The sequence below is a fragment of the Juglans regia genome, chromosome 13 (genome assembly GCF_001411555.2).
Source record: "Juglans regia cultivar Chandler chromosome 13, Walnut 2.0, whole genome shotgun sequence".
NCBI lineage: Eukaryota > Viridiplantae > Streptophyta > Magnoliopsida > Fagales > Juglandaceae > Juglans > Juglans regia.
In genome coordinates, this window is record NC_049913.1 from 22,812,429 (window position 1) to 22,884,517 (window position 72,089).

At 36.5% G+C, this 72,089-nt stretch overlaps 4 protein-coding genes across 4 annotated transcripts; 3 read left to right on the forward strand and 1 right to left on the reverse strand.

The window, feature by feature from the left end:
• Nucleotides 1–11,008: 11,008 nt before the first annotated feature.
• LOC108988525 (chaperone protein dnaJ C76, chloroplastic) lies at nucleotides 11,009–15,356 on the forward strand. The gene is made up of 4 exons (XM_018961810.2): nucleotides 11,009–11,442; nucleotides 12,504–12,760; nucleotides 14,093–14,276; nucleotides 14,574–15,356. Exons 1-4 carry the CDS (start codon nucleotides 11,089–11,091, stop codon nucleotides 15,201–15,203), a joined length of 1,425 nt encoding a protein of 474 aa, XP_018817355.1. The 5' UTR covers nucleotides 11,009–11,088; the 3' UTR covers nucleotides 15,204–15,356.
• Nucleotides 15,357–15,845: 489 nt separating this feature from the next.
• Nucleotides 15,846–34,230, forward strand: LOC108988509 (NADH dehydrogenase [ubiquinone] flavoprotein 2, mitochondrial-like). The gene is made up of 10 exons (XM_018961778.2): nucleotides 15,846–16,053; nucleotides 16,132–16,170; nucleotides 16,309–16,374; nucleotides 24,366–24,482; nucleotides 31,956–32,033; nucleotides 32,131–32,236; nucleotides 32,382–32,428; nucleotides 33,551–33,628; nucleotides 33,731–33,796; nucleotides 33,893–34,230. Exons 1-10 carry the CDS (start codon nucleotides 15,997–15,999, stop codon nucleotides 33,998–34,000), a joined length of 762 nt encoding a protein of 253 aa, XP_018817323.1. The 5' UTR covers nucleotides 15,846–15,996; the 3' UTR covers nucleotides 34,001–34,230.
• Nucleotides 34,231–38,960: 4,730 nt separating this feature from the next.
• LOC108988510 (thioredoxin-like protein YLS8) lies at nucleotides 38,961–41,619 on the reverse strand. Its single transcript, XM_018961779.2, has 2 exons — nucleotides 41,462–41,619; nucleotides 38,961–39,425 (listed from the first exon to the last, which is right to left on the reverse strand). The coding sequence occupies exons 1-2, from the start codon at nucleotides 41,579–41,581 to the stop codon at nucleotides 39,117–39,119; spliced, it is 429 nt and encodes a 142-aa protein (XP_018817324.1). The 5' UTR covers nucleotides 41,582–41,619; the 3' UTR covers nucleotides 38,961–39,116.
• A 25,304-nt stretch (nucleotides 41,620–66,923) lies between these two features.
• Nucleotides 66,924–69,375, forward strand: LOC108988497 (phenylalanine ammonia-lyase-like). Its single transcript, XM_018961767.2, has one exon. It carries the CDS (start codon nucleotides 67,004–67,006, stop codon nucleotides 69,284–69,286), a length of 2,283 nt encoding a protein of 760 aa, XP_018817312.1. The 5' UTR covers nucleotides 66,924–67,003; the 3' UTR covers nucleotides 69,287–69,375.
• The last annotated feature ends 2,714 nt before the right edge of the window (nucleotides 69,376–72,089 follow it).

The window sequence follows — 72,089 nt, forward strand, 5'->3', positions numbered from 1 at the left end:
GTAGAAGTGAATGCACAAATATAGAAATAGGACCAGATAACTGGATAGTTAATGAATAAAACTTTGTTAATCTAGAGTTCTACTCCTGATGCTACTATTCAAGTTCTAAAAATGATTTATTGGAAATATATTTCTCTTCCCATTGAATAGACCTTAGAAAATGAAGTTCCTCCTATTAGAGTTTCTACTGTCGAACTCAATCTTGATTATATTCATCAATATTTAGATGGTACTGTTAAAATTAGTTTTGACCAACCTCTAGTAAACAATGAAAGATGAAATTCTTTCGTTAGAACTAGATCATCTTTTCTTGGTTCTATTTCAGAAAATCCAAAAATAAGAGACCAAAAGCTCAAAATTTTTTTGGAAGATTCTGTAAAAACTACCCATCCTATTAATCCTAATTAAAAATTGAAAGGAGTTTCTACTATCTCTCAAGTTATTTCTGTTTATTATACTACCAAGGATGTCGAAACATATAAAGGTAACGCCGTAAAGGGAGAAGTGGATAAAGAAGAAGAAGATGTTTCATCTCTATCTCCTATAGCTTTAGATATCGTTGTGCCTATTCATCACAACCAGCTTACTGTGATAAATAGAGTTTTTGAAATTGATTTAATTTCTTTGTTTAAAGAATACAATTCTATTGAAAACTGTGATAAGAGAAAAATTTATCATGCTAATTTTTCTGATTCTGAAAAATTATGTGTTAAAAGAAAATATAAAGAAAAAATGTATGCTCTTCAAAAGTATATACTTTTCTTTGATTTTCTTGAAAATCATTATGTTTCTAAACATAATTTAAATGTTGTTAAACTCCTCTTAAGTAATTTTATTAACCAAACTCTCCGTGTTATAGGACAACAGTTAGATCGTATTGAAGAAAATGTAGAAAAACCTGTTTCTACTCCTTCAAAAACAAAATTAAAAACTGTTGAAAAACTTTTGATTATTTTACCAGAATATAAGCCAAAACTTTATTTAAAGAAAAGGCCAATGCACTTGATAAAATTAATCAAATGCTAGATGATATTAAGAAAGAACAACCATTTACCAATGCTTTAAATAACAATGACAGAGAAGTTGTTATTGTTGAAACCACTGAAGAATAGTCAAAAACACTTAATATAGCTTGCCATTGGGCAAAAATATATTTTGATACAATGTTTTCAACAAATTTTTTCTAAAATATATTTAGCGATTTTGCAATCAATGCGTAGTAAGAATTTTTTGTTTAACAAATCATTTTGAAATTTTGAAATGCATAGTGCTATAGATAAGATTTCTTGCTTAATAGTACTATAATTAAGTTGTGCACTATTTCAGACTCCGGAATGGAATGAATAATTTGTTCAGATGAGCCTGGTGAAACTATTTGTTTCAGAATGCCATTATAACCAATGTTAGAGGCATCTATTTCAACAATTTTAAAAGAACCAGAATTAGGGATACCAAGACACGAAAAAGTCTTGATATGTGCCTTGATTTGTTTAACACGAGTAGTATAAATTTCGGACCAAGAAGGAGGATTGTTGTGTAGCCTTTCAAATATTGGGCGACATTCTTTCCTCATATTTTGATAGAACCAAAGAATTTCTGTAACTGAGTTTTATCAAGAATAACATCAGGAGATTTGTCAGCAAATTTGACAACCCTGTTGATGGGTCGAATTTTGTTTTCAGAAATATCATAACCAAGGAATCAGATCTTGGTTTGAAACAATTTAATCTTTTTAGTTGAAACAATAAGACCATTTAGCCTAATGATATCTAGAAATGATTTCAAATGTTTCTAGTATTCATCAATAGACTTGGAAAATATTAGAACATTATCAATGTAAACAATGGTGAAATGGATGAATGAAGTGAATTTGTCATTCATAATATTTTGGAATTCACTAGGGGTATTTTTAAGACTAAAATGCATTACATTCCACTCGTAGTGTCCAAATGGGGTAGTAAAATCAGTCTTATACTTATCTGACTCAGTAATCTAGATTTGTTAAAATCCTGACTTTAGGTCAAACTTGGAGAAGACAACTGTATTGCATAACCTATGAATTAAGTTATTCTTGTTAGAGATAGGATATCTAATCCACTCTAAAATTTTGTTCAAAGGTTTGTAGTTAATAACTAGGTGGGGTGTCCCTCTCTCAATTTTTGCATTTTTTTGGACATAGAAAGTAGTACAAGACCAGGAAGACTTACTCGACCTAATAATTTGTTTAGCAAGCAAATTATTGATTTCATTTTTGTAATATTCCAAAGTATCACTATTCATTTGAATATGTCAAACTTTAGTTGTAATGTTTTTCTCACAACAATTCTTAATATAGGGTAAACAAATAACATGTTTCTTCCTATGCCAAAAGGCATTTGGAAGATCAGAATAAACATTATCAACCAGTTTTTTGTGAAAATCATAGATTTTTTACTAAAGCAAAGTATTAAAGAGTTGTTCTGAAATCTTTTTGAATTTGATTTCCTGGTGTAGGAAATTCAAATGCTTTGTTTTTATAGAAAGCAAAAATTTCAAACTTTTGTCTGTATCAATTTCAACCTTCGAAGCAAATTTAAACTTAACTTTTTGTCCAAAAGAATCAATAGTAATATCATCATTTCAGAAGTAAATGGATACAAAGAAGTAATAAAAGGAATTCCTAATATGACTTTATCAGTCATATTTTTAAAAAACACAGAAGAAATTTTAAAACAAACATTATCCTGGCAAACATGAGCAGTATTAAGCACATATTTGATCTTCATCTGAGATCCATTTGTCAAGAATAATTTCTAAGTAGGTTTCTCATAATATTTACTAGGAATTATTCCATCCTGAATATAATTCATATCCTATCAGGAGTCAATCATAGCAACCACAGAAAATTGAAATTCATGGCAAACAATAATAGAAATTCTAGAAAACCATTTAGGATGAATAGTATTATGAATTAAACAGATATGATTTTCAAAAGAATTCTCTTCTTTTTGAATGGAATTAGAATAATTTGTTTGCTCATTATCAGAAATGATTTTTTGATCAAATTGCTTATCAATTTTTAAAAACAATAATTCTTGTTTAAAAGAATCATTTTTAGATTTGAGATTATTAATCTCAACTTTGAGTTCAATAATTTCTTTTTAATAAAACCAACTTCACGTAGCAAATCAGTTGTAGAACTATCTTTGAGTTTTTTCTTTTCAAATCTTCACAAAGTTTCTTGAAAATTAATTTTTTGTTTAGAAGTCTTAGGTTCTTGACGAACTATCGTCTTCTTGAGTTTCTAAAGATATTCTTTTTTAAACTCAGGATTAGTAATTTGGAAAATCAGGGTTAATAAAGATTTCTTGTTCTTCTACCTTGGTTAAAATATTGATTTTTTTACCCACATATTTGCAACAAGAATCATTACAACCAAGCTTAATATTGGGAGAATAAGATGATCCAGTTTTCGAGTGATACTCAGACTTACTAGAACTGAATTCATTAATGTCAGATGATGAGGAAGATTTTGTTTCTAAGAGACGAAACAGATTTTCTTGATTATTGGCATTAATATTCAACTGTTATGCTTGTTTTTGAATTTATTGGCAAAATGTCCAGATTTGCTACAATTAAAACATCTCTCTTTTGAAGAGGTTTGAAAAAACTCTTTTTCTTACTAAAAGATTTTTTATTTTTTGTAAAAGTCATCACGGTTGCTTCTCCTTTTCTCATCATGAGGTTTGGTAAATTTATTAGAATATTTTTGTTTTTGCCTAGATAGAGCAACAGAAGGAAGGCCAAATTGTTCACGAAAATTTCTCATTTCATATTTGGCTTTCTTACTATTTTTCATTTGTTGATAAAGCATTATTTGATCATTATACATACTAATACCAACCTTTTTAATTGTCCTGAAGATATCACCATAGGTGTAATAATCATAATTAAGGAGTCCTGAGATATCAGTAACTTCATCCTTAACTTTGTGAGAAAATAAATGAGGTAATTCATTAATAATATTTTCTTTCCAGTAAAGCTTATGACTATCATCACTAAGCATTATTCTGGACATGAAAATATCTTGATACCATCTATAATCAAACATTTGACAACATATTAAATTATTCAAATAATCACTAATATGGTTAATAATGTTGGAGGGAGTTCTAATAAAATGTTTAACAATAGTATAGATCAAAGTATTAACACCATCAATAATTTCCATTCTTATGGTTTCATAAAAAATCGGCAACCTTCATCATTATGCTTAATAGCATTCTGAATTGTTTCACTTGCTTCTACTGTGAGATGTTTATCCCACTAGTGTCGAAGCATTCCAAAAAAGCCGGTAGAAATAGTGATAATCTCAGGTTGTATGAGATTGTTGTTAATATAAGCATTTGCAACTATAGACAATTTACTCATGATATTGAGGATCTCTTGTTCAAATAATCCATCAATATTCCATTAGTATATACTATTTAATACTAAGGGCGGGTTTGGGAGGTAGGATGAGATACGAAATTCTCATCTCATTTCATCTCATCATTACACATTTTTCAAATCCCTATATAAAATATAATAAACAATTCAACTTTTTCAAATCTCAATTCAACTTTTTCAAATCTCAATATAATAATAATACTAAAATATAATATTTTAAACAATAAAACAAAACACAAAATTCTCATCTCACATTCCAAACCTGCCCTAAGTATACAATTAATAATCCATGCCCATTATGGCCCATTATATATAGTATTAGTATACTATACTTATACTATATATATATTATATAGTGATATAATGATATAATAATGTGTATATAGTTATTTACTAATACTATGCCCTGGTTTGGATTTAGATATGATCTCACTTTGTACGGAGAGATACTCTCCAATCCAAACGCTTTTTTTTACTTCATCAGATTGAAAATCATCTCACTTCACCAGTGACAAAGTGAAGTTCTTGCGATGATGGAGTCCACTGAGCAAGAAGCTTGCCAGCTGTGGTGAGGTGTGAAAATGGTTGTGGTGAGGTGAGAAAATGGTTGTGGTGGCAAGTAAGCATGTTATGAACAAGGGAGGGTGTCGAGATGGTGTGGCAAGGGCCTTTCATGGCTAAGGAGTGACTCGGCCACTTTGTGGGCGAAAAGCTCGCGGCCAAGCCGAAGTCTGTTGCTGCGCAACAGGTGGGGAAGGTCCCATCGGCACTTTCTGTTGTCGGGGACCATCACGTCGGCGATAGAAAACGCCAGCATGTCCAGTCTTAGCCACTGGCAACCTCAGCAGAAAACGACTAGTGGGAAAGTTGGCGATGACTGCATCGCCTGGGCGATTGATGGACACTTTGCCGATGACAGAAAATGTCGGTCATCCTGGTATTGGCCAGTGGTGGCCCTGCTTGCCCATGGATGCCACGGGGAAGGCCTATTTGGGTGCACGAAAATGTGCACTCGTTGCTCGCCCTTCCCCTCATGGATGCACTCAATATTCATGGCCATCGTGGCTTGGGGCCATAGCGAGCACGACCTTCGTGGGTCAATGATCATTCCCGTTGTGGCAGAAGGCACAGATAGTCACTAGGCTCTCGGTGTTACGTGCACTTTTGATTCCACTGTGCAAACACACAAAATTTTCAAAAATCATCTCATATCATCTCAACTTAACAATTTCACTATTATTCACAAACTATTTCAACTCATCTTATCTCTGAATCCAAACGAGCCTAATGTTAGTGATAATATAGTATAATAACTAATAGTATTAGTATTAGTATATATAAAAATAATAATAATAATAATAATAATAATGATAATAATAATAATAATGCTCGCCCTTCATGGGTCAATGACCATTCCCGCTGCGGCAGAAGGCACAGGCAGTCACCGGGCTCTCGATGTTACGTGCACTTTTGATTCCACTGTGCAAATAGACAAAATTTTCAAAAACCATCTCATATCATCTCAACTTAACAACCTCACTACTATTTACAAACTATTTCAACTCATTTTATCTCTGAATCCAAACGAGCCTATGTTAGTGATAATATAGTATGATAACAATAAAAAAAAACTAATAGTATTAGTATTAGTATATATAATAATAATAATAATAATAATAATAATAATAATACTCGTCCTTCGTGGGTCAATGACCATTCCCGCTGCGGCAGAAGGCACAGTCACCGAGCTTGCTGTGTTATGTGCACTTTTGATTCCATTGTGCAAACACACAACATTTTCAAAAACCATCTTATATCATCCCGACTTAACAATCTTACTACTATTCACAAACCATTTCAACTCATCTTATCTCTGAATACAAACGAGCTGTATATGTTAGTGATAATATAGTATAATAACTAATAGTATTAGTATTAGTATATATAATAATAATAATAATAATAATAATAATAATAATAATAATATCATATAGTGATATAATATTTGATTATTTATGTTAGTGATAATATGCTAGTTATAATATGTTAGCGGCTAACTTATTTATATATTTGATTATATATGTTAGTGATAATATGATGGTTACATACATTTTTTATATGAGTGTATATGATCACATGTATAGAAATGCATTTATAAAAAAGAATATATATATATATATTATAGTTTATTATGCTATAAAATGTATTTATCCTTAATATATATAATTTATATTAATAACATATAATCAAATGTTCATCTTTAAGATTAATATTTTATGTAATATCAATTTTATGTTATAAAATTAATTTTTTTAATGATAATGTTATATAAAGATTTATAAGATTAATTTTATGTCATATCAAATGTCATATTAATTTTATGTTATTAAATTATTATTATACATTAATAATATAATTTTAAAATTTAATGTTATATTAATTAGCAATTTAGCATATATATATATATATGAACCGGTCCAGTCAGGTTCGGTCCGGTGCTAGATAAAGGAAAATCGGAACTGGACACTGTTTTGAGAAAAATGAAATCGGTACTAGACCGAATCCATCGGTTTTGTTTTGTGATATCTCATATGATAAAGATAATAGTAGGTGGTATATGAGATCCCACATTACTTGGGAATGAGAAGTTATTGTTCTTTTTAATGTTCCAATCGGATTCCAATTGTATAATTGACTAGTCATTTTAGAGTATAGATCACGTGGTACTTTGGACTTTCCATTGATGCATTCAAGGTTCCCCCTTTTTTTTTCAACCCTAGGTGTCGCCGACCATTGCTCAATCACTAGAACAAGAAGGATCAAAGGAATAAAAACCGACATACCTTCATTCCCAAGTTGGGTTGAGGTCTAATGATATTTTATTAGATAATATCTTATTTGATTTTGTAGATAAAAATTAAAAATTGAATAAAATATTTTTTTAATATAATTATTATTTTAAGATTTAAAAAAGTTGAATTGTTAATTATTTTATTTTGTGTAAAAATTTGAAAAAATTGTGATGATTATATGAGATAAAATGAGATGTATTGTGAAAATAAATGAGACTAGATTGATGTTCGGTTGACTTCGATGTCACGAGTTACTCTTAGGCTTAGTCGGATAATGCAAATTTTAAGTACTATTTAAGGTAAAGGATGCTTATTTCAGCTCCTAAGATTATTGACGCAGGTGATTTTCATTACAGTGAACTTTGAGTATCCTCTCGTGATAGTCGATGACAGAACATTGTGATGAAGGTTATGTGACTTTAGAGTCTCGATATTTTAGATTTTGATTTTGGAGGATACTCAAATGGCACCGATCTCAACATCTCAAAGATAAGAAGTTTGGACTTTTCTGTTTATTAAGATGGGCAGTTTGGACTTTACATACCTAGATTGTGTTATTATTTGGAATAACTATTGCTTTAATAGATCAAAATCAAGAGTTATTTCTTTATATTTTTTTTTATTCTATTTATTTTTTTTATAAGAGTTGCATTTATATGAGTGGATCTTTAAGATTTTGTTTGGATAGTGAGATGAGATGGGATGGGATGAGATGATTTGTGAATAATTGTAAAATAATTTATGAATAGTAATAAAATTATTTAAGTATGGATGTTTTATGAGATTTTGAAAAACGAGAGATAAAAAGTTAAATAAAAATCTTATAAAGTTAGAACTTGAAAAAATTGAATTATTTTGTATGTTTTATTTGAAAGTTTGGAAAAGTTGCAATAATTAGATAATGATTAAATAAAAAAATTTAAAATTTAAAACTAAAAAGTGTTTGTATTTGTGGTATTTAGATATTGATATGATATGCGATGAAATGAGATGAATGAAAGACTTTTACTATCCAAACCGGGCCAGGCCTCGTTTGTTTTGGAAAAACATCTCATCTCATCTCATCTCATCATTACAACTTTCCCAACTTCCAATACAAAATAAAATAAACAATTCAACTTTTTCAAATCTCAAAACAAAAATAATATTAAAAAATATATTCTAACAATATTTTATTCAACTTTTTAATTTTAATATTCTTTGTGAGAGATGGATGATATCGACATCAAAGTTTTCATTATGCATGTTCATTTTAAAAAAAGAAAAATTCTATTCATCATCTCCACACATCACACACCATACTTTATTTTATTTTTATTTTTTCTCTTACTGGTATATAGATGATGAGTAAAATAATTTAATAAGTTTAAGGAAAAAAAATAAAAAATAAAAAAAAATAAAAAAGTGTGGCATGTGGTGTGTGAGGATAATGAGTAGCAAATCTCTTAAAAAAAAAAATCCATCATTTAATTATCCATTCAAAAGATAAGAGCACTTAAAATGACTTATCTATTTTTTTTTGTCAAATGACTAAAAACATGTCAAACTGGTCTACTTTGGATACTTAGATGAGATGAGATGATTTGTGAAAAATAATAAAATAATTTATAAATTACAGTGAAATAATTTGAGTTAAAATATTTATGGGGTTTTGAGAAAGTAGAGAAAGAAAAATTGAATAAAAATATTATAAAGTTAAAATATTTTTAGAATATTAATTTTGTTTTAGATTTAAAAAAGTTGAATTATTTTTTATGTTTTGTTTGAAAGTTTGGAAAAATTAAAATGATTAGATGAAAAAGTTAAAAATTTGAAATTAAAAAGTGTTTGCGTTTGTGATGTTTGGATATAAAATGAGATAAAATGAGAGTATCTTATTATCCAAACCAGGCCTAAGGTTTCCATTAGATTATGAGTCTGTTTGGAGTTACGTTAGAGGTCTTAAAAATTAGTTAAATATCTTTAAAATTTTTTTAATGGAAAAATTAAGTTGTTTGAGTATTAAATATTAAAATACTTTTTAATTTCAAATAAGTTAAAAATTACATGAGAAATATAGAGATATATATTGCAATTACATTAATACATGAGAAATATTGAAAGATTTGAGAACATTACAAACTTAAAAGATAGTAAGAGAAAATATTTAAAATGAATAAAGAAAAAAGAAAATATTTAAATGGTATAGAAAAATAATAAATAAGCTAATGTATAATATTACAGGGGTGACAATTTGCTCGTAGGTTATGTTCATGTTATGTCAAATAATAAGTATTAGATTATATGTGTCAATTCAAACATGATCAATCTAATTAAATGAGCTAGATTCTAAAACCCCAACACGACACATATAAATAGTGAGTGATACATAAAAAGAGAGAAAAAACACATATAAAAGTATGTTTTAATTAATTAGTTTAGATTAGGGGTGTAACAGGTCTGGTCTGGTCCTAGAAAAAAATTAGGATCGAATCGATATGCGTCAATTTTGTATTTTTCAAAACTGATTACGCACCGGTTACCATCCTAAATCGATACCTCCGATTTTACCGATTTTCGATCCTGTTTTTCTGTTTAAATAATTTACAAATTTGTCATAAAAAATATGTTTATAAAAAAGAAAAAAAACTGCTTTAAAAAAATTTATTTTATTAAAAATCTGTTACTATTTACAAAAATCCGATTTATAAAAAAAGTCTGTTATGTAAAAACAATTACACTATGAATATCTGCTTTGTTAAAAAAATCTGCTTTATAAAAAAATATGCTATGTAAAAAAAATTCTACTATAAAACAAAATGTTATACAAAAAATCTACAATAAAAAGAAAATTATTTATGATATTAATTACTAATTTGTTACTAACTTAAATTTATATCAATGTACTAATACTGTATGTAATATATTATAGAATATATATTATATATTATATAATAATTATAGAATATATATTATATATTATATAATAATACATTGATACTAAATTATTACTAATACTATATACTATGCTAATAGTGATATTAATACTACATATAATATATGGTCAATGTGATAATTATATAATATCTTATATATAGTTATAATATATATTATTATATATAATTATAATTTATATTATTATATATAATATTTAAAAAATTAATTTAAATATATATTATAGTGAATCGGTCCGGTCCTAAAAATCAAAGAAACGAAATTGAACTTGTTTCAACCCTTTTTGCATTTTAGAAACTGGTTTTGGACCGGACCGGTCTGGTCCAATTTTCGGTTAAAATTTACACCCCTAGTTTAGATAACAAATGGATAATCCATTCGAGAATTTTCTAAATCTCGTTTGGATATAAGAAGTAATTCATCTTATCTCATTATTATAATTTATTTAAATTTTTATATAAAATATAATAAATAATTTAATTTTTTAAAAAAATAATATTTAATAATATTTTATTTTCATTTCAACTTATTTCATCGTATAAAAAAAAAAAAAAAAACACTGTGCCAATCAGTTTGACTTCCCGCGAAAAAAGAAAAAGGAAAAAAGGAAACAAAAAGTGAAAAGGAAACTTTTATTTTTGGACGTAAATGCAATCAGTTGCACCAAAAAGTAACTGAAAATATATATTAAAAAGAAAGAAAAGAAAAAAAAACAACCAAGAAAGGGATGTTCCCCCACTGATATTTTCAACGGAAACACAAATATCTTATAGAATCGGAACAAAATATCTTCTCTCAAGCTGCTACAAACTCAGATAAAAATCTGTTTCCAAATCTCTATAAGCTCTCCCATCCAACAACCAGAAGAAGGAAAATGGCGACTGCTGCATGGCTTCCTCTATACACCACTCCCACTGCTTCAATCATACCAAAGAATTTAAGCCCAAAAACTTTCAGTCCTTTCAACACTACCATAAGTACTGCTAGAAGGCCGTACGGTGTTTCTATGACGTGCAGAGCTTCCTCTTCGATTACGGACTTCGATCTCTACGATCTGCTAGGCATCGATAGCTCTTCACCTCACTCCCACATCAAAACGGCCTATCGTTTGCTGCAGAAGCGGTGCCACCCCGACATCGCCGGTCCGGCAGGCCACGACATGGCTATCATACTCAATGAAGCTTACTCTGTCCTCTCCGATCCAAATTCACGTTCGGCTTACGATAAGGTTCGTGTGGTGAATGAAATTAGCTTACCCTATTGTTTTCTTTCCAAACAACGATGGTGATGTTGATATTTTATGCGGGAACTTGTGATTTGTTATCATATAGCATAGGCCGATCTCTTTTGATCTCTACCTAATTGAGAATCAGTAGTTTTCTCCGTTGTACAGAAAATAAGTTAGCAATAAGTTAGCATCGTTAGAATATAGGACTTCTAGCAAAACAGAAACCTCTTTTGATCACGGTAATTTATCATTATTTTAATAAGACATATATATCAATTTGGAGTTATTGAAATGATTATACTTTTGACCCAAGTTTTGGTTGGTAAAGGCTTGGGAGTTTTCTTGGCTCATAATCCGTCATTGCTTGAAAATATTTGAAGAATTAGCTTTTGGCAAAAAGTGATCAGTCTGATTTCAGGGACCTTGGATTGATTCAAGAACAAACTTTTAGTTTAAAACAACTTAAAATTACAATTCCTCGGCTAAAAGTATTCCCAATTGTTTTAAATAATTATTACAAACCAAACAGCATTTGAACTCTCCCAAACATGGCATTAACAAAAGAAGCGACATCAGGCTGTTTCACTCAACCAGGGTGTCTACAGCTCGTCTAAAGAACTGGAATTGCAAATCTAGCTTGATCTAAACTCGAGTGATAGTGGAGGGAACTCTAGGGTTGGCTATTCTTGTACAACTTTCTTCCATTTCCAAGCACTTCTTGTCTTCTAAGCTCCTCTATACCTTCAATAGCCATGCCACCTACCTTCAATACTGGGTTGGAAGAACATGGTGCCTAGAGTCCTAGACATTTTCATATTCATGCAGAAAACTCAGTCAAGGTGCCAAGAGTTTTAATTTTGAAGTATGATGTATGAATAAGAGATATTACAAGCATGTAACAATAAAGCATAAACAGTGTACATTTCTCACTTCTCGTAGATTTCTAAACTTAGTAAACTCTTAAGAACGTCCATGTATGATAATCCACAATTTTATGAATACTGGAGCAATTCTTTATGAATTCTTGGAGAATGTTTTTGAACTTGAAATATATGGTGCAGGAGCAAGCCAAAATCGCAGAACTTAAGGGTTACACAGGCAAACCTATATATTCAGCATGGTTTGGATCGGAAACCGAACAAAGAGCAGTATTTGTTGATGAAGTAAAGTGTGTTGGCTGCTTAAAATGCGCCTTGTTTGCTGAAAAGACTTTTGCTATTGAATCGGTTTATGGAAGAGCAAGGGTTATTGCACAATGGGCTGACTCTGAGCACAAGATCCAAGAGGCCATGGAAACATGTCCAGTTGATTGCATCTCGTGAGTATCTTATCGCCAATTTTCTAAAGTAGCTCTTCTTTAATACAGTTTTGACACATGAAGTTTTCATTCAGTTGTAATGTAAGAAGCCATGGCCATCAGTTAACAAATTAGGATAACGTGTAAGGCACTTCATTTACTGCTCTAGAGATCCACATTTCCACAAACTTGTTTCAGGAATTTGAGTTGAACTAAAGACTAGTAATGGATCATGTTCTAGGAATTGAAATGGGTTGGTTAAGTTTGAAAGCGAGTAATGAAGAAACAAAATATAGCTTATTCATTAATTCAAATGGAGGAATAATCAAGCTCCTAAATTCATTTTCTTGATGTCATATGCATATGCTTGGTTCTACAGAAGGAGAGGTGGAGCTGGACTATATTTATAAACAACCATAACCATTTGTTAGCATAAACTTTAAGAACAAACTGCCAATTGTAGTTTTTCATATTTTCAGTAAGCAGTATTTTTGGAGTAGTTAAGTGGAATCCAAAGCATGGAATTTCCATTTAAGATGTTTGATCACCCACCCAAAGAGCTTGTCTTTGTCTTACCTCTCTGTTGTTGCATTCTATCGCAAGCCATGCTATGAATTTTAGCTGAACTTGTGTACGAACAGATAATGAAGCAGTGCCAAGTAAGCTGATATTTGTGATCTTTTCACTCAATTGGAATTTCTCATATTTACTGAACTTGAGGGTGTATTTGGAGCAAGCCTTCAACCACACAGTAAGCTCTTGCAGTCCAGGATCATTGAGTGAGGCATGAAAATGTTCACATTCCCTGGAAGCATAGGATAATAATTTAGGGCAGTTCAAATAATTTCATCAGCAAACTAATATCCTAGTATTCATAGGAAATACAGATTCATTTTTATCTGGTTTAGCTCTTCAAAGACAGGAAATTAATAGGTACGAACAACAGTTTCAACAAATAAGCATCTGGAATTCAGGATACATGGACATGATATAATCCCAAGTTGTTCTGTTCCAGTGTGCCTAAATACATCAAGGAAGAACAAAAGAAAATGTGTCATCAGCTGATAAATATAGACGAAAGATAATGATCCCATCTCCTCATCTCATGTAATCTAATTCTGAATTTAACAAAAGGTTCAAAAGTAGATAAAATCAAGAACTTTAATGTAGACATCAATGATCAAACACACAATATGAATATGAAGAAGGATACGTTGTAATAGTTATAATTTTATATTATTCATCAATATTACATATGGTCAGAAAAGACGGGAATTTATTTCATTTATATACATGGTCCATCTTCTTCATGTTTAAGTTAGTATCTTTTCTTAGTGGCTAAGTTAATTACAGGATTGTGAAGAGGTCGAACCTAGCAGCTCTAGAATTCTTAATGTCCAAGCAGCCTCGTGGGAATGTAAGGGTGGGCATGGGTCATGCAGCGGGGGCACGTGTCTCAAATATCTTTGTAGATGTCGAAAAATTCCAGACCAGATTCCAGGAAGCAATGGAAAAGAATTCAACACAACTTCCCAAGGTTGGTTCCCACAAAATGCTGGCTATCATCTAGCATGCATGGAGTTTTAGTACAATTAAACAGAGAATTAGCAGTGGTTAGTCTGCTAGGTTATAGTGCCTTTACAATTCTCTTGTTTTATCTATGTTGCATTTTCCCCTCTAATATCTTATTTATTTTTTGCTTTCCTCTTTCCTAGTCCAGAAAGTTGAGCTACACAAGGGAAGCAATATTTCCTAGCATAAACACCACAAATTGGGTGAATGCAGGATGCACATTGACAGCTGAAAACTACTAACCATAATAGACTTGTTTCAGGAAACAGACCTCCAAAGAGACGCAAGAATGTCAGCAATTCAAACAATCAGATCTATCTCAAATTGGTTATACTGGCAATCACCTATTGCAGGTGGATCCACATCAGAGTCCCAGAATTATCTGACATACGTTTCACGTAAACCTACCGAGGCACACATCAATAAGCTAAGAAAAGCTGCAGCTGCTAGAAAGCAGGCAAGAGAGAGGTCAGAACCCACACGCCGAATTGCATCAAACTATATATACAGCGAGGAGTATTGGATTCCTTCAATCTATGCTCTTCCAGCCTCAACCCAAGAAGACTCTAACTCTGCAGCTAACTCAACAACTTCACCTACAAAAGACATGCACACAGAGAATAGAGGCTACAGAGTACGTGACAACAAGGGAAAGAAGTCCATAATATGGAGAGTTCCAGTTGTAGCAGCAGTGGTTGCTTCGGTCATAGTTCGTCTACAAATTGGAGCAGTAGCTAGTGGTGGATTAAAGGAACATATCGGCGGCTCTTTGGCACTGGACATTGTTAACAGCTCTTGGTTGCCGGGTATCTTAGCAGGGATTACATGGTATGCCATTGGGATGGCAATATTTGAACTTGTGGAAGCCATTCAAAGTAGACAAAGGCTATAGGGAAAGAAACTTTAGCAGTTATATGGTAAATGTGAAAGACATTTGTATATAATAATACAAGTAAGAAATTGATGTATGATTCTAAAAAAAAAAACTGACAAAAAAAAAGAAAGGATTTGGAGGAATTGGAGTAAGTTCTCCCTTATTGTTCAATCTATGGAATCCGGATTTCGACAAAAAACATTATAAAAGTATTATAAAAGTATTCGGATTTGGGATCTAAAAAAATTTATTCGACAAAAAACATTTTTGTATGTGTATATTAGACTTTGTATAATTTTTTAAGAGAAAATAATTCAAATAATTAAGGGTTCGTTTGTATAGTGAGATGAGATAGTTTTAGATGAATTGAATAAAATATTATTAGAATATTATTTTTTAATATTATTATTATTTTAAGATTTGAAAAAGTTGAATTGTTTATAATATTTTGTATAAAAATTTAAAAAAATTATAATGATGAGATGAGTTGAGAGTAATTTTATATACAGATTCCAAACGGAGCCTAAATGAAGCCGGATGTGGCCTTCTCAATTTGCCCGTTCAGAATTTGTTTTTTCAGTAAAAAAAAAATTAAAAAAAAAAATTCCTAGAGAAAAATTAAACAAATAAAAAAAGGAAAGGAAAAATGAAAACTACCAACTGGCCGTAAACTCGCTCTTTCTATCCCCAACTCCAAGAGCTCTCAAGATTTAGAGAGGCCGTAACCAAAGCCACGAGAACAGAAGAAAAGAAAAAGAAAAAAGAATCTTCCTCAGCTAAGCTCAGCTCACCTCGCCGGTCTCAGAGGAAAATGCTGGCTCGCCTCGCCGCCAACCGTCTCCTTGAGATCCGTCAGATTTTCCGTCAGGTCCTTATTCTCTCTCTCTCTCTCTCATCCAATCACATCGCTCTGTTTCGGTTTTGAGTCTTCCTATTTTTACTGCAGCCGTTGTCGTCGCGATCCTTCTCTACTGCTCTCAACTACGTGAGTCACTTACTTCCCAATCACTTCATTGCACGAATATAATTATTTCGTCTTTATGCTGATTTAATTATTCAATTTTCAATTTTACTAGTTTGATAATTGAGTCGAAGGTTTTTTTCTTGAATATTGAATGAGCAGCACATTGATTCACCGGATAACAACCCGGAACAGCCGTGGGAATTCACTGATGTAAACAAAGAGAAGGTAAAATTGTGAAAGTACATGCGATAATTTTTCTGTCGTTATTTTGATTTTGTTTTTCTTTTGTGTGGTTTTGTATTATATAAAAAAAATCTCTATTTTCCCGTATTTGTATCTGTTGAATAACGCCAATTTGCTTGTATAAATATCTAGTTTGAAAGCCTTTCCCTTGACTTTTTCCCAAAGTATGTTCTTGCGAATTTGCAGTTAATATGCATATTTTAGTTGTTGGGCTTCCAACAAAAAAAAAAAAAAATCCCAAGCATTGGGTCATCAATTTTTTGCTGCTTAAAGCATGTCTCAATTAAAGCATGTTTTGCTGCTTAAAGCATGTCCAATGTTTTACCCAAATAAACTTTGGACTTGTGTAATGCGCCCCTATCCCACAAATTAGGTAAATTATCAGTTTTTCATCGGCAGGATGCGACCCCTAGAAATTTTTTGCACCCAAGGGTTCAAACCTTAGACATGGGGGTAGCATATCCCCAATACCAAGGCCCTTATCACTTGAGCCAAACCCCAGGGGTTGTAGCTTTATATGTTTTTACCTATAAAATCCCCTCAGGGAAAATCCTCACATGGACATCCAAAAGAAACATCATATAATTGTAAAAACTTGGTCATGGATGTGCCAACAGAGCGGGGAATTTGTAGACCACCTTTTAACTCCATTGTGAGGTTGCCAATACATTATGAAATGATTTTTTATTTGAGTTGGTTATTCCTGGGAAGGATAGTAAATCTCTTCACCATTTGGAGAGGCTTCTATGATAGCCTCAAGTTGCAATAGTGTGGAAGATGGTTCCTATTTGTCTAGCGGGGTGTATTTTGAGGAAAAGAACATCAGACATTTTGAGGAATGACGACAGACGTTGGAGAAGCTTAATACTTTCTTCCTTTGGGTAGTTCTATTGATTGTAATGGGCTGCATTTTCATGTTTTTCTTGTCTCTTTTCCTATTCTAATTGGGTGTTCCTCTTGTATACTACTTGTGTACTTGGGTTATGCCTTCTGTTTTTTTTTTTTTTTGGTTTTAAATATATCAGAAAGTAATTGAGATGCTGTGGATTTGGGTCCTAGTTTTGTGAAACATTGTTATCCTAGTTTTGTTGACTGAATTATACTGGTCCCTGGAATTAAAACAATGCACAAGCCAAGGTTTGGGTATTTCCGCACTTGGCTTGGTTTAAATTTGGACGGAGCTCAAGCAAAGCCTGAGGTATGGCTGAGTTCAACATACCTGTTTAACCTTGAGTTGTCTGTTTCTGGCGGTAGTGGAGCCTGTGCACAAGCTTAATCAAGGAAAGCTAATTTGAGCTTTGTCCATGTTTTTGTTTTGACATCCTGTACCACTCACTCAAGTTCAACTTCTTGTAATTTCATTGGGAACACAGATATGGCCGTTGCAATAAGAAAGCATCAGAATTCAACATAACTATTTTTTTTGATAATTGTAAGTATATTAATAAAAGAATAGGCAAAAGCCATGTTCAGTACAAAGAATGTCCTAGCTAAGTAGGAACATTGGAAATAAGGAAAGCATGGAAATCTTGGCCATTAAAGTTAACGGAATTAGCCCAAGTACATAGGGTTCTAAACAAGAAAGCCTTTAGTTCCTCTATTGATCTTTCTTTGTCTTCAAAAGTCCGTTCGTTACGCTCCTGCCATAGACACCACATGACACAAATAGGCACCATCTTCCATATAGCCTTGATCTGTTTGTTACCTCTTAAATCTGTCCAACTAGCCAACATCTCCACCACGGACTCGGGCATAACCCATCCCAAGCCTAATCTTCTGAATACTTCATTCCATATCCCTCTAGCTATATCACAATATAGTAGAAGATGATCCACCGATTCACCCTCGTTCTTGCACATGCAGCACCAATCAACGATGATCACTCCTCGTCTTCTCAAATTATCTGTTGTGAGTATCTTACCCAAAGAAGCAGTCCACACAAAAAACGCTGCTTTGAGGGGCGCCTTGTGTCTCCAAATCCTTTTCCAAGGGAATTGGGTTGGCTGTTCTTGTGATAAAGATTTATAATACGAGCGAACCGAGAATAAGCCTTTCCCCGTGTGTAACCACCACAACCTATCAGCTTGATGATTGCTGCGTTTGAGAGAATATAAGAGGCTGAAGAAGGCTGCAAAAATATCAACTTCTCAATCATGTGCTGCCCGGCTAAAATTAATGTTCCATTGAATTTGTTCCCCCACTATTACCATAACTTCCGCCACGGATACATCATTATCACTTGCCACCCTAAAAAGAATAGGAAATAGATCCTTTAAAACCCCATTACCACTCCAATTATCATACCAAAATTTGATCCTAGTCCCATTTCCAAGACAAAATCTTATGTGCCTGGAAAAGACCCCCCAACCTCTTCTTATATGTTTCCACAAACTCACACCATATGTCCCACTCACTTCATTGGTACACCATCCCCCCCATAATTCTCCATATTTACTCTCGATCACCAGTTTCCATAATGCCTCAGGTTCTTTATGGTATCTCTACAACCATTTCCCAAGTAATGCCCGATTAAAGATTCTCAAATTTCTAATGCCCAACCCGCCAGAAGAGATAGGTCTACAAACATTTTCCCACCTGACTAGGTGAAATTTAAATTCTTCCCCCATTCCTCCCCATAGGAAATCTCGATGTAGTTTCTCAATGCGAACTGCCACACTTGCTGGGATAGGGAACAAAGATAGAAAATATGTCGGTAAGTTAGATAACGTACTCTTTATCAAGGTAATCCTACCGCCTTTTGACAAATACATTCTCTTCCATCCTGCTAATCGACGCTCTACTTTCTCAATCACTATATTCCATATAGGAATCGCTCGTGAGACAGACCCCAATGGAAGACCAAGGTATGTCATAGGGAGTGAAGCAATCTTACACCCCAGAGTATTAGCCAACTGTCTTATCCGTTGCACACCTCCAATAGGCACCATCTCTGATTTATCCAAGTTCACTTTCAACCCTGAAGCTGCTTCAAAACAAAGGAGAAGGGCCTTTAAGACACGAATCTGATTGTTGTCTGCCTCGCAAAAAATAAGAGTATCATCTGCAAACAATAAATGTGAAATATTAATTGATCCTCTCCCCGGGGATCCTATTGAATACCCATTCAGACACCCATTTGCAACCAGAGCTGAAATCATTCTGCTCAAAGCCTCCATTACAATGACAAAAAGTAATGGTGACAACGGATCTCCTTGTCTAAGGCCTCGTGTACTATTAAAAAAACCCGTTGGACTTCCATTTATCAGCACTGAAAATTTTGTTGTAGATATACACCAACGGATCCATGATCTCCATCTTTCCCCAAATCCACATCTCCTTAGAAGGTCTAGTAAAAACTTCCAATTTACATGATCATACGTTTTTTCCATGTCTAGTTTGCATAAGACCCCATTACTACCATCTTTTAGTCTGCTGTCCAAACATTCATTTGCGATAAGGACAGCATCTAGGATCTGTCTATCCTTGACAAAAGCATTTTGAGGCTTTGAAATTATCTTTCCCACTACCTCACTAAGGCGTTTTGCAAGAACCTTAGAAATGATCTTGTAAACCCCATTTATTAGACTAATGGGTCGGAACTCCCTGATTTCTTCAGCCACAACTCTCTTTGGAATCAAAACAAGAAATGTGGCATTTAGGCTTTTCTCGAAATGTCCAACTTCATGAAACTCCTGGAACACCAACATGAGATCATCTTTTAGTATTTCCCAGCAAGTTTGAAAAAAATCCATAGAAAACCCGTCAGGACCCGGAGCCTTGTCTTTGGCCATCTTCCTCACCACTTCGAAAACCTCACCCTCCTCAAACGGCCTCTCCAAGTGAATACCATCCCTAGGCCCAATAGAGTCGAAAGCTAATCCATCAAGCTTTGGTCGCCAAACCTCCTGTTCAGTAAGTAGTTGTTCAAAGAACCCAACTACATGATCATTAATTCTCTGTTCATCCTTGCACTCTGCCCCATCTATCTTCAGCATCTCAATATTATTAGATCTTCTGTGAGAATTGGCCACCCTATGGAAAAACTTAGTGCATCTATCACCTTTCTTCAACTATAGTGCTCTCGACTTTTGCCGCCACGAAATCTCTTCTAGTAGAATGATCCTCTCAAGATCTGCAACCAACTCTAATTTTTTAATCATTTCGTCCTGTGATAAAGACCTGGACTCTTGAATCCTATCCATTTTAGCGATCTCCCTTGTCTTGGTTTTCTTTTGTTCCCCAATGTCTCCAAAAGACTGTCTATTCCATAATTTTAAATCTTGTTTTAAAGCTTTCAATTTCCCCGCCAGAATAAAACTTGGAGTGCCCTGAAAATGATAAGATGACCACCACTGTTTGACCCTATCAACAAAACCTTCTGTTTCCAGCCACATATTTTCAAACTTAAAATACCTACGTCTTCTTTAAATCCCACCAGAATCCAACATAATTGGCCAATGATCCGAACATAATCTAGGCATTCTTTTTTGCCCCAAACCTCAGGGAAATGACTTTCCCACTCAGGGAAAATTAAGAATCTATCTATTCGAGACCACGTCTGATTATTAGCCCACGTACCTAAGCCTCTCGCCATAGGTAGATCCACAAGATTCAACTCAAAAATACATTCCGAAAAATCAGTCATAGCTGGCCGTAGTCTTCTATTACCAAAGCTCTCACTAGGGAATCTTGTTACGTTAAAATCTCCTCCAATACACCATGGAAGATCCCACCAACTGTATACTCCAGCTAATTCATCCCACAAAAGTCTACGATCCATGTCTGAATTTGGACCATAAACCCCTGCAAATGCCCACAAAAATCCATCCGAGACGCTCATAAACGAGCATGCTACCGTAAAAGCCCCAATAAACTCCTCCTTTTTCTCCACTACCCTTTGATCCCACATCACCAAAACACCTCCTGAGGCCCCATTAGCTGCCAAGTATACCCACTCCACATGTGTGCAGCTCCATACACTTCTTACAATACTTGTGGTGATAGCTTTCAACTTCGTCTCCTGTAAACAAACAATGTCCGCCTTCCATTCTCTCAACAAGTTTCTCACTTGAAGTCTCTTACTCAACACATTTAGGCCACGGACATTCCATGAAACTATTTTTGGTTTCATTTGGGAAGGGCCAGCCCCTTTCCTTTAGTCCTTTCCCTACTAGAACTACCTTCAGAGTTCATTGACCATGTCAACCTCCTAAGCTCGCGCTGTTTTTTGGATCCTATTTTCTTTTGTTGTTGATGGCCTGCTTCAATGGCCGTGAGGAGTGCCATGAATTGCTCCTCATACCCTTCACATTTCAATCCCACAATTTCCTGAATATCTTTTACTGTTTTAAAAACCCAATCTGAAGCATTCGACTGATCTGGGAAGAGACAACTCAACGGGAAAGGATTTTGAATTTGAAATTCCTGTAGTTCCTCCAGACCTACTTCATCCATAGAGTTATTTGACACCTGAATAAGCCTCTGGGAATTTTCCTCATCCGAAAGGAATAAATCTTCACTTGCCGAATCTCCCATTTCACTGTCCCTCCTTAATACGTCTTCATTGTATGGCTCAGAAGTGCACGTCGGACCTTCATCACCCCCCCCACTCCCCATCGGCACGTTCTGTGCACCTTCAGTACCTCCCCCACTCCCCATCGGCACGTTCTGTGCACTCGGAGGAGGAAGAACTACGCTCGGTGGTGGTGGAAGAACCACTTCTCGGTTTGTTTCTATCGCCGACGTGTGCTTCTCACCTTCCTGCTGGATCAGTGTCTTCGTCGGCGACTTCTGAGTTCGTCGCGACGATGATTCCGGCAAGTCCTCAGCCTGTTTATGGCGCTGCGACATCGATGACGGCTGCTCTCCTCCCTTCGCAGAAGTTGCCCTAGGCCTCCAGAGGTTTCGGGTCTTGAAGATGGGCCTCCATCTTCCGCGCGGGTCTCGGGCCTATTTTGGCCCATAAGGGCCCATATGAGATGGCCCTCCCGTTGTCTGCCCCTTCCCCTTATCATCCCTTAAACGCCCCTTTTCAACAAGACCCATTCCATCCCCGACAACACGCAACACCTTTTCGACTTCCTTCTGCAAGTTCCTCAACTGCCACTGCACGTCCCTCACCATGCAGTGTACCTCCCGCATGTCTCTCTCGTAATCTCCTTCTCGAAAGTAGCCCTGGTGACCTCGAGACCCTTCTCCTCCGCCAGCCCCTTTCCTTGGCTCAACGCATGTCTCTGTCGATGTTAAAGCTTCTTTATATGATTTAAATTGAGTCTCCTTCCCCCACTGCCTCCTCTGAATATCATCACCATACCCAGCGGACTTTCTACCCAGCAGAGTGGCCTTCCTTAGCACCTCCCTCAATCTTCTCCATCCCCTTCCTCCCACTTCTTCAGGAATCAAAATGAGACTACGGCGACCCCCTTCAGCATACACAGCAATCTCCAAGAATCTGCCACGTTTATTGGAACATCTCTGCGCTATGAAACTCCGGTACCCCTCCCTTGTTGATGAATAATAATCCTTTTTAACACTCGTCTCACTCTCCTCCAAAACTCTCTCAAGCCACTGTGCAGTGCTCAAGCCCATCAATACCTCTTGTTTAAACCTCCTACCTCTCTCAGTGATACGTATGAGACCTCCTTCTCTCATGATGGAGAAGATTTTTGCTTCAATGACAAGTTCCCAAAAACTTCCCATACTTTTTTCCAGATGACATGCCTTTTTCCAGATGATTCAACATAACTATAATGTTCTGTTTATATGCTTTATAAGATCTAATTACTATTGACAAACTTTTTTGATAAGTTAATTACTATAGACAAACTGTAATGTGATAAGATATCAATTTGGTATTTGACTTATATGTACTTGCTCAAATGGCACCTTTTTTACCCGCAAGAATGAGATAGGTGTTTGTGTTTGGGGCGAATTCTCAAATTCTGGCTTATAGTTAAACTGAGCAAAGTCGAAGACCTAAATTAAACTAAGCGAGTTACGGGAGCTTTTCTTAACCACAGATCTGTTTCTTTTTTGCTCTTGTTTAGATAAAATATTTATGCTAATTTGTGATACCCCAAACTTCTGCACTCTCTTTATGCTTCAGTTATTTAGAACTAAATAACGCGGTCATACTCAGTATCCCAATTCCTTTAAAATCTTAGTGGCAATTAATTATTTTTTCCCTGCTGCAGCACATGGCTTGGGCTTTATGACAATGCCAGTTCATATAGTAAAGCAAAGAAGGATTGAATTTCTTTTTCCCCTAAAGAACTGCTTTTTGATACATTTTTTTTTTTTCGTATAAAAGGTTTCTACTTGTAAATAACATTAACACTCTAATACAGCTATAAATCTGAGTAATTTCACATTCTAATACAGCTATAAATCTGGAGTATTTTTTATACCTACTCCTTTATTGAAAATAATTTCTTTTGACTGATTTCTCATGTACATAGTTCATGAACGAGTTTGAACCCCTAGGGGTTGGCTTAAGTGGTAAGAGCCTTGGTCTTGGTGGTATGTTCCCTTCAGGTCCAAGTTTTGAATCCTTTTGGGTGTAGACTATTTCTAGGGACCATCGATCTGGAGGAATTTCCCATTGAATTATCCGAAGGGCATTTGCAGGAAACTCCATGCCTAGGGCCCATGCACCCCCAAGATTAGCAAGGACTTGTTCTCGAACACTTGGTGCCAATAAAAAAAATGAACGAGTCTGACCGGCCATTGGGGTGGGATAGTGAACAATTTGGTAGGGATTTCTGTTGCTACTCTTAGGTTGATTGATTGCATAATAATTTAAAAGCAAGAGGAAAAGAAAAGATTGAATTCTCCAATTTATTTTTGATGTCTTATAGCTTCATACAACCTATCTAACCCTAGCCACTAATGATGTTCCTTGGCACGTATTAGTGCTTTTTTTTTTTCTTTTTTCATTTCTTAAATCTTTAACAATTGAACTTGTGCATTTGCAGGCTAAGGAAATATTATCCCACTATCCATCAAACTACAAACAATCTGCAGTGATTCCTTTGCTAGATCTTGCACAGCAGCAGCATGGTGGATGGCTTACTGTTTCAGCTATGAATGCAGTATGTTGGTATCACTCATTTAAGTTTTTTCCTCCCATATGCTTGTGTACATACATATATGATCACATCCAATTCAACCTTCATTTTTGTGGGAACAGAATGATAAACATGATATAGTGGATCAATATATAACATGCACACGCATACGCATAGAGGAATATGTGTGTGTGTCACACACCAATTAACCTCCACAAAGTAGAAGAATATTTATAGTTGGCTACAGCTTATTTATTTTCATCACTCTAAATCAAATTCGATGCCATTGGTATGAATAGTCCATCTTTTTCTACGAGGTTAATGATCAAACAAGCACTATCCAAGTACACTGGGAGAATAGATCAGATACATCTAACTAGAAAAAGTAGAAAGATAAAGAAAATTCTGCTAGATAAAGCTAGAGAATCATAAATGGGCAGCCATCTAATGTTTTTTTTTTTATAAGTAATAAGTTATTTCATTGACTCTCCGTACACAATTTTTCTCTCTCCTGCGACTTTTTCTCTCCGTACACAAAATTTTCTCTTGAAACTTATGCTGTGCATGGCGGTGGAGGGTGATTGAAGGTGGTTTTCTGGAGTGTTCTTGGAAGGAAAATGACTTCTGTGAGAAGTCTAGTAATTGAGTCTAAGGTGTTTGAGGTTCGTGCAGATGGGAGTGGAGTGATCATCACTGAGAAGGGATGGAAAGGAGTGCAAAACTTGAGGTTGGGTGTGGATACAGTACATTGGGCTTCAAGAACATTGGAGGATTGTCAAAAGCACAATGGGAAGGGATATTACTCTTTTCATAGAGAAGGAAGCAGAGCGTTTGTTGCGCAGCAAGGTTCAAACTCCCGCGGCAGTTATTTGTCTCTGGTGGTTTATAGTGGTGGTGGAAGTCGAAGTTTCATCATCATACCTGGAGACAGAGATGGGAGGGGGTGGAGAAATCTTGCGGTGGCGTTGAGGGAGGTGGGAAGTGGTGGTGGGAAGGGGAGAAACCTTCCGTCTTCATCGGTAGTAGCCTTTACGTCATCTCGGTCGTATAAGGAGGCTTTGCAGTCAACTAGAGACGTGCAAAAGTCAGACATGGCAGGTCTAATAAGGGTAGGCGATATTCCTGTTTTGGGAGAAGATCAGAGACAAGATGGAAGAGGCAGGCGGTCTGGGCAAGTAGAGGTAACTATTTTGAGGGAATTACGGGATATATAGGATTCGTTGGAGGAGATAAGTTCTAAAGTGAAGGGACTGATATGGTGTGTTTTGGGTAAAGAAGAGGCAGGGCTGGGCTTGGGGTGTGGGCTGGAGAATGGGAAGAAAAAAACAATGGGAATGGGCCAAGATGGCAGGCCCAAAGGGAAGGCCCAGGTCAGTGGCGTTGGGCCAGGGCCCGAGCCCTTTCTCCAGGCGGGTTCTTTCTGGAGAAAGAAACCGCAACCCGCAAGCATAGCGGGGGAGCTAGCGGCACTTACTCTGGCGAAACCTCAGTCGTCGAAGGTAGTGGTGACGGCGATGGAAGCATTGCCGTCGGAAGTAACGCCACAACCCTCAGTTCCAGTGGTATTGGGGTCTCTGGAGGGACCCGAAATATCCATGCTGAGTCCGAATCTTGGGCAGCGGCCGACACAGACAAGGGCGGCAGCCTCCGACGACTCTGAGAAGCCATCGGCAGTGACGTCGCAGCAGCTTAAGTGTATTTCGGACATTCCCTCAGTTCCCGTTGTACCGGGTTCTCAGGAGGGACCCGAAATCCTCATGCCAAGTACAGTTTCGGGGTAGTGTTTGGCACAGAGAAGGACGACGACTTATGGAGACTCTGATGGAAATGGGAGAAATTGATGAAGGGGAAGGCCTGGAACTGATTACGGGAACTGGGCTACCACAGATTTCCACGGTGAGTCATGGGATGCCTCTGAATTTGTCACTATCGGGTCAGGTCCATATGGATATGTACTTTGAGGGAGATAGATCAGATTCGATCGTAGCTGTGGAGTGTGGGAACACATCAGTGATAGAAGGGGAAGGCCTATTGAAGGCGTTTGTTCCAAGCTCAACAGAGGGGGTGGAGTTTGTAGAAGATCCTACTCCAATAAGCATGGTTCATCCTACTGTTTCAGAGGATTAGATATTGAAAAAGGTAGAGGAACTTCAAAATTGCATGGGAATTTTGTGTAAGGGCTACGAAGATCAGTTTAAGGCACTGATTATAGCCATTGAGGCAGGACAACATGGGGCAGGATTAAAGAGAGAGAGGGAGTTGAAGAGGTTGACGTGGTTCATTAATTATGACGGAAAGGAGGGGAGTGCAAGCCGTGGAAGAAACAAGGGGAGGGCTGGAACAATTGATAAATGAAGCCCAGAATTTTGTGCTGGAATGTTAGGGGGCTGAACGAGATAAATAAACGTCTTCGAATAAGAGCTTTATTAAGGCAATGGAAAGTGGACATTATTTGCCTACAGGAAACAAAGTTAAAGCTTATCACTAGAAGAATTATTCGGAGCATATGGAGTTGTCAATATGTAGGCTGGCTATATTTACCCTCGGAAGGGGCCTCGGGGGGTATTTTGATCATGTGGGATAAGAGGGTGGTGGAGAATATTGATGAGTTTGTGGGAGAACACTCGGTGGGGTGCTACTTTAAAAATTCTGAAGATGACTTTTTATGGGCATTTGTTGGGGTTTATGGTCCTAACTTGGGCAGTGAGAGGAGGTTGCTTTGGGATGAACTTGCTAGCCTATGCTCTTGGTGGGAGGTCCCATGGTGTATTGGTGGGGATTTTAATGTCACAAGATTATCCAGCGAAAGATCAGGGGAGGGACGACAAAATCAAGCTATGGTGGATTTTTCGAATTTCATTTTTGAGGTAGGTTTGATGGACTTATCGTTAATGGGAGGAGATTACACTTGGTCTAACAATTAAACTTGGTCAAGACTGGACAGATTTCTCATTTCTCCTTCATGGGAGATACATTTTCCAGATGTAAGTCAGACTAGGCTTCCAAGGTTATGCTCTGATCATTTTCCTATATTGTTAGACTGCGGTGGGGTTCAAGGGGGTAGAAGGCCATTCAAGTTTGAGAATATGTGGTTAAAGATGGAGGGTTTTGTGGACTTGGTCAAACAATGGTGGAATTCATATCTTATTGAAGGTAATCCGAGTTACGTATTGGCTGGAAAGTTGAAAGCATTGAAGAAGGATTTAAAGACTTGGAATGAACAGGTAGTTGGTAATGTAAGCTCGCAGAAGAAGAGTTTGTTCCAGGAGTTACAAGGCTTGGAAGAAGTAGGGGATGAAAATAACAGAAAAGTTCAAGGAGTAGCTGATTTAGAAAGATTGACTTTAATGGAGGAGATTTCTTGGAGACAAAAGTCAAGGGCTTTGTGGCTTCGTGAGGGGGATAAAAGCACAAAGTTCTTTCACCGTATTGCCAATGCTCATAGGAGGTTTAACTCTATTGAGTCCTTGAACATAGATGGAAATGTTTCCTTAGATCAGGCGGAGATAAAGGAGCATGTGGTTGGGAATTTTGACATTTGTTGTCAGAACCTCATTCGTGGAGGCCTTCAGTAGATGGACTAGCCTTTGAGGTCATTGATCAAAATAGTATGGCTTGGGTGGAGAGACCATTCGAAGAGGAAGAGGTACATCAAATAATTAAGAAAATGAATAAAGACAAAGCTCCAGGCCCGGATGGTTTCACTATGGCTTTTTTTTCTGAAATGTTGGGAGGTGGTGCGTGAGGAAGTAATGCTGGTTTTCCAGGAATTCTTCACTTTTAGTAGATTTGAGAAAAGCTTAAATGCCACATTCATTGCATTAGTCCCTAAAAAGGCAGGTGCAAGAGAGGTACAAGATTTCAGGCCGATTAGTCTCGTGGACAGCGTGTATAAGATATTTGCCAAAGTTCTGACCAATAGGATGAGCACGGTCATGGAGAAGATTATCTCCAAGTCCCAAAATGCCTTTGTGAGAGGGAGGCAAATTTTGGACTCGGTTCTTATAGCTAATGAATGTTTGGATAGTAGGATCAAGTCGGGAGCTCCAGGTATTTTATGCAAACTTGATATGGAGAAGGCCTATGATCATGTTAATTGGGATTTTCTGATATATATGCTGAGTAGATGCGGGTTCGGGGAAAAATGGAGGAAGTGGATGAAGTATTGTGGGTCAACGGCTCGTTTCTCGGTTCTGGTTAATGGTGATCCAGTGGGCTTCTTTAATAGCTCACGGGGTCTAAGACAAGGTGACTCACTATCACCCCTTTTATTTGTCTTAGTAATGGAGGCTCTAAGTCGTATGGTGATAGCGGCAGTAGAAGGGGGATTCTTTTCAGGGTTCTCGGTGGGAGATATTCACGGCTCAACCATTATTTCTCACATTTTGTTTGCAGATGACACTTTGTTATTTTGTGAGGCAAATGCAGGACATATCAAATCTTTGAAGGCCATTCTACTTTGTTTTGAAGCGGTATCTGGACTGAAGATTAATCTGGCCAAGACGGAGATGGTTGCCGTTGGCAATGTTAGCAATATTAGAGGGTTGGCGAATATTTTGGGTTGTGGGGTTTCCTTATTGCCATTGAAGTACCTTGGACTCCCGTTGGGGGCTTCTTTCAAAGCTAAAAGTATATGGGAGGTGGTGCTGGAAAAATTTGAGCGTAGGTTGGTCGGGTGGAAAAGGTTGTATCTTTCTAAAGGGGGGAAAATCACACTCATTAAGAGTACCTTATCCAATCTCCCCACATATTACTTATCTTTATTTCCCCTACCCGCTAGTATTGCTTCTAGAATAGAGAAGATCCAACGTGATTTTTTGTGGAGTGGGCTAGGAGAGGAGTTTAAGTTTCACTTAGTAGGGTGGGATCAGGTATGCTCTCCTTTGAGAGATGGTGGATTGGGGGTTCGGAATGTGAGGGCGTTCAATAAGGCACTATTAGGTAAATGGTTGTGGCGTTACAACCATGAGAGGGGAACTTTATGGAAAGGGGTGGTTGACATGAAGTATGGTAGGAAAAGGGGGGGTTGGTGCTCTAAAGAGGGGAGGGGGACGTATGGTGTGGGGCTATGAAAGTATATACGAAAAGGTTGGTGCTCCTTTGTTAGTAATACTCGGCTGCGTTTGGGAGATGGTAGTAGGATTAATTTCTGGCAAGATGTGTGGTTGAGAGACACGGCCTTGAAGGATGCTTATCCTATGATTTTTAGAATTGCACGGGAAAAGGAAGCTATGGTGGCCGATTTGCGGGTTATTAATCAAGGTTCACAGGAGTGGAACATCAGCCTTACTCGAGATGCACATGACTGGGAAGTGACGGTGCTGATGGAATTTCTGAATATGCTGTACAACATCCCTATTGCCGTCACAACGGAAGATATGATGGAATGGTGACATTCTAGAAAAGGGAAATTCTCGGTATGCTCTTTTTATGACTCTATTACTATGCATCAAAGGCACAATTTTCTTTGGAAGAATATATGGAGGACTAAAGCATCTACAAATGCTGCATTTTTTGTCTGGACGGCAGCTCTAGGGAAGATCATGACCATTGAGAATATTTTTTTTTTGATAAGTAATAACTTTATTAATATCAATGTAATAGGCATAGCCCGAGTACACAGGAAGTATACACAAGAAACACCTAATACATTCTAGAACTTAGAAAAACGAAGACAAGAACTCGTTTACAGCCCCTACCTTCAGTACATTAGCAGAGAACTAGCTAAGTAGAGTGCTTATAAAAAACTTCCAAAATGCATCTCTATTGCGTTCCCGATCATTAAAGCACCGGTCATTTCTCTCCCACCAAATACACCACATAATACACAAAGGCAACATTTTCCAAGCAGCTGCCACTTGGGAACAAGTATGCATTTGAAAGTTGGTCCAGCATGTTAGGAAATCGACCATTGCTTCTGGCATAACCCAGCACAGCCCAACCCTTCCAAACATACCATCCCATAGCACTTTAGCCATTTCACAATGAAGTAGTAGGTGGTTCGCTGATTCCGCTTCTTTCTTGCACATAAAGCACCAATCCACAACAATCATTCCGCGCTTCCTCAGGTTGTCAATCGTCTGACTATTCCCTATTGCTGCTGTCCATACAAAAAAGCCACCCTTGACGGAACATGAGCCTTCCAAATCCTCTTCCAAGGAAAGCCAATATGGTGCTGATTTAGTATCACTTTATAAAAAGACCGAACTGTAAACTTCTTAGAGGCTGTTTGATTCCAACAAAGTTGGTCCCTGCCCTGTCTTCTTAACTCCACTGAATACAACTGTCTAAAAAAATCAGTAACCTCCTCTACTTCCCAATCCTGGACAGATCTGGAGAAGCCTACGTCCCAAAGCACCACTCCATTGGACGATACCATCACGTCGGAAACTGAAGTTTGCTTATTAGTTGCCAACCTGAAAACAACCGGAAATGCTCGATACAATTCAATATCCCCACACCAAACATCAGACCAAAATCTGATTTTTGAATCATCACCAACCGAGAAGTTAACTTGTTTTAGGAAGCGACCTCAACCTTTCCTAATAAACTTCCATAGACTCACTCCATACGAATCCCTGCTCTCCGTGGTACACCATCCTCCCCAATCACTACCATACTTACGATCAATCACCCCCCTCCACAATGCTTCCTCTTCCCCATGATATCTCCATAGCCACTTCCCCAACAAAGCCTTAGAAGACTTGGCCTTATTATTACGGACTGGTGCTGTTTGTGCAGAAATAGTGGTGAATCGGTGGACCATTTACTACTACACTGTGAGTTTGCCCAAGATATTTGGACTTATTTTCTCAGTAGAATGGGTATAGCATGGGTGATGTCGGGTAGGGTGGTTGATTTGTTAGCAAGCTGGAGAGGGATCACAGGGACACCACAGATTGCAGCCGTGTGGAAGATGGTTCCTATATGTATTTTCTGGTGTATCTGGAATGAAAGAAACGAGAGACTCTTTGAGGACCATGAACGTTCCTTGGAAGAGTTTAGGAGTTTTTTCTGGAAGACTTTGTTTTTGTGGGCCATTGCTCTTGATTGGAATGGTCGCAGCTTCTATGATTTCCTTGTAATTGTTCCTAGTGCTTAAATAGGTGTAATCACATGTATACTTCTAGTGTACTTGGGCTATGCCTACTTTTATTAATGAAATAACTTATTACTTATAAAAAAAAAAAAAGTTATTTCATTGATAAAAGATAGGCATAGCCTAGGTACACTAGAAGTATACATGTGATTACACCTATTTAATCTCTAGAAGTATACATGTGATTACATGTTTTTATCTTTTTGCTACATCAAAAAGTCATTATTGCCCTATTGAAGCTCCGAGCAAACTTCTTATGAGTGAACAGAATGTTGTAACTCGTAATCCTGTACTTAGCAACAAAAAAAAAAAAAAAAAAAAAAAAAAACTTGTAATCCTTTGGGGATGCTGGAGGATGTGTATATTTGTGTACTGATGTTCTATTATGGATGCTTCAGGTAGCTAAGATTATAGAAGTTGCTCCTATCCGTGTTTATGAGGTTGCAACATTTTATTCTATGTTCAATCGATCAAAGGTAACACATATTTCTTTATCAATAATGTAATACTTCTACAAGTACGAGGTTACCAAAGTTGCAGTTTAACCTCATGGACTTTTCTTTTGCTTTTCAGGTTGGCAAGTTCCACCTGTTGGTTTGTGGCACAACGCCCTGCATGATACGTGGTTCTCGAGAAATTGAAGATGCCTTACTGAAACACCTTGGAGTGAAGCGCAACGGTAAGTTCTAAACAAAATATTTACTCTAAAATATTTTTTTTTTAATATTTACTCTAAAATTTCTCATCTTGCATTTTCTGAAACCTCATGAGTGTTCTTGAAATCTACATTTGAAGAATAAGTTGCCAGTATTTGTCATGTGCAGAAGTAACTAAAGATGGTTTGTTTTCGGTTGGAGAAATGGAATGCATGGTGAGTTTTTGTTTCATTGTTGCTGATCCAAGCCTTTAGGTTTTTGTAGGCCACCGGCCATTAACACTTGTTTTGCTCGACTTAATTCTGGATAGGAGTGCATTTATTGGAAGGAAGTAAGTATAATCTGTGTGGTGAATGGTGATCCCTTGAAATTTTTATCAAATGGATTTTGACTGACATTTTGTACGAGCATATTTCCTCCAGATCCAATTTTAATTAGGGATACCATCCTACTTAATGGAAAGGAAAACACGCGTCACTATCTAGAGCCACCATGTGTTGAAGTTTTTTTTTCTTACTTTAAAAAATTTATATAAAAATAAAAATATAATAATTTTAAATTAAAAATACAAAAAAAATAAAAAATAAATAAACGGTTGGACGAAGGGGAGGACTCCCCCTGCTAGCACCATGGGTGGCCGAATCCAGCCACCACGTGGGTGGTGAATTAGGGGCCACCGGGTGGCTGACCATGCCATGGCAGTCGAACCCACCGGCCCAGTGGCCGGAAAAGGGCCACCAAGTACTGGCCCCTTCTTTTCCACCCACGTGGTGGCCGACACCTGGACCACCACGGGGTGGCTGCTGGGGGTGGGGAGGGGGGGGGGGAGTCCCTCCCCTCTGTCCAATGTTTTTTTTAGTTTATATTTTATTTGAATTTTTTTAAGTAAGAAAAAAACTCCAACACGTGGTGGCTTTAGAGAGTGATGTGTCTTCTGTTAAATAGGATGGATGGAATTTGTAACGGAGGGGGTTAATTCTAAACTTGTGATAGCACAAGGTGTTAATGCTAAAAAAACTGCACAAGGGTCTAATCTCAAACCGGGTAAAGCACATGGGGTTATTGGTCATTTATCCCTTTTAATTATTTAAAAGATTTGATTGTGGCAAAGTACAAGTTGAATGTGGTTGTGCCTACCCCAGCTTTACTGCTTGTCCTTGCGGTCATCTTATATTATTGATATGGGACCATAAATGGAATCAAGATTCAAGACTGGCTAGCTTTTTGAAATTATATTTTCACTTTCAAATTCAATAGAAAAATCAGAGATATTTTTGTCATCACTGAATCATTATTAAATACTAAGCATGATGTGGTATACAATGTTGTTGTTGCAGGGATGTTGTGTGAATGCTCCCATGATTACAGTGGCTGATTACTCTAATGGATCCAAAGGATATACTTACAATTACTATGTCGGTGCATGATCATCCTTTGATTCTGCCAAATCATTGTGACTTTCTTGGTCAAATGACTGGGAAATTTTAGAACTTACTAGTCTTTTTTACTAATTTCAGGAAGATGTTACTCCCAAACGAGTTGTTGAGATAGTTGAAATGTTAAGGAAGGGGGGGAAGCTACCGGTAAGGCAATTGTGCTCGGGATAATTGGGTTCATTTTTTTCTTCATTTTGAAACTTGAGTTCTCCTTTGCTTAGTGACGTTTCATCAATGTATCAGCCTGGTACACAAAATCCACTGCGGATTAGGAGCGGACCAGAAGGAGGGAATACTACTTTGCTGAGTGAGCCAAAGCCACCTCCATGCCGAGATCTTGATGCCTGCTAAAATGATGGTATATTGCTGTCTCAAATAATGTAAAGCTTGGACAGTCAGGCTTTCATGAGTAGTTTGCTCTACATTTTTTTGGGTTCCTAAATGAGTATTTATTTACTTTCTAGAAGAAATGAGTCCATCTCACTTTTAATGCTGAAGATGAAAGACTTGATTTTTTATGATTCCATCGAAGTTTTGCCGATTCATAAATAGACTGGTAAACGCAGAAAATCATTTAGTTCCGTAGGTCTTCCTTTCATTCTAATCTCCTTTTCCATAGTTTTTAGTTTTTACTGCTACTCTCTCCTACACAAATTGAAGGCGGCTCATGCGGCATGTCCAGGGTGGGATATGTACAAATCACCATTAAAGTGGGCTCCACAATGATAAAAAAATATTGGCGTTTTAAGTTTTTATAATTATAGTTGGTCTTAAGCAAATAGTTTTGTGTAGGGGTGCTACCTGCCCCCTACGGGGTGGGGTAGCCCGCACCCTGCCCCCTGCATGGGCTGGGTGGCGATTTTTTAATCCTCCCTGCCCCCGGAGTGCGGGGGCGGGGGACTCTGTCCCAGATAACGGGGTGCGGGTGGAGGGGGTCCTCCGTCTGCCCCCCCGCACCCTACTGGGCTTTTGGCCCAGAAGCAGTTTCTGGGCCAGCTAAAGTTTCTGGGCCAGTTTTAGCTGGTCCAAAAATTGCTGAAATGGGCCTAAAATGGCTTAGAATCAACTTCTGGGGACCATTTTGAGCACATAAAAATAGAAGTTTTTTCTAAAAAAAAAAAAAAGTTTAAAAAAGAAAAAAAATTACATGAATAAAAATAATATATACATACACAATTTTATATAATTAAGACTAATAAGTATTACTATAGATTACAAGTCTATTACCTAATAAACTAATAAATAATAATAATAACTAAGTTATTACAAAAATAAAATAGAAAGTCTAAACAATTACAAAATTACAAAGAAAAAAGTGTCTAAGGGGCATTGTATCAACATTACAAAATTACAAATCAAATATATAATATGTACATATGATTCAAATTTCAATATTTTAAGAAATTAATAATTTAAAAAAAGAGGTGAGCTGTTTGGGTCTTTGACTGTGACATTTGGGGCGGTCGGATGGGTAGTCTTTTGAGGCTTGAGCACATATTCATATTGCAGTGGAGGTAGACATCATCCGAGTCGTCTCATGTGTTGCTACAACAATCAATACTAAAATTAATACTGATGAAATTAAAATGAATATAAATAAATCAAAATAATAAAATAAAAACAACAATTACCAGATGGTCCAGATCCAGACTGATTACCACCCTCTTCATCGGTCTCTTTAAAATCTAAAACATCTGGAACATAAATATCATTTTCCATCGTTCAACTCTGTGTGCATATCAACGCCTTCATAGTTATAGGAGACAATGAAATACGGAAATGATCCAATATGTGCCATCCGGTACTAAAGGCAGACTCCGAGGCAACGGTGCTACTAGGGATGGCCAACATAAAATGGGCAATCTCAGAAAGGATGAGATATTTCTTTGATGTTGCCTTCCACCATCCTAATATGTCAAAATCATCATCATCTTGAATAAGATTCATTGATAAATAATTGTCTAACTTTGAAACCACCTCCATAGATTGATGGACTAGTGTGTGATTATGTGCGAGGGTCTTAGTCTATGCCAATCTACGCTTCTCTGTTGCCCCGGTGTCTAGAGGAGGTGTTGGGGTAGGTGTAGGTGTAGTAGATGTAGTACCACCCTTAATTGCATTGAACTCATCATAAAATTTATAAATGGTATTTTGGACCATCTCACCAATAAGATTAGTCCATGCCTGATCATGCGCAAGTCCCAAACCATACAACATGCCTGAAATTTTTGGACGGGGATCAAGAATAATAGCCACATATAACAAAATATTTAGTCTAGTCTAGTCAAATCTCCCCAATACTTATCATATTTGACCCTCATGGTCAATGCCATCCCCATCATCCTTAGATTAGAACCCTACACATGTCGTCTAATTCTTCTTTCACCCTACATATTTGTTGACAAAATTCATGGGATGTAGGGTGCAAAGAAGCAGATAACTTCAACGTGACATCGTAAAAAAGTCCGAGAAAATCAATAAAAGTAGCAACTACCTCCCAATCATCATCATTAGACATTCTTAAACCCTCGTGTTCATCAAAGTATTTGACATATTGAATGTCTTCATCACCTAATAATTGAAAGGCTACCTTATATTCTTGGGCCGCCTCTAACATCAAGAAGGTTGAATTTTATCTGGTAGGAACATCAGTACAAAGACCCTTTCTTTGATATTATGCCCACAGTCTTCACAATAATCTTGAATGTCTCCAATTTAGAAGGAGAAGACCTCACAAATTTCAGAGCCAGTATAACTCGTGCAACCGAGTTATCAACATCTTTCAACCCCTCAGTCACAATTAGATTCAAAATATGTGTAGAACATCTAATATGCAAATATTCATCATCCAAGAATGTTTTATTTGCCTCTCTAAGATAAGTCTTCAGATATTTCAAGACGACATCATTAGACGAGGCATTGTCAACTGAGATTATAAAAACCCGTGCCAATCCCCATTCTTTTATTGAGGCCTGCAAAGCCTTCCTAATCGTCTCCCCTTTGTGATCAGTTATTTGACAAAACTTAATAATATTTTTATGAAGAATCCAATCAGAATCAATGAAATGAACAGTCAAAGACATATAATTAAAATTTTGGATAGAAGTCCAAGTATCTGTAGTGAGGCAAACTACCAAACCCGCCAATTGGCCCCTCATCTTTATCTTTCTAGTACATCTTTTTAATATCCTTTGCCATAGTGTGGCTAAAATGAAACGTAAATCTAGGTTCAAATTCTTGGACAAATTCTTATAACCCTCTCACATCCACAAACTGAAAAGGTAACTCACCTATGATAATCATACGAGCTAACTTCCTTCTACATTCATCAGCATTATACTTTGTATACCCCTTCAACGTTGGACCTCCACTACTCCCACCTCTATTTTTTTCAGTCTAATTTCTAGTTTAGATTGACTCTTTTCCAGTAAGGATCTTAATATTTGACTCTTCTTGCATTGTTCCTCTAGATGAACCTTTAACTGGGATGTACCATGTTTCCTATAGTGACATTCATATATTTTCCCAATATAATTATATTTAGCTTGGGAGTTATTGGGATCACCACTCTCTAGCTTGGTAAAATGAGACCAAACTATGGAAACAGGTTTATTGCTTTGTGTGGGCTTGGGGGCGGGGCAAGGTGTATTCTCACTCCCAGGGATTGGAATAGGATTAAGTTCTGGGGCAGGGGTACTGGTAGGGGCATGAGTACTGGTAGGGGTAGGAGAGCTATCAGTAAAATCCCTTCCAGAAGACATTCCTGATTTTACAACATAATAAAAAACTATAAAATCAATCAATACATGACATAAGAAAATCATAATAATACACCACACATGAAAAAACAAGGCAAAGTACAAAGCCAACACAATTTAGGGGTTCAATCCGAAACCCTAAATCCAATCCAAAACTGAAAAAATAAATCTAGGATTTTAGATTTCTTACTTTTGAGTGGCGTCGAATTCGAAGTGAAAAATAAGTTCCCCTAAATCAATGACGGTGGAGTGACTGGAGTCCCGGTGGTGCTGCTCGTGCAGTCGTGTGAGACAGAAAGAGAGAATAGATCAAGCGAGAGAGACTGAGAGAGCGTGAGAGAGATCGAGATAGAGAGAGAGTGAGTCTGAGAGTGAGAGAGAAGAGAGTTCAAGAATGAGAAGAAGGATGCGGAGAGGGGGGAACCTTAACTAAAAGTGAAACAACATCATTTTGTCATGGACAAAACAGCGTCGTTTCAGTTACTTATGAGGGTTTTTTTTAATATATATATATAATTTTAATTATATATATATTAGCAGGGCGGGGAAAAAGCGGAGCGAGCTTTGCCCCCTTCGTCTCCCGCCTCCGCAAGAGACCTGGGGTGCGGGCGGGGCATCTTAGTGGGACGAAACCCCCATCCCGCATGGGCGGGGTGAATGGGATGGGTCAGCAGGATGCGCGACCCGGCTACCCACCCGTAGTTTTGTGTGGCGTGTGTGATAATGTTAGACTGGACTACGAATAAATTCTCTCTTATTTAAAAAGTTCTTGACTTTTGTTGTGAAGTAATTTTTAACTTTCTCCTACCCAGCAGTATTTATAGAATAAAGTCGGGATGCCATGTAGGCCTTGTGCTTTTGTTGCTTTTCTTGAGTGATTTTTTTTTTTTTTTTGATAAAATCGTATCAAGATTATCAGGAGGCAAATAGGTACCAATCTCCTCTCTTGTCAGTCCAAGACTCTTGACTCTTTTATTGCTTTAACGAAACTCAACAACATTTATCTCTGTCAAATGACAGTCCATAAATAAAAGAATAGCGGAGCTATTCTGTCATCTTCTTAGTTTAATTTTTTTTTTCTTCTATTTTTTTATTCATATTTTTTTTTATCATTTTAAAACATTATTAAAAAATATAAAAAAATATCAATATACTAATAGTCACTTTTTTAATTATTAAGTAAAAAAAAAAATTAAAATACATGAAGTGTCAAAATAAAAGAACAAATGAAGTGGACAAAGTAGCATTTTTTATAAAAGAATTGTGTACTCACATGACTCCATGTTAACCAGGTTACCCTCCATTTAGGACCAAAACCCTTTGTTGAACATCCTCCTATCTAGCTCTCCAAGCAGGATGATCAACTTCAAAACACCTTAGAAGTAAAAGCTATATTTGAAGTCAAGGCAGGGACTTGACTTCAAATTTAGCATTCCGTTCAGACATGCTGCTTAAACTCATATACGAACAACATTGATTTTAGATATTATATGCTAGGGCTGGTAGTATTTAATTTCGTTTAAAGAGCACTTCTTTGGTACATGTCCCAGGAGTTATGTCAAGCATAGAAAGCCCTCCTTGTGATCATTGACTTCTTCAAATTCAAGTTCAAAGCAACAAGTATTCAAATAACTTCAGCTTTTACATAATGCATATGCAGCAAGGTTTCAAGATATGTTCTTACAAACTTCAACTTGCAGCATGTGGACTTAGTAGCGGTACTTGGTGGAGTAGTCCTTTGGTGCAATCACCAAACCACGACCCTTCCTTGCGCCACGGTACACCGTCTCCACGATGTCGATGAACTCTTGCTTGTCCTTCATAGCCCAGTTAATCTTGTTGTTGTTTCCAGTGCCAAGGTCAATCATAATGTGCTTGTTTCGGAAGAAAAACATGATTGTGGATGGGTCATACAGCTCGTACATTGTGTTGAAATCAGGCACCTCGGTGATATCCACAAGATAGATTACAGCAAAGTTCTTAAGTGTCTCAGCAACAGATGCTAGCACTTCATCCATCTAAAATCCAAAACAAATAATTTGGACCGTAATCAGACATTAATCGAGGACAAAGACAGCTTTCACAACAAAATAAACGAGAAACAGGATCATTTACTCATCCAGAAAATACAGCACTGATAATCACAGAGAAAAGGAGCACGGGATAATGATTTCAAAGAATATATTTTCCATTTAGGCATTTGGAAGTGAGAAAGTCATCAAAGAATTATAAAACTCTTATTTTGTATTGTAAGGGCCCTGCCTCAGTGTTCCACATCATCAAAAAACCATCTATTTTGTACCAAATCAAATGACACCTCCTAAAATATTATACACGTGTTATTACTTTTACATCAAAGGCCAGTGACTTGATTGACATAACCCCTAGCCTCCAAAATGGAGGTCTGCAGTTTGAAAACCCCCTCCCCCAAATATAAAAACAAAAAAAAGTGTTCTTACTTTTACCGATAATAATAATAATAATATAAAAGATTATATTAGTGTTGCTTGCCTAGTCATTTAACCCCACAGTACCTGACAGCATGTGTTTAGTACTACTGTGGTGCCCTCAGAACTAATGGACTTTTTCGTGTTTTGTATTTCAAAATGAGTTGCCAACCCAAATTTGTGCTCCATTCTCTATCAAGCCAAAAGTCTGTGTCTCTCTTTTAGAGGGCATCAGGCCAGAGCATCTAAAGAAAAGCCCTCTAAATAAAGTATATAGGCTCAATATATAACTCTAGAACACAACTGTTAGAGCCAATTAAATTGGGGGTTGGCTGTATCGAGTCATATTTCAACCAAAAAGATCCATTCATATAATGTGATCGAATTCTATACTGGCAGATGGCTGTCATCCTGTTACAATCCTCAACCTTACTGCTGGTTTAGGACAGACTCCACATCATGTCCCATCAATGCATGCAAATGAAGATTTTCCGTGACAGTGGTTCCCCAACTTCCACTAGCCACCAAATTAACCTCAAAAGCCTATTGTTTGTACAAGGCATGTTGACGGGTATGGTGGCATGTGAAAAAATTAACAGTTCATAAGATCTAAAGCAAAACAAAACTTGCAGAGGCAGAATAAAGAATACGTAAGCAAAGGGAACAAGTTTAAAGCCTTTTTATGCAAGACTAGACAAAACACTGATCGTAGATTAGCAATCTTTCCTATTAACCAATAATGGCAGTTCTTTTAAACAAACCTAATGACGAATAAACTCTAGCAATTAAAAAAATTGAAAAAGCATGAATATTGGCATTGTTGAGCAAAGAAGCATCACAATAACGATGAGACAAACCAAAAACATAAACAACAAGAACAAGTCCTCCATTGCCTGCAATACCCACTAACCTACAGATTACAAAAATTTATAGCGAAGCCGCAGTCACACTGGGTAAATACAAATTTCAGTTCTTTTGTTCTACAATACCATGGGCATACTAGTAATATCCGTGTTATGTAAGAATTAGGGTTTCTGAGTTCGTAATTAGTGAAATACGATGGAGGAATTTCATCTTAGACGTTCCCCACATTCTGCCAAACCCCAAACTCTCTCTCTCTCTCTCTGTGTCTGTTTGGGTAATGGAATCAGCGAAAATTGATTGGAAGAGAACGGAGTCCCTACTTGTAGAGGACGAGCTGTACGAGCGCATAAACCCACCCAATTGGGTCGATTTCTTTGGCTCCCGAAAACTCTGTGGACGCCGAGGCCTGGTTTTGCAAACCCAGTAAGCTCTCCTCACCATGTAACCATTTTCTCCTCAAATTTTCCCGAACAAAGATAAGATTTGTTTCAAAAGTTTTGCACTTTAAGACAAAATTACAGGAAAAGGCAAAAAGCTCTCTTCGTGTTTATGGTAGTGTCACATACATTTCAAAAACATAGCTGGTAGTTTTAGCTCAGAACAGAAATGTTTGTCATATCATCTTACCGATCAGGAAAAAAAATCATCTAGTAACAACAAAAATTTAGGGTTAAACCCAAAATTTCGAATAACAGTTTGACATGAAATAGATCGCAAAAAAACTTCGAGAGAAGGATTGGAACCTGCATGCAGGTCTCGTCCCAGTCATGGCCGAAACGGATGACGACGAGTCGCTCTTCCTCGGCTAGGATGGCCTGATCTACAGCCCATCCGGAGTGCAGGTGCGGCAGCAGGTACGACATCCCACCTTGTTCTTGTTCTTTTTCAATTAAGATAAAAAAAAAAAAAAATGAAGACGAGGAGTTAAATAGTAGCAGCGGGCAAACTGCAAAAAAAATATATATTAAAAAATATTTTTTAATATTTTTATAATTTTTTATTTTACTTCATTATTAAGAAAGATTTTTTTAATAATATTATGATTTTTTTTAAATATTTAAAATAGTCATACTACAGTCGTTGGGAGTTTCAGTTGGACTTAGTATGTATTTTTCTATGTATATTTTTTTTAATTTATTTTTTATATAGATTTTTTTATACTTTTAAATATTTTTAAAAAATAAAATAAATTTAAAATATCATTAAATAAATACTTCCTTAATCAGAAACTAAAAAAACAATCATTAAATATTATTTTTTATTCTACTTCTTAATTAAGAAAGTATTTTTTAATAATATTTTAATTTTAATTTTAATTTTTAAAATATTTAAAATTATTAAAAATATCTATATAAAAAAAAAACTAAAAAAAGAACATAGGAAAATGCTACATCCCAGCGGGGCAAGTAGCATTTTCTTTTATATAGATATTTTTAATAATTTTAAATATTTTAAAAAATAAAAATAAAATAAAAATATTATTAAAAAATATTTTCTTAATTAAGAAATAGAATAAAAAATAATATTTAATGATTGTTTTTTTAGTTTCTAATTAAGGAAGTATTTATTTAATGATATTTTAAATTTATTTTATTTTTTAAAAATATTTAAAAGTATAAAAAAAATCTATATAAAAAATAAATTAAAAAAATATACATAGAAAAGTGCATACTAAGTCCAACTGAAACTCTCAACAGGGACTGTAGTATGACCATTTTAAATATTTAAAAAAAATCATAATATTATTAAAAAAATACTTTCTTAATAATGAAGTAAAATAAAAAATTATAAAAAAATATTTTTATAATTTTTTATTTTACTTCGTGATTAAAAAAATATTTTTTAATATATATATTTTTTACTTTTTAATTAATAAAATATTTTTTTAATAATATTTTAAATTTATTTTATTTTTTTAAAATATTAAAAAATTTATATAAAAAATTATTTAAACAAAACAAATATAAAATAATACTACAGCCCCAGCGGGAGCCCCCAGCGGGGGCTGTAGCATCTCCCATCAAGGATAATCCTAAACGCGAATTTCAAAAGTCTATTGAGTTGTACGAAAAAAGGGTGAGGCTAGGCGCCGGTCGTCCTGAATAAGTGATTTTACGCCCTCCAATCAAGTTTTCACACGTAAACATTCTATGAGAAAAATAATAAAACCGCACTACAGAAACAAAATACTTTTTTCTTTTTTTTTTTCCCTCTCTTTTTCTGTTGTCTTCTTTTTCCTATTAAGTAGAGTTTGAATAGTAAAATAAAATGAGATAATTTTAAATAAAAATTAAAAGTTAAATAAAATATTATTAGAATATTATTTTTAATATTATTATTATTTTAAGATTTGAAAAAGTTGAATTATTTATTATATTTTATGTAAGAATTTATAAAAATTATAATGATAAGATAAGATGAATTGAAATGATTTTGATATCCAAACTTAACATTAATCTCTCTCCCCTGTAAGCGATGAGTATTCAACGAAAAAATAGAAAGAAAAAATTCACAGTTCTATGGGCACTATCAAGTGCAAGGTGGTTTGGACTGAGTCTTGTTGATTAAGGAGTTTAGGCTGAGCGAAAGTTATCTAGTAGTGGGTTGAGTTATTTGGATTGGCCCAGAAGCAGTTGATTATTTTCTCTAAGATTTGTTAAGTATTATTTATGTTACGCTGTTGAGAGTCCAATAAGTGGTCTGGGTAGTTAGTCGAGTCTTTGGCTGCAAATTAGCCTAAAAATCCTGTCAAGATCATTTTGTTATTCTTAATTATTTCGTTAGTAATGGTCCTTGCGTCTAGGTGATTGTTAGTAGTGGTCCTAAATTCTAGCTGATGTTTAGCAGGCAATTATGCTTCAGTTGTATTTATTCAGTGCATTATCAATGAAATGAATTAAGTTGATCCTGGGAGAAACTTTGTGGAGGATTTTGGTTCCCTTGAAGCAACTAATTGTTCTATCATCTCTACTATTATTACTTTACATTTAACAATGGTATTAGAGACAGGTTGTCCACATGGCTGAAGGTGGAGTTAGTACACGTTACTCACAACTTGCTGAGTCTCTTGTCAGAGTTAAACAAGCACAGGAGATCCAGCAACAAAACTAGGCATTATTGCAACAATTGGTGGATGGATTGGCTCAACAGCTTTGGCTAATAATGTTGAAGCTTTAGTGCACATCAGTGGGAGGAAATCTGAGGAAAACATAGATGGACAAAGAATGGTCAATCCATTATATGAAGAGCATGGGACAATTCAAACACGTTCCATCCGTTTGGATTTCCCTACATTTAATGGTAAGGACCCTCAAGGGTGGATCTATAGAGCAAATTAGTTTTTCGCTTACTACCAAACTAACCCACAACATCGAATATTATTGGCTTCCTTCCACATGGAAGGTAAGGCCTTAATTTGGTTCTAAGACTTAGAAGCTTTGGGTGGTATCACTAGTTGGTAGGCATTTGTCAGGGGGTTGTAGACATGGTTTGGTCCTACAACTTATGAAGATTTGATGGAGGTTCTTACGAAATTGAAGCAAACTACTACCGTAGAAGTTTATAAAACAGAATTTGAAGTCTTATCTAACCAGTTAAGGTGGTTAGCTGAGCCATATAAACTCAGATGTTTCCTTAGTGGGTTTAGAGAAGACATCATATTTGAACCCACAAACTTTGAATATTGCTTTTGGTTTGGCTAAGATGCAGGAAGAAAATGTTTTCGCCTAAAGGAAGGTTGTCAAGGGGGGTGCTCTACCCCCAAGGTTGGCCATTGGTCCTCCTTCTCCCAAGAAGAGGGCTATGGTTCCAGTGTAGCATTTGTCTCCTATTCAAACAAAGGAAAGGCAAGAGAAAGACCTTTGCTACAATTGTGAAGAGAAATGGGGACTAGGGCATAAGTGCAAGGCAACCGAGTTATTCATTATAGTGTGTGAGGACTCTAGTGATGAAGAGGAGCCCAAAACAACAAGAGGAAGCAAGGAGAAGGGAGAAGGCAATTCATGAAATGAAACATAAATTGTAGAAATAGAGCCAAGCATTTCAATTCATGCTCTCTCGGGCTCTCCTAATCCTAGGACAATTAGGTTAGTTGGCAAGGTGCAAGAGTGTGTAGTGGTGCTTCTTATTGAAACGGGTAGCACTCATAACTTTATGGATCCCTCTATTGCAAAGAAAACTTAGCTGAAGGTACAACCCACCAAAGGAATGATAGTGAGGGTAGCCAATGGAGCAACTTTGAGTAGTGAAGGGAAATGTACTGAGGTGAAGCTCCACATGCAGGGTAATTTCTACTATATTGAATCTTATTTGCTTGCAATGGGAGATGTGATATTGTTTTGAGAGTCCAATGGTTAAGGTCTTTAGGGCCTATTTTATGGGATTTCTCTAGACTTCAAATGGAATTTTCTTATATGGGCACAAGTAGAACTGTGGCGCCCCCAGCCCTCGCTTGGGATTAGACGACGATTGAGAAGTCGAGACATGTAATACAAGGCTACACACCCCTCGTACATGACAGATAATATGCTATGCACCTAAGTACACTAGCAGTATGCAATAACGATGTAGTGGAAAAATTAATAAAAGTCGGATAACTAAGCAACGCGATAAGCAATTGCAAAGCACATGGTACCATAAACTAATATCATAACCCAAAACATTGTCCCAAAACATAAAATGGGCCTTAAAGGCAAAATATCCTAAAAGCATGAAGCATACTTTTAAAGTTTCTAAAACACGAGATTCCCACAAAAGAAACATAAGTCTACAAAAGATGGCCATAAATGTTGTTGCCTTCTCTCTCTATTTTTTTTCTTCTTTCCACAAACACTTATACTCCCGCACTCTTCAAGAAGACTAGGGTTTCACACGCTTCTCTAAAGCGTTGTCCTTGTCTCGGTTGTTACACCGCTTGAACTTGGCAATGGATTCAAGTAAACTCGTGATCTCTCGATCGATAGCCTCGAGTCGCTCCCAGAGGGAAGACTCGGGCCGATCCATGGCCATTTCAGGCACAATCCTCTCTGGAGGAGGAGGTGCCGTTCTCTTCCTTTTGGTCATCGTTGCTTCTTACTAAATCTGTTACAACTTCTACCATTTTGGTTGGGGAATGGTAGTGGAAACTACCACAATGAGATTTCGAGAAATCTCAACAAGTAATCACACAACATACGACAGTTAATACAAGCATACAAAAAGTATATCATGATATGCGTGCATGGACATGTACTTGACTTATGCCTTAACCGGAACTTGACTTATGCACTTAACCAGAACTTGACTTATGCACTTGACCATTTACAAAAGATTTGTAACGGAGACTTAAACTTTTCATAAAAAATTCTTAACTTTCTTATTCACATGATCTTATTCAGAACTTGCCTTATCAGAACATATCACAAGATTTTCATTGAACGATCCTTATCATATGAGCTCTTATATTTGTTCAGAGGGTGGACACAACACGGCTCCCCTCTTTGCACCGTGCATTCCTGCTAGTTACCGCACCATCAACGGTCCGTACACCATGATAATACGTCATAAGCAGAGAATCATCTTAACTCGACCTTACTTTATCGGGTTACATGCCATATGCACCTACTAGCGTTATGTGTTTCCTCGCTCCGATTCGAGGCTCGTCAACTATTCTTCGTCGACCCAGGGGTTACCACTCCATTCTTAAGCACTCCAGAGTGAATAGAGGAGTTCCATTAGGACATTCCCCCTCCCTAGCACTTGGGGTCATGATAAAAATTTTTCTTTGAAAACATTTTCTTCGAAAACACTTTTGAAACACTTCTATGAAAACACTTATTTGAAGACATTTCTTCCCCAAATGCATGTGATATGAGACTTAAACATGATTACTTATGCATGATAGATGACATATGAGATGCCGTGCATATAACAACCAAGCATAACATATTCATTTCATAACAAGATCACATAAACTATGATAGATATCAAAACATGTACATAGAACTATAAAAACTTGCTTAGGCCGAAACTCATAGGCACAAAAACATGAAGATTCATCACATAAACATGTTCCAAATTTCAAGGAAATAACATAGGGATCAAAACATAGAGAAACAATGCATGAAATCATAACATTTGACTAAGATCCGAATCATTTAAGACATGGTATGGCCGAAATATCATGATACATATTCCATCATTTTTAAACATGTGAAAACTGAAACATATACAAGTATTTCATGGCATATTCATCACAATTTCAAAACATATAATTCCTTCCATAGGTTGATATAAGATCATATTAACATAATCAAACAATCAATCAAGAAATAGCAACCAAAACAAACATGGTAATGAAAAGATTTACACAATCATATACAAGTATTAACCAAGAGTAGGTTGAGTGTATACTTACGAAATCCTTGTAAAGAAACACTAGAAAGTTGTAAATCCGAACATACCATATTAGAAAGAACATCTAAAACCCTAACTCATGTTCTTGAGTGCGTGTATGTGTTTTTAGGGCATCACTTGGTCTTAACCCATTCGGTTCTAGGGTTATTAGGTTAAAACCTTCTTCATTTCACTCATAAGGTAAAACAAAACTTAGGATAGCCAAGAATACATGTGATGGTCGAAACATGGAGGATAAATTCCCCCTTCACTAATCGGCCTCAAGGGTTTCTCTTAGGAACCCTAGGTTATTTTCCAAGAAAATAATAGAAAGTGTGTTCTATCATTTCTCAAAGTCTAATGAGATTTGAGTCTCATTTTTGGATTGAAAAAAGATTTGTGTGCGTGAGTAAGACTTAGGAAAACTGAATATTACCTTGCAAATCCTTGGATAGTTCCGAAATCCTTCTCTTGCAAGGATCTTTCTTGTTTGATTGGTGAGAAAACACAAAAGAGAGAGATAGAGCTTTCAAAGGAACTTGAGAGAATTGTGTGGAGAGAGTGGAAACTCATGCAAGAATCCGAAAAAGGGTAAGGGAAAAGCCTCCTAGGCGTGTACCCTTCTCTTTATATAGTGACCCTTGACTCCCCTCTTGTTTGAATCAAAATCTTTGCATGTGAGACAAGTGGCAAGGTTCCTTCTTCTTCCTCTCTCAAAAACCGAAAACCTCTTGGAGTTCCCTACTTAGATTGCATTGGGAAGGGGCAAATCTTGGAGTTGGCGTGTGGGCTTCCTTCTTTGGCCGAAAATCACATTTCCCTCTTATGTCTTTCCTTTCCTTTAACAAATCAACATCTTCTCGAGGGGTAACTTGGTAAAACCGTGCATGACCTTTCCTATTCCCAACAAAAGACTCTTGGCATGGAGGACAAGTGGCATGGGCGTGTGCCATAGCCCTAGCCGTCCCTCTCACTTTTCATTCCCAAGGTGTTGCTTCATCTTCCCAAAGTTCATTCCCTAGGTGACCCTTCACATTTCATTGGTCCAAAATGCACTAAGTGGCAAGTGGCAAGCAAATGGGATACTTGGGGGTATGCCAGTCAAAAATCCTAGGGGCAAACTTGTCATTGATAAAAAATCTCATCCAAAAATCTTCTAGAACCTTGGTGCATGCTTGACACATGGCAAACCCTAACAAAATTTGAAATCCCAAAGGCCTCCCTTCTGTTTCCTATGCAAAGCTTCTAGAAAGATACCATTTCACTTACCTAGACTTCCCTTTCCAAGAAATCTACCTTGGAACTCGATTTCTGGACAAAAAAGCAATGGGCTGGGCGTGTAAGCCCATTTGGGTGCTTTCCTACACCTTTTTTCCCCCTTAGCCCACTTTCAAGACTAGGTTCAAAGCAAAACATTTTTGGGTCACAAAACACTTAGCAAATTTTGAATTGGATCATGAGCCTAAACCTTTGGACCTAAATTCCCAAGTAAGGCTGAAATCCTAAGGTAAACTAGAGCCACTCTTCTCTTGGGCTTAAGTTACTACATCAAAGGCTTGTAAGGCTCCTAAAATACCATGGCAACCTAGAACAATTCTAAGGGCCAAGCCTAGACGGAACTTGGGCCATCACAAGAACACTTCAAGGCATGTCACCCACTGGTTTATCATTGATAGAAGGTGAAACATTTGGTAGGGCATTAAAAAATGAACAAAAGGGCTTAGTTATATAGCTTATAGAACCCACTGAAAATACCATTTTTTTAGCTGAACTTGACTCGGCTTTGAGTGAACTTATTGACCAATACCAAACAATTTTTGAAGAACCAAATGGTTTACCTCCACCTAGAACACATGACCACCTCATCCTACTCCATACAGACAAAACCAATATGTGTAGGTCCTTATAGGTATCCTTATTTCCAGAAAACATAAATAGAAAAATTGGTCAATGAAATGTTGAATAATGGTATAATATGACCCAGTTAAAACCCCTTTTCCTCACCCGTCCTATTGATAAGGAAGCAAGATGTCAGTTGGAGGGTCTGTGTTGATTAGTGATTATAGGGCTCTCGACAAAGAAACCATTAAAATGAAATTTCCTATACCAATTGTGGATGAGCTATTGGATGAACTATATGGTGCTACCATATTCAGTAAGCTGGATCTTAGATCTGGCTATTATCAAATTAGAGTTTATCTTGAGGACGTCCCAAAAACTACATTTAGGACCCATGAGGGTCACTACGAATTCTTGGTAATGCACTTTGGGCTTATCAATGCACCAGCCTCCTTTCAAGGCCTAATGAATGACATATTCAAGCCTTACCTACGAAAATTCATTTTAGTCTTCTTTGACGACATTCTTATCCACAACAGAACCTTTTTAGACATTTGGTTCACTTAAAAACTATCCTGGACATTCTAAAGCAACATCAATTGTTTGCCAAAAAATCTAAATGCTATTTCGGGTGTTTAGAAGTAAGCTAACTTGGTCATTTGATTTCTAAGAATGGAGTTAAAGCTGACCCTGCCAAAATTGATTCCATGCTTAGTTGGCCTTTCCCCACTAGTTTAAAGTCTCTTAGAGGGTTCCCACGGCTCACAGGTTATTATAGAAAATTTATCAAGAGATATGACCTCATTGCAGCTCCTCTAACCTCTCTTTTGAAAAATAATTCCTTTATTTGGACAGAAACAACCAAATAAACCTTTGAAAACCTCAAAAAAGTTGTAACTAACCCTCCGGTCTTAGCATTACTAGATTTTACTCAACCTTTTACTATTCAATGTGATGCTAGTGGATATGGCGTTTGATATGAACCAGTGGAAATGAAATCCCTTGAACCCGCAATCAATTTGAAAACTTACCCAAGAAAGTCAAAATCAAGTCAATGGATGAAGAATCTAGAATCGATGATAACTCGTTTCAAGAACCTAAATTATATTAAAATCTAGACCCGTTGAAGAACTCGTCTCAAAAACCTAGATTATAAAGGAGGAACGCCACAAAGGTTGTGATTTACCTTTGATAAGTTCAAAAGTTCAATTAAGAACAAGAGGAGTAAAACTCAACTGACAATGAATAAATTTATCAACTTTCATAAATTTCTTAAAATGAGGCTACAAAGAGTATTTAAACCAAAACCTAATTAAAACCCTAGCCGCGGGAATGAAATCCCTTGAACTCACAATTAATTTGAAAACTCACCCAAGAAAGCCAAAATTAAGTCTATGGATGGAGAATCTAGACCCGATGAGAACTCGTTTCAAGAACCTAGATTATATTAAAATCTAGACCTGTAGAAGAACCCGTCTCAAGAACCCTGATTACAAAGGATGAATGCCACAAAGGTTGTGATTTACCTTTGATAAGTTTAAAAGTTCAATTATGAACAAGAGGAGTAAAACTCAACTCACAATGAATAAATTCATCAAATTGCATAAACTTCTTAAAATGAGGCTACAAAGAGTATTTAAACCAAAACCTAATTAAAACCCTAGCTAATATAAAGCCCCTTTTACCCAAAATGCCCCTGGATGAATAGTGTCGCGGCTACAGTATCGCTACAGTAACATCCTGAAACCATAGTTTCTAAAAAGTAACTTTCCAAATAAGCCATTGGCTAAAATACAAAACCTTCCCAAAAACCCTAGTTCATAAGAAATAATAACTTTCCCAATTTGCCATTGACTAGGTGCCCCCCTTAAGTCATTCTCATAATAAATCTTATTATTCTAAACTAATAAAATAAGTCATTTAAATGAATTAAACAAGTTGGGCTCTTGCTAGACTCGTCCCAAGTGGATTGTATCGCCTCATTGATCTTCTTGGCTCTTGATCTTGTGATTGACCCATCTGAAACTTGGAAAAGATCTTTAAGATTAGGCCCACTTTGGTTCCCATAATTCCCCCTCTCCTCAAAAGGATCGACCTCGAATTTCCACTTGGATCAAAGGGAAAAATGTTAGTAACATTGAAAATAACAGAAACATGATACATACTTGGAAGATCCATTTCATATGTATTATCATTAATTTGTTCAGGAATTTGAAAAAATCCATCCAAGATACTCCTGTCGTCAACAGGTAAAGACATTAAATCTAAAGGAGTAAATGGATTAAGTCTATAAACAATTTCAAAAGGTGAAAATATAGTAGTAGCATGAACACTCCAGTTGTATGTAAATTCAATGAATGACAAACAATACTCCCACAAATGTTCATGAAACACATCTAAAGTCTTCCTCTCCCCAAAATGATCACTCCAATTATATGCAAACTCAATGAAAGGCAAATGATACTTCTGCAAACATTCATGCAACAAGTCAATGAATGGCAAATGATATTCCCACAAACGTTCATGCAACACGTTTAAAATCTTATTTACAACAAAATGACCACTCCAATTATATGCAAACTCAATGAAAGGCAAATGATACTTCCGCAAATGTTCATGCAACACAATGAAAGTCTTCCTTATACCAAAATTATCCAACAAACCACCATGTCTATCACACACAAGCAACGTACACATAAAACTAGTAGGCACACAAAATCTATTCTTTCTAAATAAGTAGCAATCCAGTTTATAGAACTTACCAAACGATGCTTTCTCACATGTTTCATACACACTAGCAAACTCATTATCGTTAGCATGCAATTCCTTATTATATTCAAGTCTCAACAATTTTGCATCTAAAATGAAGACAATGACATACCTTCTTGCTAAAGCATTAACCACAAAATTTTCTGTACCTTGTGTGTATTTGAATACATGAGGAAAAGTCTCAATACAGTTCTCCCACTTAGCATGCATTCTAGTCAACAACTTACCTTGTTCATTCAAGTGTGTCAAGGACTCATGTTCTTCAAAGAAATGTCGGGTAGAAATTGTCGCACCTGACACAAAATTAATGTAGTGCTCTATCTCCCTAATAGGTGGCAATCCACTAAACACACCACTAGGAAACACGACCTCATATCCCTACAACAAAGAGACAACAATACTAGGCAAATATACGTTAAGTTCGTTAGTATTGAGACTCGCCTTAGCATAAAAACTCACTTTTCTCTTTGTTTTTCTCTCACTTTCTTCACTCTATTTTTTCTTTCCACTCTCATTTTCTTTTTCACTCTCTTTTTCCCTTTCACACTCTTTTTTCTTTTCACTCTCTTTTTCTTCATCTTTTTTTGTACTCTCAACTTCACAATTAGTTTTCAACTCATTCTATTTTTTTCTTGAGGTCTTAGTCCCACCTTTTCTTTTTTCTCTCTTTCTCCATTTCGGTCCCTCTATTTCTTTTTTTCTCAATCTCACATTCACTTTTACTTTTTAGCTCAATCTCACTTTCACTCTTGTTTTTTAGCTCAATCTCTTTTTCACTTTTTCTTTTTTGATCACACTCACTTTCACTCTTTCTTTTTTGATCACTCTCATTTTCACTCTTTTTTTTTTTAGCAACCTCACTTTTCAGTTTCAATTGGTCCCCATGCACTTGTGTTGGAGTTAAAGGAGCAAGTTTGATTGTTTTTCCATCATTTTCGAAACTGTACATGTTCCTTAACCTATCATAGATCACCTTCCTATCAAACTGCCACGATTTTTCCAACAAAATATGACCAGCATGCATAGGCACTACATCACAAAGGACCATATCCTGGTATTTCCCAATTGGAAAAGAAACTAGCACTTGCTTATTTACTCTAACCTCCCCACAATCACTTAACCACTGCAACATGTATGGTCTAGGGTGTTTCAAGGTTGGTAAATTTAATTTTTCAACTAAATTAGTACTAGCCAAATTCGTTCTGCTGCTCTATATCATCCATCTTAATTTGTGTATTGAATGCCTGGTAACAAGAGACTCACCATACTCTTCATTTTTACACTTATGTTCAATACAAGGCTCACTCCTCCTCCTATCTCTCCTGCCATTTAGATTTTTAATTACCACTTCTTGATGATCCATCCTATCCCTCACTTCACCCAACACCAAGTTCAACCGCTCAAACTGTTGTTGCATGACTTGCAACACAAATGATGAGTTATCTGCCATCCTCTTTGGTGATGACCTACTCCGGTGAGATATCATAAGGTGCTCCACAAAAGAATGTTAGTGGTGAAAAAGAAAATCTCACACACTCCCTTACGTGTTTACACTCAAATAATGACTCTCCACTCATGTTTCACTCTAAATTGACTTTTTATTCGATAATAATCTCACACTCTCTTGCCTTTTACCTCAAGAGTTTTCTCACTCAAGTTCTTTAAGAACTAATTGAACTAAAATCAAGATAATGTAACATTATTTTATCCCAACTAGTAATTAGGTCCAAGAAACAAGGAATAAATAAAATGACATGAGACTCAAGGAATTTATACGAGGAAAAGAGTAATTATAAAACAATATACCAACTAGAAAGACGTATTCCGCCATTTTGATGATAAAGCTCAATCAACAAATGTTTTTCTTTCTCTTTGTTGTAGTTATGTAGCAGCCTTTGAATATGCTACATTTTATTTTCTTCTTCTTCTTCTTCTTTTTTTCTTTTCATTTCCTTTCCTTTTTTTTTTCTTTTTCTTCTCTAATTCAATCACAAACAGCAATGCTTAATTATAAAAATCAAGCAATTGAATTCAAAGAATCAATGGAACGACACTCCAAGCAATGAACAAACTTAGAGATATAAGAAACCCAAGAATTTTGAAACCCTAAGAGATGCAAATTTCAGTCAAACCAAAAAACCCTAAGAATTTCGGCCGCCTACTTTTTGTTTCAATTTTTTTTTTGCAACCCTAGAACATGAAGACTTAGAATCAAAATTAAAGATACAATAATTAAAAGATAGAATCAGATCTGATTGGAAACCTTGTTCTGAATACCAAATGATATGAGCCCACGGGAATGAAATCCTTTGAACCCATAATCAATTTGAAAACTCACCTAAGAAAGCCAAAATCAAGTCAATGGATGGAGAATCTAGACCTGATGAGAACTCGTTTCAAGAACCTAGATTATATTAAAATCTAGACTCGTTGAAGAACTCATCTCAAGAACCCAGATTACAAAGGAGGAACGCCACAAAGGTTGTGATTTACCTTTGATAAGTTCAAAAGTTCAATTAAGAACATGAGGAGTAAAACTCAACTCACAATGAATAAATTCATCAAATTTCATAAACTTCTTAAAATGAGGCTACAAAGAATATTTAAACCAAAACTTAATTAAAACCTTAGCTAAAATAAAGCCCCTTTTACCCAAAATGTCCCTGGATGAACAGTGCCTCGGCTACTGTGTCGCTACAGTAACATCTTGAAACCTTAGTTCCTAAAAAGTAACTTTCCAAATAAACCCTTGGCCAAAATACAAGACCTTCCCAAAAACCATAGTTCATAAGAAATAATAATTTTTCCAATTTGCCATTGAATAGGTGCCCCCTTAAGTCATTCTCATAATAAATCTTATTATTTTAAACTAATAAAATAAGTCATTTAAATGAATTAAATAAGTTGGGCTCTTGCTAGACTCGTCCCAAGTGGATTGTATCGCCTCATTGATCTTGTGATTGACCTATTTGAAACTTGGAAAAGATCTTTAAGACTAGGCCCACTTTGATTCCCATCAGTGTTGGAGCTGTTTTGATGCAACAGGGAAGGCCAATTGCTTTATGAGTCAGGCAATACATTGGAAGGCTTTACAAATGTCAACTTATGAAAATGAGTTGGTGTCCTTGGTGCTAGAAGTTAAAAAATGGAGGTCCTACCTATTGGGGTAGAGGTTCAAGTTCAAACAGATCAGCAAAGCCTAAAATATCTATTGAAACAAAAAGTTGAAACCCCACTCCAGCAAAAATGGATCACGATTAGGCTATGATTTTTCAGTAGAGTACAAGCAATGGAAGAAAAACAGAGTGGCTGATGCACTATCTAGAAGGGTGGCAACTACAGAAGGGGAATTGACAGCTTTAACTCTTCCAACTACTACTTGGTTGGACTCTCTTAAAGCCGCCTACGAGAAGGACTTAGAGCTACAAATATTGCTCCAAAAATTAGAGAACAGAAGTCTGTATCTTAACAAATATAAGTTCCTTGAAGGGTTACTTTATTACAAGGGCAGGTTATACATCAACAATACACCAGAGCTTAAACTACAAATTTTACAGTCTCTTCACAGCAGTCCTCAGGGTGGTCATGCAGGGTATCACAAAACTATCCATAAAATTCATTCTGAATTTTATTGGATAGGAATGCAAGGGAATATCAGAAATCTCATCAAAGAATGTGATGTGTGCCAGAAAACCAAGTCTAAAAATGTGTATCCAGCAGATCTCCTACAACCCTTACCAATTCCTACTAAAGTGTGCACTGACATCTCTCTAGATTTTATAAAGGGGTTTCCTAGTTCAGGAGGATATTCAGTGAACATGGTAGTGGTTCATAGATTATCTAACTATGCACACTTTATTCCAATCTCACATCCTTACATAGGATAAAAAATTGCTCAAATCTTTATTGCTAACATTTTTAAATTGCATGCACGCCTAGTCCTATTGTTACTGATAGGGATCCCACTTTTATGAGCACCTTTTGGAAGGAGCTTTTTAAGCTACAAGGGACTGAATTAAATATAGTTTAGCCTACCATCCATAAACGGATGGGTAGAAGGAAGATAGTGAACAGGTGTGTGGAGCAATTCCAAAGGTGTTTTTTAGAAGATAAACCAAGAGAGTGGGTAAAGTGGCTACCTTTAGCCGAATGGAGTTACAACACCAACATTCATGCATCTACAAAAATGACACCCATTGAATTGGTCTATGGTTACCCACCCCCGAAATTATTGACCTATTCTCCTGGCACTACTCAGAATCAAGCAGTAGAAGATACCTTGAAATCATGAGACTAGATTCTTTGCCTACTCCGTAACAACCTGCAAGAAGCACAAGCATGAATGAAGAAGTTTGCTAATTTAAAACGTACAGATAGAAATTTTGAAGGTGGTTTGGACTAGGCCTCGTTGATTAAGGAGTTGAGGTTGAGCGGAAGTTATCTAGTAGTGGGTTGAGTTATTTGGATTGTGATATGAACCTGTGGGAAAATAATCCCTTGAATACACAATCAATTTGAAAACTCATCCAAGAAAGCCAAAATCAAGCCAATAGAAAATTTATACCCGTTGAGAAACTCATTTCAAGAACTTAGATTAGATGAAAATCTAGACCCATTGAAGAACCTGTTTCAAGAACATAAATTATAAGGAAGAACGCCACAAATGTTGTGATTTACCTTTGATAAGTTCAAATGTTTATTCAAGAGCAACATGAGATAAACTCAACTCACAATGAATAAATTCATCAAATTTCATAAACTAATAAAAATGAGGCTAAAAAGAGTATTTAAACCAAAATCTAATTAAAACCTTAATCAAAATAAATCTCCATATTCTAAAAATACCCCTAAGTGAATAGTGCCACGGCTACATTAGTCTGCTATAATACTTACATATCTCAATCCCCCAAAACCCTAGATTAACATAAAATCCTTTTCCAAAATACCCTTGAGCGAAATACAAGGCATTCCCAAAAGAAACCCTAGCTGCAAATTAAAACAACCCCTAAACTACCATTGAAAACTTCTCTTGAAACCCTAGTTCATAAAACATAAAACATATGTAGGCCAAACATCCTTAAGCCCCATTATTCTAGACTAATTCCTATAACTAATAAAATAAGCCATTTTAATAAATTAAATAAGGTCCAAACAATAACTTTAGCTCATGTCTTCCATAACTTGTATCAAGTGGATCAAAACTGGATCTTCTTATCTGAAACCCATCTTGAGTGTGGAGTCTTGCTAGCTTCATCCCAAGTGGATTGCACCAATCCTTGCATTGTCTCATTGATCTTCTTGGCTCTTGACCTTGTAATTGGCCCATCTGGAACTTGCAAAGAATATTTACTAGGTTCATCTTGGTGCCCATCATTCGACCTCTCTTCAAAAGGATTCGACCACGAATCTCCACCTGTATTAAAGGGAAAAATGTTAGTAACATTAAAAATAACAGAAATATGATACTTACCTAGAAGATCCATTTTATATGTATTATCATTAATTTGTTCAAGAATTTGGAAAAGTCCATCCAAGCTACTCCTGTCATCAACATGTAAATGCATTAAATTCAAAGGAGTAAATGGATTAAGTCTATAAACAATTCCAAAAGGTGAAAATTTAGTAGTAGCATGAGCACTCCAATTATATGTAAACTCAATGAATGGCAAATGATACTCCCACAAACGTTCATGCAACACGTCTAAAATCTTCTTTACACCAAAATAACCACTCCAATTATATGCAAAGTCAATGAAAGACAAATGATACTCCCGCAAACGTTTATGTAACAAGTCAATGAATAGAAAATGATACTCTCACAAGCGTTCGTGTAACAAGTCTAAAATCTTCTTTACACCAAAATGATCCATCAAACCAAATCCATTCACAAGCAACTCACACATAAGACTAGTAGGCTCACAAAATCTATTCTCTTTAAACAAATACCAATCTAGTCTATACACACCAGCCAAGCCATCATCATTAACATACAATTTCTTATCATATTAAAGTCTCAATAACTTTGCATCTAAAATGATGACAATGACATACCTTCTTGTTAAAGCATCAACCACAAAATTTTCCTTATCTTGTTTGTACTTGATTACATGAGGAAAGATCTCAATGAATTGTACCCACTTGGCATGCATTCTATTCAACTTACTTTGTCCCTTCAAGCGCATCAAGGACTCATGTTCTTCAAAGAAAGGTCGGGTAGAGATTGTCGCACTTGGCACAAAATTAATGTAATACTCTATCTCTCTAATAGGTGGCAATCTACTAAACACATCATTAGGAATCATGACCACATATCCCTACAAAAAAGAAACAACAACACTAGGCAAAGAGTCGTTAAATTCATTAGTATAAAAGTTTGCCTTAGTATAAAAACTTACTTTTGTTTTTCTGTTTCTTTCTGTAATCTCTCTTTATTTTCCTCTCGTGGCTCTATTATTTTTTTTTGACTCTCAGCCACCTCTCTATTTTCTTTTTCACTCTCTTTTTCCTGATGTTTTAGCCTCATTCTCTTTTTTCTTTTCACTCTCTTTTTCTTTTTACTTTCATTTTTTTTGAACTCTCGGCCGCACAATTGTTTTTCAACTCATTCTCATTTTTTCTTGAGGTTTCAGCCTCACCCTCATCTTCTCTCTCTCTCTCTCTCTCTCTCTCTCTCTCTTTCTCACATTTTTGGCCTCACTATTTTTTTTCTCAATCTCACATTCCCTCTTGCTTTTTAGCTCAATCTCACTTCCACTCTTTGTTTTTAGCTCAATCTCTTTTTTACTCTTTCTTTTTTGATCACTCTCATTTTCAATTTTTCTTTTTTGATCATTCTCATTTTCACTCTTTCTTTTTAAGCAACCTTACTTTTTAGTTTCAGTTGGTCCCCATGGACCTGTGTTGGAGTTAAAAGGAGCAAGTTTGATTGTTTTTCCATCATTTTCAAAACTGTATATGTTCCTTAACTCATCTTGGATCACTTTCCTATCATACTGCAACGGCTTCCCCAACAAAATATAGCCAGCATGCATACGCACTACATTACAAAATACGATATCCTGGTATTTTCTAATTGAAAAAGAAACTAGCACTTGCTTATTTACCTTAACCTCCTCACAATCACTCAACCACTGCAATTTGTATGGTCTAGGGTGTTTCAATGTAGGTAAATTCATTTTCTCAACTAAAGTAGTGCTAGCTAAATTAATACAACTCCTCCCATCAATGATCATACTATATACCTTGTTGTTGATGCGGCACCTAATATGAAAAATGTTCTCGCTCTGCTGCTCTGTATCACCCATCTTAATTTGTGTATTGAGACCACGCCTGACAGCAAGAGACTCACTATACTCTTCATTTTTATACTTATGTTCAATACTAGGCTCACACCTCCTCCTATTTCTCCCACCTTGAAGTTTTCTACACACTGCATCTCGTTGACCCATCCGAGCCCTCACTTCCCCCAACACCAAATTCAACCGTTCAAGTTGTTGTTACATGACATGCAACAAAAAGAATGAGTTATCTGCCATCCCTTTGGTGATGAGTCACTCTTGTGAGACTTCATAATGTGCTGCACAAAAAGAATGTTAGTGGAAAATCTCACACACTTCCTTACGTGTTTACACTCGAATAATGATACGCCACTCGTGTTTCACTCTTAATTGGTTTTTTTCTAATTATAGTCTCACACTCTCTTGCCTTTTACCTCAATAGTTTTCCTGCTCAAGTTCTTTAAGAACTAGTTGAATTAAATCAATACAATATAATATTGTATTATTCAAACCACCAATAGGTTCAAGAAACAAGAACAAGAAATAAGAAAGGAATAAAATGACAGGAATTTATACGAGGGAAAGAGTAATTATAAGACCAGATACAAACTAGAAAGATGTATTCAACCCATTTGAGGATAAAACTCAATCAACAAATATCTTTCTTTCTCTTTGTCGTAACTATGTAACAACCTTTGAATATGCTACCTTTTTTTTTTTTTGAATTTTCTTTTCTTCTTTTTTTCATTTCCTTTCTTTTCTCTAATTCAATCACAAACAACAATATTCAATTGTGAAAATCAAGCAATTGAATTCAAAGACATAAGAATTGACAATGAAGTAGAAGAGAATCAATAGAACGACACTCAAAGCAATTGACAAACTTAGAGATGCAAGAAACCTTAGAATTTTGAAACCCTAGGTGATGCAAATTTCAGTCAAACCAAAAACTCTAAGAATTTCGGCAGCCTACTTTTTGTATTTTTGTTTTGTTTTTGGCAACCCTAGAAAAATGAACCCATAGAATTAAATCTAAAGATGTAAGAATTAAAATATAGAATCAGACCTGATAGGAAACCTTGCTCTGAATACCAAATGATATAAACCCGTGGGAAAATAATCACTTGAACCTACAATCAATTTGAAAACTCATCCAAGAAAGCCAAAATCAAGCCAATGGAAAATTTAGACCCGTTGAGGAACTTGTTTCAAGAACCTAAATTATATGAGAATCTAGACCCGTTGAAGAACCTATCTCAAGAACATAAATTATAAGGAAGAACACCACAAAGGTTGTGATTTGCCTTTGATAAATTCAAAAGTTCATTCAAGAACAAGAGGAGATAAACTCAACTCACAATGAATAAATTCATCAAATTTTATAAACTAATAAAAATGAGGCTACAAAGAGTATTTAAACCAAAACCTAATTAAAATCCTAACCAAAATAAATTCCCATCTTCCAAAAATTGAATAGTGCCTCGGCTACAGTACTTACATATCTCAATCCCTCAAAACCCTAGGTTAACATAAAATCCTTTCTAAAAATACCCTTGGGGGAAATACAAGGCCTTCCCAAAAGAAACCCTAGTTGCAAATTAAAACAACCCCTAAACTACCCTTTAAAACTTTTTTTTAAACCCTAGTTCATAAAATATAAAACATATGTAGGCCAAACATCCTTAAGTCCCATTATTCTAGACTAATTTCTATAACTAATAAAATAAGCCCTTTAAGTAAACTAAACAAGGACCAAGCAATAAGTCTAGTTCATGTCTTCCATAGCTTGTATCAAGTGGATCAAAACTGGATCTCCTTCTATGAAGCCCATCTTGAGTGTTGGAGTCTTGCTAGTTTCATCCCAAGTGGATTGCACCAATCCTTGCATTGGCTCATTGATCTTTTTGGCTCTTGACCTTGTAATTAACTCATTTGGAACTTACAAATGATTTTTAAGACTAGATCGATCTTGGTGCCCATCAGATTGGCCCAGTAGTAGTTGATTATTTCCTCTAAGATTTGTTAAGTATTATTTATGTTATGCTGTTGAGAGTCCAATAAGTGGTCTAGGTAGTTAGCCGAGTCTTTGGCTGCAAATCAACCTAAAAATTCTGTTAAGATCATTTTGTTATTCTTAATTATTTCGTTTGTAATGGTCCTTGTGTCTAGGTGATTGTTAGTAGTGGTCCTAAATTATAGCTAATGTTTAGCAGGCAATTATGTTTCAGTTGTATTTATTCAGTGCATTATCAATGAAATGAATCAAGTTGATTATGGGAGAAACTTTGTGGACGATTTTGGTTCCCTCAAAGCAACCAAAATGGCTATCTGATTCATTTGCCGTACCGATCGGTACAGTCGGTATTTGCCGTACAGTCTTACAGAGACACATATTTTTTAAACTTAGCATGACAATTTGTATAAATATTTTTTCCCAAACACTCACTTGTAAGTGATTATTTTTTGTGTTGCTTAGACACTTGGAGGTGATTAGTTGTTTTTTTTTCCGCATACCATGGTGGCTGTTATTAATGCTATATGTAGGGAGTATCTTAATGGGGAATTAGATGTTATATGGATTAATTGGATCCAAATTGAGTGGCAATGTTGCATGCATTTCCTATATTAAAGTTATTGAACATGGGATCTATGAGGATGGACTTGGTTAGTGCGTGAATGTTTGGATGAATATGAGTTAGCATTCTTCTTCCCCTCCTTTAAGCGGTTAGTTTTTCTTGTTGCATGCCCTTTGCCTCTACCCATGTTTACCTCAATGGCAATATTGTGTTGGTAGTGTTTGTTGCATTCAGATTTTATTTTCTCAGGGTGCCATTAGTTCATCTACTTCCCATCTATACTCTTGACTCCCATTAAGTAAAATTCCCTCTTTTCCCTTAATGATACAATTGCATCTAGACTTTATTATTGTTTTGGAAAAATTACATTTTTCACTTACAAAATACCACCTATTTTTTATTGCACCCAAAACTACAAAAAAACTTAATTTGCATCCTAGACTTCTATGATTTTCAATTTGCACCCTCGATTAAAATATGACTATTAGGGTTCTCAATTTTCTTTTTGTTAGAAAGTATTTTCTCTCTATACACACATATGATGGGAAGTGTGTTCCGGTGACTTTTCACCTGAATCATCCTGCTTTAATCTTCTCAATTGTTTTTCTATTTTGGGATAATCATGGGCATTCTTAAACATCTTTTAACAGAAACAAATGTGTTTATTTTGCCTATGGAGGGTGGAAATTACTGTCGCATCACTTGGAGGAGGAGGAAGGTAACCAAGGAGATGGTGCTCAACCGTGCCAGTACTTGTTGGCTGGCCAATATAGTGGAAGAATGTGTTTTATTGGGGGGAAGGAAATATTTTTACAAGACTTATAGGGATGGATTCAAAGATCTGTTTGCTCATAGGAGGTCTAATGCTTATGGGCACTTCTTGGAAGTAACAAATTATGGTGGTGGCAACGGAGGTCATGGTCTTTTAGCAATCCTGAAAGGAGTGGAAAGAAAGGGTTGGAAGAGTTTATCAATGGAGTTGAAGTAGTTTTTGTCTAAACAACCTTGGCTAAGAAGGCTCCAGTTCATGCTCCACAACTGGACATAGAGGTAGAGAAGGGGAAGGGGAAGGGAAAGGGCAAGGAGATTGGGAGGCAGTCCAAGTTGTATACAGAGGTGGTGTTGGGTGGTGCAGGGAGTAGGGCGGCAGTTCATGGAGTTTCGAGTCACACTTTGGCGTTAGAAAAAAGTTTAAAAAACAAAAAGGTGGGGCATGGTAGGGGATCTTTTGGAGGGCTTTGGCTTGAAAGGGGAAGTGGGAAGACGTGATTTACCTGAAATGGATAGTGGGACTCTGTCCCAAGTCTGTCCAGTAGAAAGTGAGTTGCAGAGGTCTCTCTTTAGTTTGAAAAAGGAAGTTACGAGCTTGAAGGAGGAAATGAAGTTATTTAGAAAGGAGATTAAGGCTTGGTTTGTTAAAATAAACAAAGGATTGGGCCTGGGCTTGGGCCATAGCCCGCGACCTCCAAAATTAGGAAAGTTGAAGCACAGTGATTGTAAGCCAGAAAAATGGAAGCACAAGTATGGGCTTGGCCTCGGTTGTGCATTTCGTAATCTGAAATGGAGGTCTAAGGTTCATGGGCCCGTTTTCGGAAAGGGCTATTCTTTTGGGCCAATATCACTGACTGAAGATAGTCCTGGGCCCATGGACCCACTTCTGCTACATCGGCCAGAGGAACCTTCTACCTCAGCACTGGTAAACATCGTCCTCGATCCTGGCACTCCTTCGGCGGCAAAAATAGATCTTGCGCAGATACTCATGCGAGCATCTACGGACAACTTGGGTGAGGCTTTTGACCTCGGGGGGCCATAGACTCAGTCGCCAACAGTATTTGGGCTATCCCCAATCATCACATTAGCGAAGGCTACGCTGTCAGTTTCTGAGAGGTTCATGATAGATCCTGCGTAGAATCTTACGCGAGCATCCTTAGAACCAATGGGTGAAGTTTTTGAACTCAGGGGGCCACAAACTGAGTCGTCGATTATGTCTGGGCTGTCCCCAGTCATCATGGCGGTGAAGGCTATGGTTTTGGTTTCTGAGATGGTCACGACAGGAGTGGAGTGGGCAGAGTCATTGGATGAGGATGTGGTAGAGTCAATGGAAGCTTGGAGCACTGTGGGAAGTTACAGAACACAACGATGGACGCCTCTAATTTGGTTGCCGGGCCATCGTCTACTGTTCCATCATCAGATTTATTTATTTATTTATTTTTTTTTTCTGGAAGCATAGATCTAGTGGGTGATTTGGGGGAGGTTGATTTGGGTGGTACTTTGCTTGTGTTCGATGCTGCTAAGGATGGAGAGGAAGAACCTATTCCTCTAAATTCTTTTCACCTCAAGGTATCAAATTGGGTCATCCAGAAATCGATGGATATTAAACATGTTATAGGAATCAATTGTGAGGGCTTCAAAGCTAAATTTTTGGTTTTACTTACAACCATTGAGGTAGGACATGCACACTCCAAATCCAACCTATCCATCAATTTGGTTAAGAAGAGGGAAAGAGAACTCAAGAGGCTTACGTGGGCAATGAAAGATGATGGTGGAGAGAAGAGCTCCAATCGGGAGCGTTGCAAGGGTAGGGGTAAGATGGTTGTCCCATAAAGCCAAAAATTATATAATGAAATGTGAGGGGGCTGCACGATCTTAATAAGCGGCTCCAAGTTTGAAATCTAGTTCGTCAATGGAAGGGGATATTATTTGTTTACAGGAGACCAAGTTGGAAATTATTACAAGCCAAATAATGTGCAGCTTATGGATAGGGCAACATGCGGGTGGTCTTTCTTGCCTTCTAAAGGAGCTTCCGGGGGAGTCCTTATTTTGTTTGATAAAAGGGTGGTGGAAAGGGTGGAGGAATGTGTGGGTGACTTCACTGTTGCATGCTCATTTGAGAATCTTAAAGACGACTTTAAATGGGGGCATTCATTGGAGTTTATGGCCCAAACCTTGATTCAGAGAGAAGGTTACTGTGGGAAGAATTGGCGGGACTTCGGCGGGACTTCTATCTTGGCAGGAATTACCAAGTTGCATTGGAGGTGACTTTAACATTACTTGCTTTCCAAGCAAAAGGTTGGGTGTTTCCCTCATCAATCCTGCCATGAGGGATTTTTCTGATTTCATTGCAGAACAGGAGCTGATGGACATTCCACTTTCAGGAGGCACATTTATGTGGTCTAATAACTGAGATTTACCTTCTTGGTCGAGGATTGTTAGGTTCTTGTTATCTCTTAAATGGGAATTACACTTTTCGAATGTAGCTCAAAGAGGATTACCTCGTTTATGCTTTGACCACTTCCCATCATTTTAGACTATGGAGGTCTCTAAGAGGGTAGAAGGTATTTTAAATTTGAGAATATGTGGCTTAAAACTAACGGTTTTGTAGACAGGGTAAGACTATGGTGGTCTTCTTATAACTTCCAAGGCTTTCCAAGCTTCATAATGGCAAAAAAGTTGAAAGCTCTAAAACATGATTTAAAGCAATGGAATGAACAAGTTTTTGGCAATGTGCTTCAACAAAGGCGCTCTCTTGTCGAGGAACTATATGGTCTTGAGGGTGAGGAGGAGGCAAGAACACTCTTCGAACCTGAAAAAATTTGCAAGAATCAGGTAGTTGCTGAACTTGAAAGAGTAACACTGATGGATGAGATTTCATGGAGACATAAATCAAGGGCGCTCTGGCTTAAGGAGGGGGATTAGTGTACAAAATTCTTTCATAGGGTGGCTAATTCTCACAAGAGGAACAATACAATTGATACTTTGCTGGTAGATGGGACAGTCTTTTCGGAACAATTGGTTATCAAAAACCATATTGAGCAGTATTATCAACAGGTGTTATCTGAAGAGCACAATTGGTGACCACTAGTTGATGGCTTATCTTTCTCAACTATAGATCAACAAAGTGCAAGATGGTTAGAGAGGCTGTTTGTAGAAGAGGAAGTGTGCAAAGTAATCAAAGGTAGGTCTTAAGGCCTGCTCCTTAATTCTCTCCCACCGGTGTGGGACATCGAAGGAGCAAAAACCCAACCTATTAGTTTTTTATTATAAAATAGAAAGAGGTGAGAGTTAAAGTTTTGATAGTGGAGAAGTTTTGTGGGTGTCATTTAGGGTGAGGAGAAAAATTATCTGATTGTAATAATTTTTTATATAGTGTATTTTCTTCTCTAGAATTGGTGATTTTTTTTCTATTTTGAAAGTTTCTACGTACATTCTTATATTATTATTTTTTTTTTATTTTTCTTGATATTTCTATAAAAAGTGAATTCTAAGTGTGAATTTGAAAGATTCAAATTCCTAACAAGTGCGGTTGATGCTTTAACACAAATTGAAGATAAGATTGCCATTGGCCAAGGGCGTCAAGGTGATATGAGTGGCATCTCATCATCCTGGTCAATGGTCTTTTTTTTGAGTACCTGGAAAGCAGTATCATATTGAAAACCCACCAACCATCGCAAAGAAAAAGCAGCCAAACGTACACTTCCCACCATCTTCCATGCAAGTTCTCACTCCACCAACCAACTCTTGGTTTTTTTTTTCTAAATCAAGACTTGATTTGACCATTGACTAAGGGTATAAATTCAAATCGAAAAATCGGTCCAGATCGGATTGATTTTATCGATTTTGAATCGATTCAGTTCGGAATCAATTTTTAAAATATAAAAATCGGTTAGTTCTGATCCAGTTTCGATTTTGAGATTTTTTGGACCGGACTGGACCGGTTGATTAAAAAAAATAAAAAATAATATTTTTATATATAAGTTTTATACAAAATATTTTAAATATATATTAAATATTAATATAAATAAATTTTATATATAATGTATAATTATAAATTTATACATTAAATGTTAATTTATAATTTCATATATATATATATATATACATATATATGAAATAATTTCATATTATAATTTATAAATTATTACATTAAATGTTAATACTAATATATAAGTTTATAAATAATACTAATAGTCTAATATAGACTATAGATTATAGTTATACTTATAATTAATACTAAAATTTTTTACTAAAAGATTATAACTAATATTAATACTTATAATTAATACTAAAAGTTTTTTTTTTTATAAACAAATTTTTAATGATAAATTGTGAAATTTATATTTTAAAAAAATCGAAAAATCGGACCTGACCGGAAATCGGTAAAACCGGAAGTACCGGTTTAGAAGGGTAACCGGTGCGTAATCGGTTTTGAAAAATACAAAACCGGTACATACCAATTCGGTTTTAAATTTTGTCCAAAACAGGACTGGACCGGACCGGTTACACCCCTACCCTTGACGCCGACCTTTAGCACTTATCAGTACACCCTTTCACTGCTATAAATAGACAACAGATACTAATTCCCTCCCAAGCTCAATCACAACCCACACTGCATATAGCTTACCACTCCCAGTTCTCTCCTTCACCCTCTGAAAATATTTGCTCAATTCTGGCAATGGCAACCAATGGATTTGGCCGCCCCAACAAGCATTTCCGTCCTCCAGCTCTCCCTCTCCCAAAAGACAACACAAACCTCATTTATATATCAGAAAATTCCCATGCCTCAACCCCATTGCACTGGAAGAAAGCTGCGGAGGCCATGCAATGCACCCATTTTGATGAAGTTTGCAACATGGTGTCGCAGTTTGCACGGGTGCAAACTGTTGACATACAGGGTACGACCCTCACTGTCGGTCAAGTCACCGCCATTGCACGTCGTGGTGAAGTAAAGGTTAATCTTAATGAAGCTGTGGCGTGTGAACGTGTAGCCAAAAGCGCCAACTGGGTTGCAGAGCATATTTCCCGTGGAACAGACACATATGGTGTTACCACCGGATTTGGAGCCACATCACATCGGCGCACCAACAAAACCTCTGATCTCCAGACAGAGCTTATTCGATTCCTTAATGCTGGAGTGATTGGGAGAGAGAACCTTCCATCTAGCTACTCAAAAGCAGCTATGTTGATTCGTACAAACACACTCATGCAAGGCTTTTCTGGTATTCGATGGGAGGTACTTGAAGCCACGGCCAAGCTTATGAACAAAAATTTGATCCCAAAACTGCCTCTAAGAGGGACTATTACTGCTTCAGGGGATCTTGTACCGTTATCTTATATAGCTGGATTACTAACTGGCCGGCAAAATTCCAAAGTGCTCACCTCTGAAGGTGAAGAGATCACTGCCGTGGAAGCTCTGACAAGAGCTGGGATTTCGGCTCCCTTTGAGCTTCAAGCAAAGGAAGGTTTAGCTCTTGTAAATGGGACAGCTGTGGGCTCAGCTGTGGCGGCAACAGTTTGTTTTGATGCCAACATTTTGGCTCTGCTTTCAGAAGTTCTCTCCGCTTTGTTTTGTGAAGTCATGCTAGGCAAGCCTGAGTTCACAGACCCACTAACACATGAGCTCAAGCACCACCCTGGCCAGATTGAATCGGCAGCTATCATGGAGTTCCTTTTGGATGAAAGTGACTACATGAAAGAAGCAAAGCTTCGTCATGAAAAAGATCCCCTTACAAAGCCAAAACAAGACAGGTATGCACTCAGAACCTCTCCCCAATGGCTTGGGCCCCAAATCGAAGTTATTCGCATGGCAACGCATTCAATCGAAAGGGAAATCAATTCTGTGAATGATAACCCGTTGATCGATGTTGCTCGAGATATGGCTCTCCATGGAGGGAATTTCCAGGGAACACCAATTGGTGTCTCCATGGACAATCTCCGAATTGCCATTGCAGCTATTGGGAAGCTCATGTTTGCTCAATTCTCTGAACTTGTATGTGACTACTACAACAATGGCTTGCCTTCCAATTTGAGTGGGGGGCCTAATCCAAGCTTGGATTATGGCTTCAAAGGCGCAGAGATAGCCATGGCTGCATATTGCTCTGAGCTCCAATACTTGGCAAACCCTGTCACAACTCATGTACAGAGCGCAGAACAACACAATCAAGATGTGAATTCTCTCGGGTTGATTTCAGCCAGAAAAAGTGCCGAAGCCATTGAGATCCTAAAGCTGATGTCTGCCACTTACATGGTGGCACTCTGCCAGGCAATTGATCTAAGACATTTGGAGGAAAACATGAGGGAAGTTGTGAAACATGTTCTTCTCCAAGTTGTGAGGAAAACTCTCTACACTGCTCAAGATGGATCACTCCTCGAATCCCGTTTCTGCGAGAAAGAACTCTTGCAGGTCATTGAGCACCAGCCAGTTTTCTCTTATCTTGATGACCCCACAAATCCATCTTATGCTCTCTTGCCTAAACTTCGAGAAGTACTTGTAGAAAGAGCTCTCAAAGATCCTAAACCAGAATATGGAGATGACAAGGGCTACTCAATATTCAAGCGCATACCACTATTCCTAGATGAACTGAAAGCAAGACTTGGGGAAGAGGTAGCGAAAGCTCGTGATAGATTCGAGAATGGAGATTTTCCAATAGCCAACAGAATCAAGAAATGTAGAACTTATTCTATGTATCGGTTTGTGAGGAGTGAAGTGGGGACTGAGCTTCTTAGTGGGGCAAAGAAGGTGAGTCCAGGTGAGGATATTGAGAAGGTGTATGAGGCCATGAATGAAGGGAAAGTGGGAGATGTACTTATGAATTGCTTGACAAACTGGAAAGGATCTGCAGGTCCTTTTACGCCAAGGCCGATCATGGTGACTTCTCCAATGCATTGCAATCCTGAGTACTGGAGTTGGTTTGAAAATGTAAGGTCGCCTACTGTCACAAAAGGTGGAGCCATTTGATGTTTCTGATTTAAAGCATTTATTTTTTTCGGTTCCTAAATAAGATTTGTACGTGGAAACCTTAGTAGAACTCCAAAATGTTTTTTTATCATATTTTACTGCTCTACCTATTATATATGAATCAATAATTATATTTTTATTAAATTAATATATCACTAATTCAAATTAATATATTAATTGTGATAAAATATGTGATAAAAAGAAAGGGAGAGATAAATAATTAATAAAATATATATATAATGTATGTATAGTAACTTTTAAATTTGAAAAAACTTTAAGTCACCGTAGAATTTAGCTAATCTATTGTGACCATATTTTGTTTTTTAATAACTAAATACTTAATATATTTAACTTTTAGTTAATCCAATAAAAATGCTCTTACACATCACTTAAAAACATATAATTTTATTTTTTTACCCCCATACTTCGTATTTCTTTCTTCCCTTTCTTACCTTCCACTCCTTCCTTCTTTCTTCCCTTTCTTACCTTCCACTTCTCACCCCTCTCAACCCAGGGGGGGTCATGTCAACAAACATGTTCAATCGCAGGTGGTGCGCATTGGACGACGACGATCTCCTTGCATTCTTCTCTATTATGTAGTTCAAATTCCTCCTGAAAATTTCAAACCTCTTCTCCGCCTCCCCATGTTGGCGGCCATTTTCTGGGATATTATCTCCCGATTCAGGCAAGCGTGCCCTTGGTAGGCTGAAACAGAGGCATGTGAGTGATGCAAAGATGAAGAAAATAACAAGCAGTTGAATTTGTTGGGAACCCATTTTCTCTAAGTGGAATCCCAAAAAAGGATTTCCAGGTTCCTGTGAGCTTGATGTATAACATGATTATATTCAAAAGGACCTTCCTCAATGATGCTTGTAAAGTCGGCAGATTGCAAGTCTTTGGTCTGTAAATAAGCCGTGCATCTTGTTTTGCTTGAAGAAGAAATGTTTGTGATCCTTCCTTCCTTTGGTCTGTATGCCGTGCGTTTTTTTTAAATAAAACAATGCCATGTCATCGGGTGTGCAAAATAATGAGGCTTTGGATAGCACGACTCTTTATCAGTTTTTCTATATGCAACTACTGGCGCGGAACCGACACGAAACCTGCCTAGCTTATTGTTAAAATTAAAAAAAGGAGAAAAATGAATGAAATATGCAGAAGGAGGGAAAATGAAAACAAAACAAAAAGAAGAAGCTGAAGCCCCTGCTCGAGCTGAACCCAGGTCGAAAAAAAAATTGTAAGAAAATCTAACACAGACAAAAAGGAGGGAAAGTTTTACATTTTAGAACCAAAAAATCAAAAGAAATGCATGATTGTGGAAGAAGAAGATATTGAGCTCCGCTTCGTCGTCTTTGGGTCTAGAAGAACTGGTAGATCTACTCGTCTTCGCGTGAACAGTTATTAGGTCTCCTCCATCTCTGTTCTTTGGCTTCGTGTCTTCGTGGCTAGCTTTAGGTAAGACATCCCACGTCGTTGTCTTCGTGTCTTCGTTTTCGTATGTGGTGTTCTTGTTCACATTTTGTTGGCTAGAAACATCTATAAGCATTTTTAGTTGTTAAAGAGGAAGACTCCAAAGCCATGGGGTTCGTCGAGGATGACCAAAAAGTCTAGGGACTAGGAAATTTACTGCAACTGTTATCTCCATTAATTTTGCCACAGGGTTTGCATTTTATAGATGTTACTATTTAATTTTGTCGTTTCTTACGTAGATAATGTGATACTGCAAAGAATGCTTGTTGATATTGTTGCCTTGTCTATTTCTAGTTTTTTATTTTATGTTTGGGTAAAAAAAAAAAGTATTTTTAGTTGTCTTCTTGTGCTTTTCCTTTCCCTTTTGTTCTTTTTCTGTTTTTGTTGGCTTTTAAGAACAAGAAGACAATCCGGCAGGATTAATGGCACATTCCCATGTTTAACTACACGAAGACATCATATTAAGAACAAGAAGACAATCTTGTAGAGTACATAATGCGAACAAAAGGGTATGTTATGATTCAATGGGTATGTGGTCATCAAGCAATGAATAGTTTGGGTTGGTGTAGAGTACCTCCTGCAAGAATAAGAAGACATTTAGATAATTAAGTCAAGAAATATTCTCAGAGATAGATCAATTGAAGTGGGCATGAGGAAGAAAATAGTATTATATTTTTTATTCCATAGTCGATGTTTTGCAGAATGCTTGTTAAATTTCATATTAGGTTCTAAATTTATAGTAATAAAGGTGAGTGATAGTGATAGCATTAGTGAGCTAATTTTGGGGTTTTTAAGAAAATCAAATTATTTTGCTAATAACGGAATTCAGTGCACATGCTAATTGTTCATGTAATTATGGTAGTTAACTTGTTTGGATAATTTACACTCATGCCTTTAACCTTTGTTTTCCCAAGCATGATCAATTTTGTTAAAAACATCAGTTTGGTATCTAAAGACTGAGGCGAGTACTGGAAATTTATTATCATCGTAGCTGCACTTTTAAGCTATTTTGTTTCACTCAAGTGAGTTGCATTATAGGGCCTGAAAGACTCAAGACTCAAGTGAGTAGCATGGGACATATCCTGACTTTTGGTGTGGGTTTTAGATTCAAACAGTATGCTTTGATAACCTTGGCTTATTGCTTGCTGCACTTCTGAATATGTTGTTGAAGAATAGTCCAAGGTTTTTCTGCCTTGGCTTTCCCTTTATCTCATTTAGTTTTGAGATGGATTTATCAGCTTACTAAATATAGTTTGCAAGTCCATTCTTTCCATTTTTATTTGAAAAAATATATTTTGTAACATTGAAATCATTATCAATAATGAAATACCAGAAT

Bases quoted from the DNA above. Each gene is read 5' to 3' on its own strand.
- LOC108988525 (XM_018961810.2), top strand. From the start codon at position 11,089: ATGGCGACTGCTGCATGGCTTCCTCTATACACCACTCCCACTGCTTCA. The intron at 12,761-14,092 runs GTGAGTATCTTA...AGTTAATTACAG, and splicing joins TGTCCAGTTGATTGCATCTC to GATTGTGAAGAGGTCGAACC. The intron at 14,277-14,573 runs GTTGGTTCCCAC...GACTTGTTTCAG, and splicing joins ATTCAACACAACTTCCCAAG to GAAACAGACCTCCAAAGAGA.
- LOC108988510 (XM_018961779.2), bottom strand. From the start codon at position 41,581: ATGTCGTACCTGCTGCCGCACCTGCACTCCGGATGGGCTGTAGATCAG. The intron at 39,426-41,461 runs GTTCCAATCCTT...TTTGGATTTTAG, and splicing joins GGGACGAGACCTGCATGCAG to ATGGATGAAGTGCTAGCATC.
- LOC108988509 (XM_018961778.2), top strand. From the start codon at position 15,997: ATGCTGGCTCGCCTCGCCGCCAACCGTCTCCTTGAGATCCGTCAGATT. The intron at 16,171-16,308 runs GTGAGTCACTTA...TTGAATGAGCAG, and splicing joins TCTCTACTGCTCTCAACTAC to CACATTGATTCACCGGATAA. The intron at 33,797-33,892 runs GTAAGGCAATTG...TCAATGTATCAG, and splicing joins GGAAGGGGGGGAAGCTACCG to CCTGGTACACAAAATCCACT.
- LOC108988497 (XM_018961767.2), top strand. From the start codon at position 67,004: ATGGCAACCAATGGATTTGGCCGCCCCAACAAGCATTTCCGTCCTCCA.